General features: G+C 37.5%; 1 long non-coding RNA gene across 1 annotated transcript; it reads right to left on the reverse strand.

Moving 5' to 3' along the window:
• Positions 1 to 12,655: 12,655 nt before the first annotated feature.
• On the reverse strand, positions 12,656 to 54,044 carry LOC129203599 (uncharacterized). Its single transcript, XR_008576088.1, has 4 exons — positions 53,992 to 54,044; positions 19,798 to 19,864; positions 17,043 to 17,169; positions 12,656 to 12,731 (listed from the first exon to the last, which is right to left on the reverse strand). It is a non-coding gene; the product is annotated as an uncharacterized LOC129203599 (long non-coding RNA).
• Between the last annotated feature and the right edge of the window lie 18,045 nt (positions 54,045 to 72,089).

A 72,089-nucleotide genomic window follows, 5' to 3' on the forward strand; every position in this document is an offset into this window, starting at 1 on the left:
TCCATCTGTCAAATCCATCTCTCTCCAATTTAGTGGCCAGAATGCTGTGGGGGACTACATCAAAGGCCTTACAGAAGTCTAGGTAGATGACATCCATAGCTCTTCCCTTGTCCACTGATGCAGTTACTCCATTATAGAAGGCCATTAGGTTGGTCAGTCATGATTTGCCCCTGATGAAGCCATGTTGGCTGTCTCAAATCACTTCTCTGTCTTCTATATGTTTAGACGTGTCTTCCAGGAGGATCTGATCCATGATCTTACCAGGCAGGGAAGTGAGGAAGAGTGGGTAGTTCCCATTGTCCTCCTTTTTACCTTTTTGTCCTTGAACACTGAGTGAGAAAGTATTATATGTCTCATTACAATATTGCTTGTATAAGATGAAATGGAGAGAATTGTTAACAGCTGAACTGAAAATATTTTGTTCAGTGTTATCCGACACTTTTATACCCACTGAAGAGGACGTACTCACAATGCAATTCCTAAACATTGCAAGGAACACTTTCTCCAATAAGGGAAAAACAGTATTAGTCCCCACCCCCACCCCAAACCCCCAGCAGAGAAAGAGGAAGGGATCAGAGAGCTGAAAAGTTATTGTTTGAATGATCATGACTTGTTCACATTTCATATCTAGGGAGATAGAAAATGTGCATATTTATTCTTCACATGAACTTGCTCACACACCTGCACTCATTTGCTGTTTAAAAGCCTTGGTTTCACAAGACTGAGAACAATTATGAGAAAGAACAGGGACATAAAAGACTGCAGTAAATGTCTGTTTGACAATGGTTTGCCACATATTTCAACTGCAGTCCTGAAATGGAGAAAAAAATGCTGCATTGGGTACAAGATATCATTCTTTTGACAGGAAGTTAAAGTAGCTGTAATAAGCACTAAACTAGACGACAAATGGTGATATGGGTAATATAAGACATTTTAAAATGTATATCCTAAAAATTATACATGTTCAGTAAAAACTGCAAATACTAGAAACATTAGAGGGCTCAGCATAATTATAGTGGTTTTACCTGTGTATCTGATACTCAAACCTATCCAGGAACAGTGAGCTCACATAATCTGCAGTTCATTTGTGCATATGAATGATCTCAGGGTGGGTGTTATATATCTCAATATATAGCTCAGGGCAGTAAGGAAGGTGCCAGCATAGATGAGGCTGAGGCAAGTTTCCCTGAATATTACAGACATGTACTTATAACGGCAGGCCTGTTCAGAAACACAGCTGTGTTTTGTGTTTTCATACATAATCCTTAGTTAAACGTGCTAGTTTAACAAAGAGAAAGCTCAGGGGTGGCTTAGAGTCTGCAAGTACCTGCTTAGGGAAGAAATATTTGACAGCTGAAAGTTCTGCAATCATTCAGAAAAAATACAGGTTCTGGTGGCTGAAAGGTGAAGAAAGATAAATGTAGGTACAGGGCACCTGCTCTCATTTTGTTTGTTTCTTTGTTTTGTTTAACAGCATCATTAACCACCAGAACAGTTTTCTGAAGAGACACAGTGGGTGACCGAGCAGTGCAAACTTTTAAACAAAATCCAATGCTCTTCAAAAGTGCATCTCGTATCAAGTGAGAATTAATTCAACCATGTGGTATGGTTTGTGTTACATAGGAAGTCAAAACAACAATTCTTTCTGACTTTATAATATCTGAATCTGTCCTGCCCTACACTTACAAGAGTAAGCCCTTTCATCAGCAGCTTAGTATATTCCACTTCTTCATTTTCTTAAATTGTGTATTACAAAATAAAACCAGCAAACCCCACAAATGATCTGAAAATCTGAGAACACAGCTTTATAGCACCTTTTGTTTCATTTTATGATTTCAAAGAGTAATATAGCATTTTTTAAAAAAAAATAGAAGGTATGATGCAGAAGAGTTTCTAGTTAATCTAAAGTACATCATATCTATTATTCCATTTCATTCATTTAGCCTGCTGCATTTTATGCATGTCGGTATATATTGTTATGTTGCTATTTTTGCTGCATATTTTTCTGAAAATATAATTTTAAAATTAAGAATATGTCAGTCTGCAGGGATTCATATAAAACTCCCATGTAGCCAAACAAACATCCAGCTCTGACACACCTCCATTTGTTATCCCAGGTTTGCCCATGCTAAAAATTGAACAGCAGTGGGTAGCAGGTCATGAAATATGCTTTTATGTGTACTGCAGATGCAGAATACAATAGAGGTTGCTTTGGTCAGTGTTTCTGCTCAGGTTAAATCCTGCTATCCCAGCCTTTTCTCTTTTTAATCCATAGATTACTCTTTCTTAAGCAATATAGACTGTAGGCTTTCTTGGAGATCTCTCATCCGTACATTTGCAGACACTCAATAATGTAACCCACCATGGGCTGCATTCTGGCACCTCTTCCGGAAGGAGCCATCTGTAAACAAAGCCCAGACTTCAAATTTTCCAGGTGTCTGTTAACATATTTGCTGTTCTTTTCCAAAGTACCCTCTGTCTAATGGACTCATAGCATCTTGAATTCAGCTACAGACTTTGTAATATCTATCTTTATAGATTCTATCTCAATCAGACGTAAAAAGATTTTTGTATATCTGGTTTGTCCATACCCAGAAGGACCTCTAGCTTGCTGTGACACACTTGTTTTAAGGTCTATTGCAGACAGAATGTCTGCTCTTGCAGAGCTAACATACTTTTTATTACATTACATTTAAGCAGATTTTCTCTGCACAGGAACTAAATACCTCCGTGAATTCCCACTGAAGAATATCTTCCTTTACACAGGAAGCAAAGGCATGTGTCTATTCCTTAGAAAGGACAGCTGCTTTACCATTTAAAACTGTTTGGATGGTGACGGACTGAAATTTTTTAGTTCTCTGCATATGTGGAAAAACAGACACATCAGAGATAGCAGTCACTGTGTAGGTCTCTAGTTTTGTTTACTCCTAAACAGTGTAGTTTGTATTAAAAGCCAAATAAAGCATGACGCAGGAAGGAGTAAAGACACATTTTCTCACCTTTCCCACGATTGATGTCCCCAGTGGCACAAAGCCCTGATCTTACAGGAGTCATAGTGGAATCTAGGGACAGGGAAAAACTACAGTAGATTTTTGCTTTTTCCAATATTTTTGCTTTATATTGCTGTCTTTTCAGCAACATTAAATGACACATCAAGGCCATTTTAAAGCATAGGTACACAGAGTAAGAATTTGGGATGGCATATTAAAATGACTAAGATGACAGCCAGTTGCTATAGTTGTGAAGCAGGTTTATGCATGGCTTACTCTACATCTTTTGTAGTATACTTGCATGCAAAAAGGTGATTTGTGTTATGTGACCACACTGTGCCTGAGGCTCCCCCAAGAGTTAAGTTTCTAACACATGATGAAATTACAGTGAACCAATGATGCATTGTCTAGGCAGGCTCCGTTCATGAAAAGAATGCTTCAGATACCATTATCATCTCAGCAGCAGCAGGTCACAAGAGGACTATTATTGCTTCTTAAGATTTTATTTTTTAGGTAGTTAAAGAAAGAAATTTCAGCAGAGATTTTTTTGGTTTGTTTTATGTTGGGTTTTTTTCTTTTGGTGTGAAAAATAAGTTCTCATTTGATTTGCTTAAATATTAAAAAAAAACAATAACAACAACAAAAAAAAGAGAATATGTTTTTCAGGGAAAATAACTTTGTCTATTCTTTGGAAAATATTATTGTATTTTTTTTCATCTTGCTCTAATTAACCTCCTTTAAGATTATGATGTTGGTCAACAGTGTATCTATGGTAACCAAATTACTTGAAGGAGCTGTATGTTAAAAGAAAGAAAAATGAACTGCCCATTTTCAAAAGTGTTCCTCTTAAGAGATGTGAATCAAGTCCTCAGAGAAATCTACTTTCTGTTCCTTTTATTGCAGCTCTCTCTACTCACCTTGCTACCCCATAGTTCTTTTCTTGTCTAATCTGACATCATTCCAGTCTCCCCTAAAATCACTCAATCAGCTCATGAAGCCGCAAGTAGATGTAATAAAAAGTGTAATAAAGAGTGTGGTAAAACCTATGGGGAGGTGTGGGACAGGAGTCATCTTAAACAAAAGAAGTAACACACAATAAAAAAGAAATTAAATGAACGGAACAAAGGAGAAATGGTACTGAGCAGAGGAGGCATGGAAGTGGGTGATTGCCTCTATTTCTGCCAGTAAATTAAGACTGAACTGCAGAAAGATGAACTTTGGGATTAGAGGATATAATTTCAGTGCCTTGTCAATACCAGTGCGCAAAAAACACTGGAGAATAAATTAATGAATGTGGCACCTTCTGGTTCCGATCTCTTCCACCTTAAAATAAACTCAAGTGTTATCATGCAAGAAGTTCTTTAACCTCAACTAACGGTGCTTCATGTGGAGCTGCAGCAGGGCTGAGCCCTTTGAAAATCTCCTTCTCTCTGGAGTGCCATCGGTGGAGCCCATTTTCTTCTGAGGCAGTGGTGTGGGGAGGGAATTGCAGGAAAGTACTGTGAAATGGAGTGACTTTTTATTATTGCTGGTCTTGCCATGCTGTGACAAATGGACAGCTGAAGAAAAAGAGATTTTTTTGACTGTGTTACTCTCAGACCAGTGCAAAATTTTACTGTGTTAAAATCTTAAGAAAACACCAAGAAGGAAATATTTCTAAAATTTATGTTATTAATAATTTGCTATTAGAAAAATATCTTTTATGCACGAGTATTAGTAGGTTATTCTTCTGATTCAGAAGCAAAACGTACTTGCTCAATACCATATTTGAATAAATTAAGCATCGGCCATTTTTATTTGACAGGCCTTGCTAAGCATGATTTTATGGTGGCATTATACTACAGTGATGAGAAATGAGCTCTCAAATGCAGTAAAAAAGTTGAAGAAATATCCCAACAGTTTTCTGGGGATGGCAGAGAGGGATAGCTGGCCTGCCATGTACTATACATGGGCAATGATAATGGCCAAAGGCAAAAAGAAATCTTGCAGAAATACTCCAACTAAAAAAAGTCTTCAAGAATAAGCATCTGTATATGTATCCCTTGATGGCTAGAATGAAATTCATCCAAGATGAGGTAGGTGAAAAGGAGGTTATATTATCACTGCTGTGGGAAATAAACAGCTCGAGTAAATCGTTTCTAATAATATATTTTAATATTTCCTGGCAGAAGGATAAAACAGCACACAGAACATCAAAAATTCTTATGCAACAGGACTCTCCTGATTCTCAGGTGAGGTTAAGAAATTTGAACGCCGTGGGGAGTTATGGCTACTTGGCTTGTTGCTTCTATCAAACTGTATCACATGGCCATTAGAGGAACAGTCTCTTAAAGTTGCCTGCAAGAGAGCTAGGCATAAAACCCATTAGTGTCTACCAAGATCTGAGTTTGTACTCTACGCTGTATTAAAAATGTTCCACTAAATGGCCACAAATCCACACTGTGTCCATAGGGCCCAACATATGAAGTCAATACAATACTATGAAAGCAATAATAGTTTAAATCAAGGTGTATTGGTTCAGTACATATTCCACTTACTTGTTTGCACAGCTGATTATAATAGAGTCTGTCTTGTTTGAGCCAAACCTATAAAATACATACACTAGGAAAGGTGTTAGGCTGTAGCCTGGTATTCAATGCATGAATCTTGCTCTGACAGCTGTTCTTAAACAAGATCATTCAGATACACTGCTTCTCTCCGTGCCTTTACTCCGTTTGCCCCACAGTCAGATTTTGTTCATGGCAGCCCTTCCAAATAGGTCCAGTACTATAGAGGAATAATTGAAAATAATCTTCAGAAAATTTAAAAAAAAAAATCCATCATGGAAATCTTTTTCCTTTCTAACACTAAAATAGTTTTTGAAGAGTACAAAATATGGGCATATATGATTGTTTGGTATAAGCCAGCTGCCTTGAATCAAGCAAATAGAGTTATAAACTATTCTTTTGGATTTCTTTAATATCCTTAAAATTGGGTTGCAGCCAAAGTGCTACCCCTACAGTTTGGTGTTACCCTTAAAATGGTTAACACTGTTCCCTTATCACCTTCTTTCAAGATAAATACAGATTTAAAACAAATGTTGTTTTGAATGATTGGGATTACAGACAATGGAGAAAGAGGAGCATAGTTACATTATTATCCAATAAAAATAACAAATACTATAGGCCTTCATCTTTCATTTATTGCAATTTTTATGTCAGAATAACTTAATCGAAGGACAAGCAAGATGTCTGGAGACCACTGTTTTTAAGGGTAAAGGCTTTACTGAAACATTAGTAAAACTAATGGCAGACGTGCTACATTGGTGTATCTCTGATAAGGTGCTGCCTAAGTCCCAAAAGTGTTCAGGGTCAGACATTTGTGATTAAAATGGTCATTCAAGTTCATCTTGATGCACAAAAATCAGTGAGGAGCTAAGCAAGATACTTTTAAAGGCAGATCCCACTGCAAGGTGCAGGGCTGAGAAGGTCTCACACACTGTGTGAAATGCTACAGGCTGTCTCTCAGGAAATGAATAATTAAAATAGAAAATTTTTCTAAGTTCACCACATCAAGAGACAAAATTGTTAAATAACTATATTTGCTTTCATTTCTTCAGAAGACAAGTAATGGTAATATATCTTATTTTTGAGATTAATCAGCTGCTGATGGCAGGGTAGTTAATATATCTTCATATACAGTAAATCACAGTATATAATTACCAGTTTTATCCTGAAGCAAATAAAACACTCAGTATGGCAATTCCATTATTTCACTGTCTATAATTAGTGGCTATTGTGGTTACTCTTAAAAAAAAATAATTGGCATTTACCAACAATTACTTTACCACAGTATCTGTGATACTGCAGTTATTTCCAATTCTAAGGGCTGAGAAACGTTATAGTATCCCAAATATCATGAATGAGTAAATGTTTCCAATGGCTGACTTTTTGATAGCAATCACTGTAATTCTCCCTTCTTCCTAAAAATGGGAATAGCTATTAGAGTCAACGAATTGGGGGCTGCAAAACGAATTGATTTAATCTTTTCCAGCTTGTAATGCAAAGCCAAATAAACTGCTAATCAAGGCCCTTTGGAAGCCATCCTTTCTGAAAGCTCCCTGCTGAATTTGTGCAGCTGACTGACTTTGGGCTAGAGCTACACTTCCGAGTTATTCACCACAAGTTGCCAAGGCAGCTTTTTTTTTTTTTTGGCCTGTACCACTACTTTGCTCCGCAAGCTGAAATAAAAGTCACCTCTATCAGTTGGGCTTGATGATCTCAAAGGTCTTTTCCAACCTAAATGATTCTATGATTCTATGATTATCAACTCTGACCAAGATGTAGAAATAGATACTCAAGTAAGTCTTTAGAAAACTTATTCCAGATAATTGTTTTCTTCAAATAATCTTCCTCTTTTCACTCTTCCTTGTGCATCTGAGTGACAGAGGATGTAGAGACTTGCCATTAGCTAATGATTCTCAGAAAAAGTAAAAATTGCTTGAAAGGAATCAAAATAAGGCTGAAATGAAACAGAACTTGAGATCTCTGTGAAATGCAGTTTCTGAATCAGCTAATTACACTTTGAAAGACAGCTATTAATCACTGCTGAAGGGTCTTTATAACCTCAACAGTCCATCTCTTAGAGGAGTGTTTCTCAACCTTTTTAAATTCAAGGACCACTTAACCTTTCTGCAAAAAATCTGAGACTGTTGCCACAAATGAATAGATTCATTTACAACCAATTAAACTCTGTTCATTTATTATTTTCATTTTTAACATTTACCTTCTCTTGTGCTAGCCTGTCTGTTAGTATAAGTAGTTTATGGTTTGTCTGTAATTTTTTTTTTTAATCTTCAGCAATTGTTTTGTAGGTAACCCTTTACTAACATACAGATCACCAAAGGACCTAGAGAATGTGGCCTATTCCCAATTAAGGGAGGAACTAATTTTATTTAATTCTATTTTTGAATTTCAGGCAATAAATTAAAATATTTTGCAGAATATTCACAACATTTTTATAGAAAACAATTTTTGGCTGTTTTTCTAAAAAGATAAAAAATAAGCACATTTTACTAGTTCCACAGTATACTGGAGAAAGAAAGAAGTCAATGTTAAATAATCTTTTTTTTGTTACAGTAGATTGTCTATAACTGATTTTATAAAGTTTCATTTCTGAGCAGATATGTTAGCCAAGCTGGAGTTCCAGATATCTTATGGTATTCAAAATTGCCTAAAACAGCTCTATTACCTGTATACAAAATTGTAGCTTGTTGTCCAACTATGCATGAGGAGGTGTTTTTTATCATACAACAACTGCTGATACCATCAAGCTACCAAATAACAAGAAGCCAAAAGACTAGGAAAATCATGAAAGGGAGATGGCAATCCACTGCATTTTTCAAGAGAAATACTTAAAAAAAAAAAAAAAAAAGTGGTGACAACTGGCAAAAGTTATGATCATTAACTTTCTGGAATTACTTTCTATATACCTTTTTATAATTACTGTCTTCTAGCAATGTTTCAAATATCTTACTCCAGATTCTTGTGGTGGGTTAACCTTGGCTAGCTGCTAAGTGCCCACCAGGCTGGTCTATCATTTCCCCTTCTCAATAGGACAGGGGGAAGAAAATATAATGGAAAACATCGGTCGATATAAGGACAAGGACATCACTCACCAATTACTATCATGGGCAAAACAGACTCAACTTTGGGAAATTAATTTAATTCATTGCCAATTAATCAGAGTAGGATATTGAGAAATAAGAACAAATCTAAAAACGTGTTCCCCCTCTCCTTCTTTATTCCCAGGATCAACTTCACTTCCAACTCTTCTACCTCCTCTCCCTGAGTGGCACAGGGGTTGAGGAATGGAGGTTGTGGTCTGTTCATCAAACATTGTCTCTGCTCCTCCTTCGTCCTCACGTTCTTTCCTTGCTCCAGTGTAGGGTCCAACCCACAGGAGACAGTCCTCCACCACCTTCTCTAACATGAGTCCTTCCCATGGGCTGCAGTTCTTCACGAACTGCTCCAGCATGGGTTCTTTCCATGGGATGTAGTCCTTCAGCAACAGACTGCTCCAGCATGGGTGCTCCACAGGTCACAAAAAACCTGCTTCAACTTGGGCTTCCCTCCATGGGGTCAAGGTTCCTGCCAGGAGTCTGCTCCAGTGCAGGGTCTCCATGGGGTCATAGCTTCTTTCAGGTACATTCATCTGCTCCAACGTGGGGTCCTCCACAGGCTGCAGGGTGCATATCTGCTCTACTGTTATCCTTCATGGGCTACAGGTGGACAGCCTGCTTCACCATGGTCTTCAGCACGGGCTGCAGGGGAATCTCTGCTTCGGTGCCTGGAGCACCTCCTCCCTCTCCTTCTGCACTGACCTTGGTGTCTGCAGAGTTGCTCCTCTCACATATTCTCACTCCTCTTTTCTCAGTGCTGTTGTGCAGAATTTTTTTCCCTTCTTAACTATGTTACCACAGAGGAGCTACCACCATCGCTGATTGTCTCAGCTTTGGCCAGCAGCGGGTCCATCTTGGAGCCAGTGGTAACAGGCTCTATTGGACATGGGGGAAGCTTCTGGCAACTTCTCACAGAAGCCACCCCGGCAGCCCTCCCTTCCCCCTGCTACCAAACCCTTGCCACATAAACCCAATACAACTCTTATCAGGTCTTGACAAAGACAAGGAAACACTAGCTTCAAATGCTGAGGGGAAAATATATCTGTGCTCCATAAAACTGCCAACAACTTAGTAAGAGAGTCAGTTACATGTGCAAATAGCACCTGTGTAAACACCAGTGTGTTACTAATATCCATTAATTTAATACATTAGGACACAAGCAAGATTAGGGCCCCATTCAGCAAAATTCATAGAGACATTGCTGCTCTGACAGAGATGCAGTTCTAACCCGACACAACAAAGAAATATTTTACTAAAAGAGGAGTGTTATTGCCATGATTTTGCAGAGGAATTAAGGACCTTTCCCAACATTTTGGCAGATTTATAAAGGTACTTTTTGAAGTGGAGGGAAAAGCATATGTCCCATGACTGGAGCAGTGTTCCTGAAGAAGACAAAGGATGCTGGATCCCTGCCTATTTCCAGGTAAGAAAAACCCTTATGCTAGATGACAAATCCATTCTCTGAGACAACTAGCACTTTTCATAGAGCTAAATGCTTCTTCTCAAAAAATGATGGCATACTCAGACCAATCTGAAGATTGTTCTGCGCTCCAGACCATGCTCCCTTGTTGTGTGGGACCCTACTAGCTGGTATGGGCCAAAACACTAGCAAGGTGCATGCCAATACTTCAACAGTAAAGGTGATGTTCAAGCCCATGTCCTCGTCCTGTATAGTTTGCAAGGATGGACGTAACCACAAAATCTGTGACAGACCTTGGGAATGAAGAAGGTCTCCTAAGGTCTTTACACCCACATTTACCTATGAGCAGGTAGTGGTGACTGTCATGTCTGCATCTATTGCACGGTCCTATTTCCAGTGAAGTTCAGTTCCATTGGTGATGTTATAGACTGACAAGTTCATCCCCAAAACAGTTGCTGGACTGTGTTCAGTTCACCCCAAACCCTGACCCCAATCTCTTTGTGCAGCAAAACCATGACATAGAGGAAAGGATTAATTTGGTTCTAAACAATAATAAAAATCTAAAATATAGGAAATATCATGAGGATTTCAGGAAATCACTGCAGATCCGGAGAACTGTGTCAAACAATATATTGAACTATTCCAATCACATTTCCTCAGAATCAGAAGGCAAGATTGTCAAGTGTCCCATTTCACAAGCCTCATGGGGAAATTAACTGCAGGGTGAAATGATCTGTTCAAAGCAATTATTTTACACTTAATCCCTAGAAATCATTTGGGGGCTCAGAATAATGATTACCAAGCCCTCTGGCATGTGGCCACAATCCATGAAAATATAACTCTGGAGAAGGAGTCTCTCTCCCTCATTATCCAACTTCAGAGTTGTTAAAAACCTTTTGAAATCCCCTTCCCAGAGCACAAACCATTTGCAGAAGGGACCTTTCCAGACACAGAAATTCATTTCACAGACCTGAAAAGAAATGACACCCCTATGTGTCTGATGTCTGTGTTTCATATTTATATCTGCAAAGAAAAAGAAATGCTTCTGGCAGAGTTTCCTGACAAATAACAGATGCATTATTGGATAACTGACATCCAAGCCCAGGTTTTGGTGGGTAATTGAAGGACTGATTGTCCTAGAGAATAAGTAATTTTTATTACCTTCAGATGGTTTGGTGCAACTCACTTTACAGCCTGTGCATCCCTAATTGTGGCAAGTTTCATCCCGATGTGTATTTGTCAAATAATTTAAAATGAGGTTGGTGTGGAATTTTTCTCCCTAGTGTCTTGAAGTAGAAAGCCAGACCTGAAAATAGTTTAGGACAGTGATATATGTTTAAGATACATCCAGGGAAAGCTAATGAAGAATTAAATATTCTGGGACTGATCCCTATCTTATTAAATCAGTTTTTCTTTTTATATATTGAAGTTGATTATACTGACAAGTCAAAACAGTGAAAGTTTGTTTTAAATATAAAATAGGAACCAAGTTATTTATAGTAAGAACAAGAGGGAAATACAGTTGATAAAAAAAATCTAGTTTTCTTCTTAGTTCTTTGATCCACTGATTGCCTTCCAGACAGATCTGATATGTTTTTTGATTAACATTTCATAAAAGCACATACTTTTATTGAGTACGATGAAAACTTCATCCCGCAAATACAAATTTTTGCTGGATGTTAAAAATAGGCATTTACAACTAAATATGAATTTTTAAATGCTGTAATGTCTACTGGAAAACTGAAAATTTTAATCCCATATCACATAAAAATCAGACCTGAGCCAATCTCTGAAATTCACTATGATTTACTAACAGAAAAAAACGTCTTAAGATAAAATAGCACAAAGACTGAAATAGTTCAATTGGAGCGCACCGGGTGGCAATACCAAAGCTGTTTTGGAGGCCATAAAATATCAGAATTTTTGGTGATGCAGGGTGAATTTGTGGCCTCAGTGAAATTAAAATACCAATGCCATTGACTCCAGTAGAGCTGCTAGTTTGGCTTACAGGAAAGACTATGGCTTACTTTTCTTTAAAAATTATGGCCTATACTTCGATTAAATGAAAGGTGCCAATAACTTTGTGGTAATGAAGGTACTTTCCTAAAAACAAGTTTTCTCAATCTTTATATTTTTCTTCATCCCATTGTGGAAAGATAAGCCTTACTCCCAAAAATGTAGTTCATTAGCACACTTCGATTTGCTTTCTGCTCAGTCTGCCGCCAAGGACAAGCATCATTACTAATAATTTGCAGGCTATGGATGTCTACCTTAATCACTGACCTAATGAATGTTTGCTATATATTTTTTACTTACATATATGATGGCACAGCTCTCACAAAAGTGAATTTGTCACAGAAGGGTCTTTAGCAGTTTTCCAGTTCTGGCAGGCAGGATTCCTAACCCAACTTATGGCCCAATGAAGGCAGCTGCAGTTCCCGTGTTTCTGATTGGAGAATTTAATGGGAATTACACAGATTTATGCCTTTTGAAGCCTGTTCTGAGAGTGTGGCAGTGTTCAGTGCACTGCTGTGTAGGACTCCTTGCCATCTAGCTAGGGTACAAAACTTCTCCCCACAGGAACTTACCAGATCTGGCACCAGCTCCCAGCAGGGCACTGTAGCCTCAGGGAAGAAAAAGTTACTGTTGTTAACACTATGTGCTGGAAGAACAAGGAAACATTAACTCACTAAATTTTTCAATCTTTAAAAATGCTTTTTAACATCCCTTAAATTAAATAATTTAAATATTTAAATACAGATTCATAACCTTTTTTGACCCTCTCCCCCAAGATATCTGCAGACTATTTCAGACACTGTTTCCACGATGGCTTTCATTAAAAGCAAATAAGCCACATTAACTTTATTTTCACACTCAGACAGCTTTATTTGTTTTGTTTACACAGGTAGAATTATGCCTAAATGTTTGTTTCGTGGGGAAGGCATTATAGCCATTCACCAGAGCACCCTTCCACCTGCCATGTCTGAGTGATCTTCAGACTTGTGCTGGTTTTGGCTGGGATAGAGTTAATTTTCTTCATAGTAGCTAGTATGGGGCTGTGTTTTGGATTTGTGCTGAAAACAGTGAAAAAACATAATGCAGGGATGTTTTCATTACTGCTGAGCAGTGCTTACACAGAGCCAAGGCCTTTTCTGCTTCTCACACCACCCCACCAACGAGTAGGCTGGGGGTGCACAAGGAGTTGGGTTGGACGGGACACAGCTGGGACAGCTGACCCCAACTGACCAAAGCGATATTCCATACCATATGATGTCATGCTTGGCATATAAAGCCGGTGGAAGAAGAAGGAAAGGGGGGACATTCAGAGCAATGGCGTTTGTCTTCCCAAGTCACCGTTAGGTGTGATGGAGCCCTGCTTTCCTGGAGACGGCTGAACACCTGCCTGCCCATGGGAAGTGGTGAATGAATTCCTTGTTTTGCTTTGCTTGTGTGCATGGCTTTTGCTTTACCTGTTAAACTGTCTTTATCTCAACTGACAAGTTTTCTCACTTTTACTCTTCTGAATCTCTATCCAACCCACCGTGGGGGAGTGAACGAACAGCTGTGTGGTGCTGAGTTGCTTGTCAGGGTTAAACCATGACAAGACTCCACAAGTTAATAAATATTGGTTCAGCAAATCCAACTTGGAAGCAAGGTGTGTGGAGCACAGACACCGAATCACAAAGAAATGCTGGCCTGCTTGGTGCAGTAAAGGCAGTAAAGACTGTCTTTCTCGAGAGGCCCAGAGCTGAACTGTAGCTGTCTGGAGGGGAGTAATGTCAAAACCATAGGTATCTCTTCAAGGGCTTGGATGCAAGTGAAGGAGGCTTTTCAAGATCTGAAATTTGGACACATTATTTGTGTGGCAGTAAGATGATTAAATCCTACTTGTGCACAACATTTGAGATGGTGCTTTCTATTATATACTAGCAATTCCTTTCTTACAGAAAACCAAACTTGAATAGAAAACTTTGCATAGGAATAATATATTCAAATGGAGCATGACTTGAGTTCATGTACCAATGGGACAATTTGACTGTGATCCTCAAATCTCATTCTCTCTATGTGAAAAACAATCTAATTGAACAAAAGTTAATTTAAGCGTATCTTTTATACATGATAAATATATCAAATTCAATTGTTTCATGTTAAATATGAATTATCTGGAAAATCTTGCTTATTTATTCAAGATGCCATTGTTAAAGAGTGAGTTTACTAATTTCTTGCTGGGTTGCTTGTGTAGTTCTTTCCATGGTTTATTGTCTATGTTTATGGAAAAACAGAAAACATTTAGTTAGCATGGGAATTATTACTGATAACTGGCTTTGAAGGCATGACATATTTTACAATACTCTTTTTTTACTTCATAGATAAAATAGCTCTATTGTGAAATATCAGTGTGTAGAGGGAGGGTTTCAGCAGAGCTTTAAATACAGAACATTATTTTGTCTATTTCAGCATTTGCTGAAGTAAAACTGCATTTTGGTCTACATAAGGCTAAGTTGGGAGTGGTGTTATAACCTGATATCCTTATGAAAGTTTGTCATGGTTTAACCCAGCAGGCAGCTAAAACAACCAGCATTCACTCCCACCACAGTAGGATGGGAGAGAGAATTGAAAAGTAAAAGGTAAACCTCATGGGTTGAGATAAGACAGTTTAATAGGACAGAAAAGGAAGACTAATAATAATAATAATAATAATAGAATATACAAAACAAGTGATGTACAACACAACTGCTCACCACCTGGAACCAATACTCAGGTAGTTCCTGAGCTGCCCAGCTCCTGGCCAACTCCCCCAATTATATACTGAGCATGACATCATATGGTATGGAATATTCCTTTAGCTAGCTGTCCTGGCTGTGCCCCCTCCCACCTTCTTGAGCATCCTCTGCCTTCTTGTTGGCAGGGCAGTATGAGAAACTGAAAAGTCCTCGACTACCTGACAACAACTAAAATATTAGTGTGTTATCAACATTTTTCTCATCCTAAATTCAAATCAAAGTGCTATACCATCTGCTAGGAAGAAAATTAACTCCATCCCAGCTGAAAACAAGACAAAGGTAAAGCAATTTCTTTTTTTTCCTAGGGCTATCATGTCAAATCTTATCTATAACCACACACACAAAATTTTTTTAATATAAACATTAACTCATGCTATTAGTATTCCATAAGCCAAACATACAGTTACAGGTAAAAATGTTAAAAGAATTCTCCAAGAGGAGTGCTATAAGTAAAGAGGATGTAAATGATAATATGTAAATATATACAAGAAAAAACATTGCCTTTCTGAGGTCACCAAGATTTGTATCAGGCAAATAAATTTGAAAAGTACATTTCAAGGTGATTCACCTGGGAATCAGTCATTGCCATAGCACAGACTACCTAAGAGACAGTGTTCACTGATGGAGCTTTATCTCTCTGAAGTTTTCCTGGCCCCTTTCAAGGTTAAAATGCTCTCTATTATTTATCAAACACTGGACAAATAGTCATATGGAGCATAGATATCAAGCAAAGACTATCAATAATATTTTTTTCAAGCTAAGCATGCAATGTTCATTTGGGGTGGGGGTTTCAATCAAAACCTGAACCAAACCCTTTTAAATTCAGTCAGGACACTCCTGCTAATTTTAATGGGCTTTGGAGATCTTCTGAAGTGCTTTACCCTTTCCCTGTTCAATTTCTGGAGCTCTTCCTTGTTGTGTGTACATTTGTGTTGGGATAATGCCATTTTTCATCTTTACCTACCTGCCAAAGCACAATTAGAAGATCAGTCATGAATCTATATGTCAGGAGATATCACCTGTTTCTTGCCTATATTGTCCTCCTTCTTTGCCTGCCCTGTATGTTCATCTCAATCAGATCACGTCTAGGGCCCAATGGGTAATTAGTTTATTAGAATCTCAAGGTTATTGGCAGTAAAGTAAAACACAGTACACAGTAGAAACAAGACCTGCCATCAATTTTACTGTGTCTTTATTTTATCTTCATCTTCAAAATTCCAGTGACAGGAGTAACTAAAAACCATGGAAAGGAGTATTGCCTTTGAAAGAAATTGTGAACTGCCTCCTTCAGCATTAAAATATCTCTACAAAATGTCTTTTTTTGATAGTAATCCACTGGGAGAGACCTATACCTAATGTGATGGTTTTAGGTTATGCCAAGAATGTTATTGAATAGAAACAGAACATTGTTGTGTTTCATCCTAGGAAATCTACAGACAATCTATTTGTAAACTACATAGCCCAACTTTTTAGCAAGTCTGTAGAGTACACAACTTATTCAGAAAGAAAAAAAAAAGTGCATTGATTAGCCTAAATTTCTAATTATTTATACAGTTTTGCATTCTGAATCTAAACATTAAGACCAATTCTTTGGTGAATTATAATAATATGTTAGGGGACTGGCTATACAAAGAAACAGACTAACACATGTAAGAAGTGAATGTGATAGCATTGAACTCCTTAGGAGCTCGACATGACGACTACATAGATTTCCAGTTCTCTGTTCCTCCCATGCCTCAGTAGAACTTCTTTCTTTAAAACAAATGCTATTATAGAGAGCAAAGATGATGCCTTGGTTACACTATGATCAATTTGTTTGCCACTGATTTCAATGGCTTTGAAAGAACACTTTCTCAGCCATCATGAGGTTGGAATGTTTCTCCAGTTCCAACCCAGCATTTGATACTGGATTAATCTGGTAAAACTTTCACGCCTCTGAAGATAACTGGAGAACTGCAGCTCGTTTCAGTATAGACAGAATTTTGCTAGTCTGATTTCCCTCAAAGCTGGTTGTTACTGTGTGTGATTTATAAAAACATAATTTTTTTAAAATTTTTTTTTTTTTTTTAAATTTAAACCTAAAACCAGATGTGTCTGAAAGTTCTCCTGAAGTTGAACTGAGATGACTTAAAAAAACCCTGGATGACTTATGGCAATCCCACACACTAATAGGATACAGGATACTTGACCTCTCTTTGAATTTCTGTGCTGGCATATTGAATTCATAATCACTCTTCCCTAGACTTGGAAATGGAGTTTCCTTCTTCCAAGTGTTACGGGCTGATGATATCAACAGATGCAGAAGAAATGCCAAGGCTGTAAGAAATCAAAGGGGCTTTAGCATCTTAAGATCCAGCTTTAGAACAGCACTTAAACAGGGAGTAATACCTGGATATATGCTGAGTGTCTCAATTTTAAATATTCTTATTTTAAAAAGGATTATATATATGACATTATCATGTAGAAGTTTTTAGATTCCACAGAAGAAAATCTAACATTTGCATATAAATAAAAATATTAAGGCAATCATGGCAACTGGTTTCAACTTAATATCATGCTTTTAATTGTAATTTTATTTTTAAATGTTTTAAAGTCTTCTGAAACTTAAGTTCATTACAGAAGGCTTTTTCATTTCCTTAATGGTTGTACAGTAAGATTTAAATAGTAGAATAAACTTCTAGCTTAGTATCCAAAAGTTATCTGATATTTTTATAGTGTATCTGGAAAATTACAACTGTTTCTATTGTTACCTTTTAAATTACACTTTTTGGCATCTAATGTATTAATCCTGTATATACTATCAAAGAGCTATAGTTTCTTGAGAGTTAAAACTTGAAAATCAATAAATTTATTTAAGAACTTGAAGTTTCTGGAATTCTCATCAAGGCTACTTCCTGTACAATAAATAGTAAAAAATACGTAATACCAAGTTGAAACATGAGATTAAAAAAACCCCTAACAGTTGAACTAAAAGATGTTACATCCTTCAAGTGAAGAGTTATCAAAGAACCGTGGAAAAAGTCTTTATGATCTGAGAGATGTTCATACCATGAAGGTGTTTTGTAGGTTTGTTAAAGTAGAAGCTTTGAACTTTTACATACACTGCACAAGAAACAGTTTAAATTGAGAGTAGTATGTAATTTAACTTAACTGTACATTTGTAAAGTCACAGACTCCAGTCCAGATGAGGGATAATAAGCAGAATTCATTCACTCATCCTCTAGTCTTTCATCCATTTCCCACCATCATAAGATAACTCAAATACAACAGCACAGGTCCAGGACACAATATTACACTACAAATCCCTATTCAGCCTTACACCAAAAGCATTACAAATATATACTTCTCAGCATTTCATGTGATGACATTAAAAAGCCAGCTGATGAAGGTCCAACTCTCCAAGAACTTAGGAAGTATACAAGCGACTATAGTATAAATTGTACATAATTCCAAGATGCTGCAAAACTTATGAGAGGCAACTAAACATAACATCAGAAATAGCAGCTGTGATTTCCTGGTCCCTCTTACTTCCTGTAATTTCTTATTTTAATCAAAAAACAGATTGAGAATTTGTCACAAAAGCCAAGAGTTCAGAGCCACCCTCTGCTTACTTAACTATATATGCATGTTCTTATTTTCAATGGAAAATATTTACACTCATTTTCACCAATCTTTAGTATTTATAAAGGTGGTATGAACAATGAACGCAAGTTTCTCAGGACAATGCAGTTCACCCAGTCCTCATTCATATTAAAATTTGCAAGCACCTAAAGCTGCCAAGCTTCTATAACTACAGGTCCAAAAGCTTGTGCATCTGGGCTCTTGCACATGCGTAGGAGTGCACCAGCTGTTCTCTTCCTCTGCATAATTTTCTCCTTTCCACTTTACCTCATGAAAGAAGGTTTCCTAAGGCTGCTGATAACATAATTGGGATCAGATCATGGTGAACTTTATCACCTAACTCAGAACTGAATCTCCCAAATACATGTAGAGATATGCCAAGCACTGGAAAAACTAGGCTTTCTCCTCTCATCCTTCTAATCACTTAGGCAGGAAGAGGGAAAGAACAAGGGAAGAGTGAGATAGAAATCAAATTCAATACGGAGTGGTTAGGATTGTTGGTATGGGTTTAGGGGATGATTAAGGAGGAGACAGGAGCACAGTTACAAGTACTTGACATAGCCAAGTACAGTGGGATCAGAGCTGTAACGCTGGAGAGGATAATGATGGATACTGGGACAGTCACAAGATAGTTTATTACAGTATAACATATGTTGATGACAAAGTAATAACTTACAGATGTTACGTATGTCATTGCATAACAATAGTAATAGCAATAATAATAACAAACATAATAATAACCACAATGATGATAATATTGGTGCTTAATATTTACAGAGCATTTCTGCAGAGAAGCCAACTGGGTAATGTTTTGCTTGGCATAATACAAGCACAAGAAATAATGACTCCTTGCCATAGTTTGTGGTGTAAAATACTAGATAAACACGTGGGTCTCTTAAGGTGACAGTGAAGATGTGGCAATAATAGCGATATGTTGTGAGGGTTGTGCAAGAGGCTTACTAGCAAACTGGAGCTGGTAATGAAACTCATAGGTTATAAAGCTTGGCAGTTATACTAACCTTTAAAAAGCCCTTTATAATATCTGCTTAATTAAGCTCCAAGTCCCAAGTAAAGGTGTTATTTCAACAGTTTAAAAAGAAAGTAAAGCAAAACCCTCAAAGGGACAGACTCACTAAAACATTTACAGGGATAAAGTCAGAGTCTGCATGACTTCTAGACTTCTGCTTTCCAGAAGTAACTTCTGCAGCTATTAGTTTTTCACTCTGTTTATCATAGGCAGTTTCTATTATTTTAGTTAAGAACCACGCTAAAAGTAATCAAATCAGAGGAATATGTTTAAATATTTGTCTGTGTATCACTTACATGGTATGCTCTTTCTCCAAGACAGGCCATAAAGAGAATAGTCTTCCATAGGAGCCTGTTGAGCTCACTGTTGAGGGAAAGGCAAGTATGAAAACGAAAGTTTTGTAATGTATTCTCAGTGTTATTGAATTGGGATTTCTGTTGGACTAAGCTGAAGACAGAAAGACTCAAGATAACAATGCTTGCCTCACCATGAGGTACAAATTTCATGTGGAGATTCACACTCTTGTTCCAGATGGTCTTGACTGATAGCCTAGAGCAAGTCCAAAGCATAAAAGACTACAAAGCAGAGCTGATTCCTCTAGTTGCATTGGGAAATGATGTGATAGCCTATGAAGGAACCATGTGCCCTGTACTACTGCTACTAAGTTGGAAGCCATAGTCTCTTCTAGAAGAAACTTCTGAGTGATTTTTGATGGGAGAGCTTTCTTACTACAATAATTAGAGCAGGAAGTAGCAAAGCAGTAAGTGTGAAAGATTCACAGTGGTAAAATAATAGCACCCAAATCCTTAGCTTCCTAGAAAAGGAAACAAAAACATATAGCCTTTTGTTTGTTTGTTTGTTTTCCTCTAACTAGTCAAAATCAATTGCTGAGTCTCCTCCTTTCCAGAATAGTATTGCTGACTGTTCACTACAAATCCTGGCTGTTCTCAGTATGGATATAGGTTAACTCCACCATATATGTAGTTGAATTTTTCTGTTCCATCAGCATTGACTAATTCTTATTACACCATAATATTAACTATTCCTAAATCCAAATTTTATTCTTAGGTAAATAGTTTGAAAAATGTACAGCATTTCAATACACACTCATTGCATTGTATTTGAAATATTGGCATTGAATCTTCTCCAATCTTGACAAAACAAATAAACATATTTTCATCTTTTCTCATATAAACATGGATGTATTTGCCCTATTACCTTCTCATATTTATCCATCACTCCTAGTCTTTCATATCTGCCCATCTCAGTAGCATTGCAGTCCTGTTTTGGTCAAGATTGTCTATGAATTTTCCTTTTGTCTATTATTATGCTTGAGCTAGCTTGTCAGGTAAAACCTTTATTGTCCACATGCTTCCTACAACTGGTAGACTGTGTAAGAGATAAATATGTAAACATCTTCATTTATTTGTTTGCTTTATTTGCAAAATAAGCCATGAAACTGTTCTACATAATCTACCCTGCTATTAGTTGAGTAACCATTTAATCACCTCGAACACTTTTTGGCACCCAACGTGGGGCTTGAAGGGTTCGAGATAACGACAGATTTGATTGGAATGATTGAATTTATAGCTGTTATTAGCTATTTAGTATTAGCTGTTTAGCTATTAATTGGCAGGCTCCTGTGCTTGCCATGGGCTTGCTTGCCTTACTGTATAGTAGAGTCTAGTGCTTGTTAGCGGCTGTTTTTTGCTTTCGTTGCTTGCTGTACTGCTGTATTGCTTATCATCTTACATTGCTGTGCCTGGGAACATTTTGATAACAACGATGGTGATGTGCCTGGGCTGGCAGATGGCCAGGGCATCACTGCTGTTTCTGTGCTGCTGTCCTGGACAGGCTGGAACTCCTGTGTGCACTTGAGTCGAAGGGACTGTGACCTGTGGATGAGTCCATGTCGGAGTAGGACACCTCGAAGTGTCTGTGGCCATAGTTGTATCTGTGCTGCAGCAGGTATACCTCTAGAAGGATTGTGAGCCAAGGATAAGTCCATGCTGGAGAAGGTACACCTCAATGCATCTGTGGCAAGGATAAGTCCATGCTGCAGCAGGTACACCTTGAAGCATCAGTGGCTGTGCATGGGGTCATGCTGGAACATTTCAAAGTATGTGGCCATGGACGAGCCCACGACAGGACAGATTTATTTCTGAAAGGACTGAAGTGACTGTGGCTGTGGATAAGTCTGTGCCACAGCAGGTGTACCCCTGGAGAGACTGTCGCTCATGGATAAGGCTCCACTTGGAGCAGGTACACCCCTAAGGGACTGCAGTCTGTGGATAAGTCCAAGCTGGAGCAGGGGCAAGGGGAGGTGTTCATTGCAACAGTAAACTTGATGGTCTGACTGGAAGGGACCAGGGGTAGAGATTGTAATGGAAATACCTTTAAATTTTTGTAACCCATGATTTGAGTTGCATGTTACAAGAATTACTGTAGCAGAAATCACCTGAACCAATGGAGAACAAGCCTTACAAGAAGCAGCACAAGTGCAGCAGTGGACCTGACCTGAGCTGGTTTTGGTGCCCAGTAACTTCACACATCAACCACCTCTCCTGTCCTGAATGACCACCATGGTGGATGGAGCCCAAGGTTGTGGACTGAGTGAACCCAATGGACATTTTGTGGACATTTGCGGACATTTTAAAAGGGTGGTCCACAGACTAAGGGAATGATACCAGCATATTATATTATATTGTATCAAGGGATGAGAAGGGTTGTGGTGGTTAATGAGGATTTATTGAATTGTGTGGGACCTGAGCATGATGTAAATAGTATGGAATAAGGGGTGGATAATGTCCTGGTTTTAGCTGAGAGTTAATTTTCTTCATAGTAGCTAGTATGGGGATATGTTTTGGATTTGTACTGGAGACAGCGTTGATAATATAGAGATGTTTTTGTTATATGGACCTATTGTTGAGCAGTGCTTATGCAGAGCCAAGGCCTTTTCTGCTTCTTGCACTGCCCTGCCAGTGGGATGGCTGGGGGTGCACAAGAAGTTGGGAGGAGATACAGACAGGACAGGTGACCCAAACTGACCAAAGGGATATTCCATACCATATGATGTCATGCTCAGTTTATAAGGAGATGGGGGAAGAGGATGGGAGGGGCGGCGGTGTTTGGAGTGATGGCGTTTGTCTTCCCAAGTCACCGTTAGGTGTGATGGAGCCCTGCTTTCTTGGAGATGGCTGAACACCTGCCTGCCCATGGGAAGTGGTGAATGAATTCCTTGTTTTGCTTTGTTTGCATGCGCGGCTTTTGCTTTACCTATTAAACTGTCTTTATCTCAACCCATGAGTTTTCTCACTTTAACTTTTCCAATTCTCTCCCCCATCCCGACAGGGGGGAGCGAGTGAGCAGCTGTGTGGTGCTCAGCTGCCGGCTGGGGTAAAACCACGACACATACTAAAATCACTCCTCCCGTATCTCCCCGCTTCTTTTATTATTCCTCATCTGAATTTAGTTTGTAAGTGTGAGAATTGCACATAAGAGGTTAAAAACACTAGTGTCCACTTATCTTTTATGCAAACATTGTGGATGGAGATCCGCAAGGTTGGCATAAGAAACAGCAGAAGGAGGGAGTCTTATGGTGGCAAGATGGCCCTGTTTTGTCTAAAGAATGTGGGATAAACAGATAAACGGTTTCTACACAGAATCTTGAAGGCCATGGTGCCTGGAGTGAGACCTTTTGCTTAATTATCCATGAAATGAATATTAAAGTTGACACCCCTAAGTATGATAATGAGCTAAAAGAAGTACATGCTAAACATATATGACTATAATACTCGGCTCTCCACCCAAATCACGTTAAATGTCACCCAGGGAGGGGAAAAGCTAAGGTTAAGGTATAAAGGATATTGAAAAAAGTACCCTGCAGGGAGAGAAGAGATTGAAGACCCAGAAGAGGTAGTCAACAGGCTGTGCTCCTTCTCCTCCGCCCAAGATAGGGACGCCTTCTTGGTAAACATTGTGACTTCACCTTTTGGTGAAGAATACCCAGGATAGCATTTTGCTGGCATTATAATCATATATTAGCGCTATTGCAGTAAATGCATTTATCAACGGCAATTCTGAACTCTTTATATCTGTTGCTTTAATAAACTTTCTATCTGTTTCAACTTTGTGAAACTGTCTCAGTGAAAGTCCTTTGGGGGATCTGACAGGCAAATGTTGACTCTGATATGTAGCTACACACATAATATTTAGACATAAACCGTTGACCAAGTCTGGGACTAAGACTGGACCTAGCTGCACCTGGAATCCTCTCTGAGAAGGAGTTCAGAAAGCAAGGGGGTCCTTTCTGAACCTTGTGACTGAATGGGAAGGTGTCCCTGAGCCACACATCAGACTCACACCCTTTTACACAACAGCAAGCAATATGGAAAGAGAATCACAATTTTTCCTTCTTCTGCTCTCAGACACTCAAACACATCTAAGGATGACTTAAACTTTGAATCAAAATTAAAGAATTAGTAGGCCACAGTAGCACTGCACAATAGGAAATGATAAGTAACATACGCAGTTGAAATTGTGGACAAAAATATAAGTAGGCAGAATGCAATTTTGGCAAACTGGAAAATGTCCAGGACACTACAGCCAATAGGCAAACTACTGGAAACTTTACATAAAAGATGAAGAATAGGAGTAATTATGCTTAGTATTCCCATCATATTTCCATCTTCAAAGCACAAAGTCAATGACCTTGTCACTATCACTTTTCCACAACTCTTCAACACAATGATTTAAAAACCTGATCTATAACATCACCTCAAAAAACCTCCTTCTTCCCCTATCACTGTCATCAAAAATTGGCTAAAAGCTGAATCAAGGGAAGGAAAATCTTTGCCATGAAGCTTACTAGATTTTACTTAAATCTTCTTGGAAAACAGAGTTGTTCTTTTTCAGTAACCTGAAATTCTGGACAGAAATAACGTGCTTCGGTATGTAAAAACAGAAATCTCAAATCTTCAGACAAACTTAAAAAAAAACCCCAAAAAACCAAACACAAAACAAAACAAACCCAAAACCCATTTCTTTCAAAACTATAACTTAGAACATTTTTTTTGGACCTGAAATTCCATCTAACAGTCCAAGTTGCAAAGTTCCTGGTTCAGTCTCTTTTTCTCCAGGATTTCTCAAATGTAGGAATGGACAAATTTTGGTTCTTCCAGTTGAGACCAAAGTCCAGATGTCAAAAAAAATTCACTGGTGCTGTTAGTAACTGTGCTGAAACTCAACTAAGCTTCATCAGCCCACACCAGCTGGCTCTGACTGTGAGGCAGCGCTTGGACATGAATGACTCTCTTCCACTTTTATCTCCAGATTTCCCCATCAGCAGATGTAGCTGGCTTACCCTGGTTTCAGAAGCCAGATCATGAGTCAGCACGCAGGAAGTCTGAGTAATCAGGGACAGTGGCTCATGGGCACACTTGGAAGCTAAAAGAAAAGTATAAAATGCTCAGAGTTTCAAGGATTCACAAGTTTCCAGGTCCATGCTGCAAAAGTTGGAAAGGCACCTTTTCCAGGTCCAGCCCTGAGCCCAGAAAGAATTTGCTACACTGGACCCATTACTCTTCAGGGTACTCAGATTTGGATGCCCTTGAACATCAGGGCTTTCCCTCTGTAGAAAAGCTGGACTGGACGTTTGAAGATGACAGTAAATTAGTCTCTAATTTTACCTGAAATCCTTTTGTTTCCATCAATACTTAAGTCACAATATCACAAAACCAGAATCTTTTTGGGATGGCTCATTTTAAGACCTCTTGTCTACATTCTGCAGCAGACACTATTTAGAGAGTAGCTTGTAAAATATTTTATGCATATATGCATCTTTCTTAGCTGTACAAATTGATCTCTAGAGTTTACCATAAATTGCTCAAATGCAAAGAGCTAGAAACATGAAAGAGTAGATGGAGAATAAGTAATATGCCTCATTAATATCATGAGATAGTAAAGGAATAACATTAGTTTGTATTAGTTGGTTAATATTTGTGTAGTCCTTCGAATACAGAACAAGCTCCATATAAGCATTAAATCATTATTAATATTAGGCTACCGAATCTCTCAGGGTTGTACTGCTCTTGCATGCTGGGTACTATGGAAATGAATACATACCTAAGAGGATGAGCACTAGATCAATCCAACCCAATCCAATCCAATCCAATCCAATCCAGACTACCCCTTAACAAGCATGGCTGAATCTGTTTTGCAGACAGCAGTAATGCTTGTGCACCTGCTGCTGTAATATTCACTGAAACACCTCCTTCAGATATTTTTAACTTTTCTTTAGTATGAATGGATCAACATTGAGCCCATTACATTTGTCTGTATACTGATGCTATGCTCCTATGCTGGTGGCATTTCTATCTATCTGCACCCAGGTTTGCATTCTCTGTCAATAACTTATTATTATTCCAAGTGGTTGTTTTGTTGGAAATCACGAGATCTTCATTCTAACAGTGATTATACGTATACTAAGAATGAATACTTACTTAAATTTTGTGCCGATGTCTTGATTATATAGACTATGATTGGCCTACTTCATACGAGCATCAGATGAAAATAACATAAGTCTACCCTTTTATGACAGCTCAAAGTATTTACAAATACTGATTGCTGAGTTAAATTTTATGCAGTATATAAAGTTTATATGAATATATACAGTATGCATATCAGTGTAATGCTGATAACGGAGTATAATTACTTTTGCAAGGTGACCTGACAGGAGCCTTGCAATATGAAGTCAGACTCCTTTCACAAAGCACCTGGCTAAGAAAAAAATCACAAGTGATGCCCTTTGTGGGGTAGGTTATTGTTTTAGTGTAGCTAAATATATGAAAGAGAAAAGCAGTGAGACAAATCACAGCAAGAGATATAAAGAAGGGGAAAAAAGACAGAAAAAAGAGTCAAAAAAAAAGCCTTTGAAAGAGTTGAGAGAGAACTCATGTGAAAGAATTTTGAGGTCAGTGTTGACCATTTTACAGTGTTTGTTTTCCTCAAGTGCAGTGTGAAGCGGTGTTTTCCATGCCTCATGTAAATAAGAATAGGGTTGTATCAAAGTAACCTGGCTTCATCATTATCTTTTCATCCTAACCAAAATAGCTCACAGGACCACAGATTCTAAAGAGCCATTCAGTTTGAAAGAAGTAACCGTATATCCCTGCTCCTTTGAATTGTGACTTCTTTGTACAGAGTTCAGAGTGCTGCAGTCATTTCTCCTCTGTTTGGTCTGATTGTATACTATCAGAGTAGAAGGCAATCTTTAGCTGGATGAACTATTGGAAAAACTCAATTTTGCTGCGCTCCCAGTAATGAATCACTTAGTAACTCAGAAAGAAGTTGAGCATCCTGGTCATTGTTAAGCAAAAATATTTAGCAGTAATATTTAGGGCTGCAGTGTAACAGGAAAGCTGGAAGGAGTCCAGTTGCTAAGGAAAAAAAACCCACCCCAAAACAAAAACTTATCTCTACTTATTTTCTACCAGTGATAAACAGGATTGACACATTTGGTCCTAACATCTGAATGAAATATTAGCAGTTCCTCAGCAACTAATGCCATGGAAATGGATTCACATGCCTTCTGGGTATGAATTTACAGCCCAGGATTAATTGGGCTACTTTCACAAAGCATAGACTTTTCTAAATAAGCCTAATTTTTAAATGAATGTGGAGTTTCTGATAATGTCTTAGAAGATATTTTTTAAGCTCCTGCTAATGCTGCTTTCAGCTTGCTTAGGCAGGACCAGCATCCAGAGACATGTATTCGTTGCTCATGTCGGTGAAGTCTTTGGCCTGCCTGCCAGCTTGCCAAGGACTAGCAGAGAGCAGTGCTCTGTGTAATGGCTGCTGTTATGCAGTGGCCTCGCTATCGTCCGACTTGGAAGAACTATTGTCTAATTAATATAAATAAGATTTTTTTTTGTTGTTGATGCCAGTCTACTCAGAGAAACATGCTACCTATTCCTTTCACTCATAAACTAATTTGTACATGTGTATGAAATTATTATTTTATGCAGATTTATTGAATTCCTTTTGGTCTGAGGATCACAGAAGTCTCTGTTGCTTTTTCTGAGGGTATTTTATAGCAGCAGAACCCAAATTCTTTGCACTCATTTCCAGATACCTTTAGCTAAATGGATCTATACCTGTATGCTATGACCACTGAAGTATCAGTGAAACTTAAGCATTAAGAAAAGAGTTACTTTGCAGCTGGACCTACAAATTAGTTTTCTATTCAGCTTTAAAATAAGTGGGATTCATGTTAAAATTAATTTCATTGTAAAACTAGACTGAAATTCCCAAACCTCCCTCTCCAATGGTTAGAAGACACCAAGGTGACTGACTTGTTCAGACTCCGCATCTTATTTTTATACAGTTAAATTAAGGAGAGGTTAATGTCTCCCTCAGTCTCTATCTGAGTATCTGATGAAAACCAAAAGATCTTTAGGACATGATAAACTTGACCTTAATCTGTTCCTATCTACCAAAATCTAAGAGTCCTTCTTGTGCAAAACCTTATCTTCTCTGGGTTCAGAAACTAAGAGCTGGCCTCTGGTGACCTACCAAAAGCTAGAAAAAATTCGGTAATGTTGCATATACATTTTATTTATTGAAAGGAAAGAATATTAGCAGTTGGTACTAATAGTCTATTTAGGAGGACTGCAGCTGGGAGAATGTTGTAATGAGATTGGCATTTTACATGAGAAATTGGTACTACTTTCCTAAAATGCACCAGTGGTCTCCAAGTTATATTTGTGCTTGAGAGATAAGCCAAATGCCATTACTCTGTCCTGCAGTAGTCTGTATTTTTAGAAAAGATGAAATAACCAACACTTGCATTTTTTACATTTGTGATATGAACCAATAACCCCATGAAATTGGATGAGCACTAACCTTCTGTGAAAAACGATTAGCCCTATGTTCTAAGATAAAAATAATAAAATATGAAAAATTTTTAAAGGACAAGCTCAGAATTAGATTCCTGAGCTGAGAATTAGATTTCTTTGTGGAATAGTTTAGACAATTAATTTTTTTCTTATTTTTTCTTTTTTTTTTTTACTTTCTTTTTTTCCCAGAAAAGTATGGAGCAGCAAGTAACACTATTTCTTAAGATTTAATGAAATACATGGAGAAGCTTGAGTATAAGATATATTTCCCAAAAACAATGTGGTAGCTGAGATTTCTGTTCATGCATTTTATCTTAATCTGCAAAACTAGTGTGAGTGCATGCAAAGCAGAATTTGCCAGTGCTGCTATCAAGGAGACATTAAGCTTGAAAGAACTTGTACTGAGCTTGGTGCCTTACCAGGCATATGAGTTAGTTTATTTCAAGTCTTGCTAAACCACATGTAAAAACCCTGCTTTTAACATATTTTCAATTATACTCCAGGCATAATGGATTTTTTTTTTTTAACTCAAAACCAATATTTAATAAAGATTGCATTTGAATTTTCTAATTTTTCCTTAAATTCACATTTAAATTTATATTTTTCAATTCTCTTTACTTTGTTAATAGCACATTTTCCTGGTTTTATCATGTGTAATTCAAAAAAGCAAAGGCAGAATCTTCAATGTCTTGATTCTACTAATTTAGTCAGACTTAAATGTTTCTCCTTAAAGAAACTAAAAACATAATTACAGAGAAAACGATTACAAAGAGACAAGGTAACATTATCAAAAATAGCTACATGGTTTTGAAGCTCAAATTCCATTTCAAAAATGATGCAGGAATTTGAGTTTTTTACATTTCATTGAATGTCAACATAATTTTAGCAATTAAGTGCTTACATAATTTTTGACAGTTTTACATATGCTTTAGGAGGAAGAATAAATTACAGGAAAAGAAAGACTCATTGATTCATTTTTCATTAAATATTTGTTAGATTGACTAACTATATGCAAACAGAAGGCTGTTGAATAACTTATAGGTTATTAATATTTTGGAAGATGTATAAAGGATAAGGCAAGAAGAAGCAGTAGTCAACTATCATATAAACTGCAGAAAATTTAAATCTTGGAGGTAGAAATGATGTGCTAATGGGAAATAGAAGACTTGAAGTCCCTCCGGAAATCAGTAGTGCCACAAATTGGGAGAGCAACCCTGGCAGCCTCTTGGGAGAGCTCTCCTGGTGGTGGGCACCTCTGTATCCCCAAACAGACCCAACACAGATGGGTCCTGCCTGGTAGAGTCCCAGACCTTTTCCCCATCTCACTTCTATGAGGGAAGGATGCTCTTTACTCCTCTTGTTTTGAGACAAGGTGAAACAGCCTGATAGTATTCACTCATCCAAATCTTTATGGATGCATATATCTGCACCTGTCCCAAATACAAGACACTCCAGTATTCAGTTATCTTGCTGTTTCCTTCAGCTGCACTGAATTCTTATCTCTACCTGAATTCCTTTCTGATAAGTAAATTTATTTTTTCCATATAGTCAATATTACTGGTACCGTGACCCTGGAGAGACTACTTGGAAACACCAATAAGATTAAATGTTAATTAGAGAAGCTAGGAAATGAAAAAAAGGAAAAAAAAAAAAAAAAAAGGCTGCCATCCATCTACGAAACATAAAATTGCTCGAGGATGCCAAAATGGGAGTGCTTTGATAACAACCATCCATTAGAAACTTATTCAGATGTTTCCAATAGGGCTCTGTTTGCCCTTGAGTTTCAGTTCTCTCCGGCTGGAAATAGGATGGTGAATGAGTTGCTGTGCTTCAGAGGTTTTCATTCACACAAAGGATACAGATACAGGGAATGGGATAAAGTTCTTATACAGCTACCTGGGGTTCACCTCTATATTGAGTCCAATGATTTTGTTTAATGACTAGTATCCTTTTATTCTCAAATTAAGTCAGGTATTTAACTCTGAATAAGTCTGGATGGGGAACCTCTAAATGACCGTAAGGCAATAGAGGAAAACTACTTATATGTATTTTAATACTACCAGTAAAGACATAATTTCTCATGTTATACTTCACAGCCTGCTTTGATTTGCTATGGCCTTTCTGACTGTACAGCCTGTACAATTTGTCCATTTAGTAAACCTGTAACTGTACAGTATAGTGAAGAATTACACAGAGACATCCAAGCCAATCTCATCAGAGTTAGCCTGGATTCCAGAGGAGAACAGTCTTGGCTTTGCTGAACTGTGTCCATGACCGTATACTCTGTTCCTCTCATTAACTTCAGTGGTGTAGTACACTAACGAAGCTGGACAGTTTCTGATATCATAATATGTATGAACATTCAAAGCTAGTTCAATGTGATGGAACATTGACTTGGCCAAATCTTTGAATTGGATATGCCTGGAACTTGTCCTTTATGTGAGCTCCTCTAGACAAACTGTAATATTGGCTATTAAACTGGAAAAGGCAGGTTTCATTGGAATATAAACTTTAAAGGAGAGAAAATTTAGAATTACTATGTCTGCATAGCAATAAAAAGTTTATAAACAGTTCTTCCTTGAAAGAATGTCCTTGCATATGGTCTTGGTTTGAACTAGCTCAGAGACATTTTGGGCAGCAGCAAACTTTGTTTATTCCTCTGAGGTCTTCTGCCACCTCTGTGGTCTGGCTGCCTCATCCTTGTTTCCTTCTACCATTTCTCTTCCCCTCTCTATTTGAGCTGAACGATATCAGGCCCTGGCTGTGATCACCTTGTTTTCTTTTCCCCTCTGTATCCTGCTGCCTAGAAACCTCTCCTTCAGCCATGCTTGTGATCAGTCTCCTGTTCCTCTTTGTCTTTATAGAAAGGCTGACATCAGGAGAGATGAAACATGAACATTCATTGCATGGAATTATACAAATAATGTGGACACCCTATGCCAGCACAGTCTGTCCCCTACAGATTGCCACTGATTTCATGAACCTGCCAGACGCTCTCAGCCAAGATCATATCCTCACTGTGAAGAGGGAGAACTGCACTGATGTTAGAGGAGAAAACATGGAAACCGCTCTAACTCATCTGCCTTACTAGTTTACATATGGAAATTTTTTTTCTTTGATACAGAATAATTTAAATGATCATACTCTGTATGTCATAAAGATGGAAGAATATTAGAAAAACAAAATGAGAGTATGTCTATATATCCTAGTTAAGAGATAAACTTTACTGAAACACTCTATTTCATTCACTAGATGATAGAGTATATGGATCCATCAACATATTTTGGAAATTAAACCAAATATTATTTGTTTACATTAATAGTCTGAAAGCACCTGTTGACCAACAATACTTATGATTTTACCACTCTACTTGACATAATGTTTATGAGAAGAAAACGTATTTCATTTGATGTGGATCATCTTCTGTGATTCAGAAGAGAACAGTAAAATGTATTTATATAATTTGATTAGAAGTAAGAACAAAATGAAACAAATAATATTGCAATCATTAATCAGAATCAAGTCCTTGCTGTGCTAGGCACATTCCAAGCTGACATGGGAGACATTATTATGTTACCACAGAGGGAAATTCACCTCTGCATAGAAAGTTACAGGTCTATATATCATATAAAGCCCACATCAATCCACCAGTTTTATGTGGAGTTTCCAAATATGGAAACATCTTTTTCCATAAAGAAAACAAGATTACACAGGAGAAAATTACTCCTGTTTTGGTTTGGTTTGGTTTTGTTTTTTTTTTTTTTTTCCAAGCTGAATTTCACTTTTATCACCTACAAGACTTACTTAGAACAAGTTTATGTACTTAAGTGCCATTTATGAAGTTCAATGTGGCAATAACTGAAATTTTATTACCTTATCTATACTAGGGTTCTCAAGATGAACACAAGTAATTTTTCTGAAAATTTGATAGCTTGCTCTGAAACAAATGTAGGGAACCATTTATGAGCTGGGATATATCTAAATCCTGGTGTTTGAATGAGTACACTGTCCTAGTTAAAAAGTAAAACAGTTTGAACAAACAGCAAATACCTCAGCTTCCAACACAAACAGAACAAGAGCTCTGTAAAACATCTCATTTTGGATGTTTTCCTGCCATAAAAAGAATTTGATCTTCTACCTTTAGGTTGTAAACTCAGTCATTCTGAATCCAGTGCCTTCATAAAATTCATGACTTGAAAAATGCAGGACAGAATTAGTAGTTGGAAGGTTTCTTGCAATGCAGCATCATAATATAACTCTTTGACACTGAGTCTAATAGCTGTGCCACAAAGCGAAGTAAGACTCATGGAAATGACTGAAAGCCACAGTTAAATTAATATTTCCACTTCCATGCATATGTAACTCACATTTACATAGACAGTAACATGAAAAAGAATGAGTATAAAAATAAGTAACTTTCAGATATTATCTATGACAAATCTGAAGCTGTACAAGTATCCTCAGTTCAATTGCTTTTAAATCAGTGGTAAAAAGGAAAGGTTCCTGCAACAAGTACTGTCTATCCTGGACTTTGGGAAAGCCTGAGTTTGGGGCTAAATGTAAGTAGAGAAATTCCATATCTGTTCAAGAGGAATGCTGGGTTTTACAACATCCTGCTCAAAAAGACAAAAGTGGGAGCTGTTTGAAGCTTTTCAGAGCTGTGAAATGTTCGAAGTTTAACCCGAGATAGACAAACTAGCAGAGTGAAAATGAGGTGAGCAAAGAGAAATGAGGAATATAGTTTCCATGTGACTTAGCAATCTGTCACTTCTATCTCAATGCCTTTTATGATTCATGGCTAGAGAATACAAGATAGCACTGCATATAGTAAAATCTTACAAACAGAAGTTTTGAGATGGATAAGTTACAAGCTATGCAAAACTTTAAAAAAAGTGTCAATAAAAGCTTTATATCTTTGCACTTGTTTCCTGTGCATGCAGAACACATACCTTTCAAATGTTTTATACATAGACACTCTTTGTTTGAATTTCCTTGTCTTTTTTTTTTGTTCTGTATTTTTATCTTTATTATTTGTTTTACTTGCCATAAGTCTAACTTTTCATAGCTTCAAGGAACTCCTAAATGTCTAAAATGACCTAAAATATTTTTTTATTAAACAATAACAACTCATGACTTTAACATTTTGAAATCCTGGTTTCTTCAAGAAGCAGAATGTTCTGAGTCTCTGTGAGAAGATGAGAGTGCAGATTATAATGATAGAACATGTCCTGACTTTTTTCCTGCAGCTCTGGAAAAGATAAGATTTTAAAGCCAGCACAGATACATTTGAACAGAAATATTATATAAAAGGAAATTGCTACCCCTTTTAAAAGATACTGCACTGCAGTAGAGCCCAGTGAATGGTGATTGTCATAAAATTTTGTAATTGTGATTTACTTTCAGAATGAGTAGCAAACAGTGTTGCAGGATTTATATTTCACTCATTTTGGGAAATATTTTTGATATGTTAGTCCAGGTACACTAAATCTGCTCTCTTGTGATATTCAGTCAGACAGATTAACCTAGGAGTCATCTGTGATGACAAAGCACTTATGATAACATCCTCTGGAAGATTAATATGGAATACTGTTAATCACATGGCCAAAAGACTTAGATTAAGGAATATAAACACCACAATTTAAAATTAAAAAATCACCAGATATTTTTTTTTTTTTTTAAGAGTACATTGGTGTTGCCTTTATTGCTATTCCAGGTTCTTAAATCTTATGTTTTCAAGATTTTCTCTGAAACTTTGATGACTAGCAAGTTTTTAGCATATCTGTTTCACTGTTTGGTAAGACTTGAATCCAGGAATGAAAGTTGTGAGGAGAGTTGAGGTTCTCTTGCAGAATACTGATTTGTGTAGGTGAGATTTTGGAAAAGCAGAAAATATGACAGCATAAAATAATGAATTTTCAAAGCTACAGATGTTCCACATTTCCAGAATGCAACATGCAATTCTTTCCAAAGCACTGAAAAAGCTACTATATTTTATATCAGAAGTTCAAAAATATTATCAGCAACACTTAAACTATTTTTTTTAAACAAATAAAGTTTATTCTGAAATACCCATAAGAAACTAGAACATAAAAAATGTTAAAACATGATCATCAAACTAGTTTCCCATAGGACATCAGAGAAGTTGCTAGCAGCACATCATAATTAAAGGTTGGTCTTTGGCATTAATGTTGCATGATATAACCAGACTTTATAAAATGGGATATAACTTTTTGATAAAAATTTAGATATGATTTAGAAGAAGGAGCAAATAGTGATCAGTTACCACCAAGCTGATGTGGTTCCTGGAAGACAAATATATAGTAGTAGTAAAAAAAAAAAAAAAAATCCATTAAAAAGTGATGAGACAACAACTGGTGTTCAAAGGTAAGCATCTCAGCTTTTCGGCAAGCATCAGAACAAAACTTCTATTGATCAGTTTCAGGTTGCTTCCTTACACCTTTGCAGTACATCTAAGAAATAGAACAGTATAACAACCTTTTCTTGATATTGCAACGTATTATATACTTAATTTTGACACAGCACATCTAAATACTAAATGTGGTATGTGTGCTATATAAAATATAATTTCATGAGATTTGAAGTGACATGGTAGATTAATAAAAACATTTTTGTAAAGTTTTTTAATATTATTGGGTTTTTTTCTAAATTCATGATCTCTGAACTGGCAAAAGTACTGCAGTATTAATTTGTTAATGCATTTTAAAGGATGCACACATTCAGTGGCACATCTTTAAAACAGATAAACTTCTTTATTTCCCTTTGACCTCACGTATTTTCTGAAGATAAAGCAATTTTCAGGATATACTTGGGATCCACTTTTCCCATCTCTTGTTAATTGTGAGTTTGACTGTACAGTGAAGTTCCTGCCGTGGAAGGCAGTGTGCGAAGACACTCCCGACATACAATAAGGGCACGGCTACGGAGTTAGGGGCAGACGGTCACAGAGTTCACCTGTGCGTATCCCCAGCAAGGCACCAGCCAGCTCTGGCTCCCAAGTTGTGCAGTCCTGTCAGTGTGGGGCTGTGCTCTGCCTGCACCCCTGGGAGTCTGGACTTACTCTCGTGCTAATTCAGCTCCTTAGCTTCAGTACAGGTTGGCTTTCCCCCCCTCCAGTAGGTCTGAAGCCCTGCTGGAGCCCTGAAGGTGCTCGTGGACAGAGCTAGAAGATTATTCATAAAACAGTATTTGGCTGTCCCAGTCCAGTCTCCTTAAGACTTCTTTATATGTAGTGGAGACTGGTAGGTTTTCGAGGGAATCATGCAAAACAGGTACCTAATTTAGATTTTTCTAAATTACATCCTGGACACTCCACCCTGTTACACAGTAACTTGCTTCCTGTGCAGTAATTTTTCATGTAGGTAAGCCACAGTCAGAGCCACAGTCAGGTCAAGACATGATCTCAGTACTGGTTTAACAATGCAGTCTTTAACAAGCCTAAAGACACTGTGAAAGCCCTTACGCATTAAAGACAGCATTTGTCAGCCTTTAAATATCTAAGAAATTAAATTTGTGGCAGGCACTAGGGCTCACAGAGAGAACCAGAAAGTTGCCTTCCACTGTGTTGGGTTTGCGTGGCAAGGTTTTGGTAGCGGGGGGGCTACAGGGGTGGCTGCTGTGAGAAGCTGCTAGAAGCTTCCCCTGTGTCTGATAGAGCCAATGCCAGCCGGCTCCAAGACGGGCCCACTGCTGGCCAAGGCCAAGACAATCAGCACCTCTGTGATAACATATTTAAGAAGAAGAAAAACACTTAGAGAGAGAGCTTTTGCAGCCGGAGAGAGGAGTGAGAAGATGTAGGAAACTCTGCAGACACCAAGGTCAGTGCAGAAGGAGGGGGAGGAGGTGCTCCAGGCACCGGAGCAGAGATCCCCCTGCAGCCCGTGGTGAAGGCCATGGTGAAGCAGGCTGTCCCCCTGCAGCCCATGGAGGAAGGATGAGGGGGTGTAGAGATTCCACCTGCAGCCCGTGGAGGACCCCACGCCAGAGCAGGTGGAGGCACCTGAAGGAGGCTGCGGCTCGTGGGAAGCCCACGCTGGAGCAAGTTCCTGGCCAGACCAGTGGCCCTGTGGAGAGAGGAGCCCATGCCAGGGCAGGTTTGCTGGCAGGACTTGTGACCCCGTGGGGGACCCCACGCTGGAGCAGTTTGCTCCTGAAGGTCTGCACCCCGTGAGAGGGACTCCATGCTGGAGCAGGGGAACGATGAGAGGAGTCCTTCCCCTGGGGATGAAGAAGCGGCAGAAACACCGTGAGATGAACTGACCGTAACCCCCACTCCCCGTCCCCCTGTGCCGCTGAGGGGGGAAGGTTTGAAGCCGGGAGTGAAGTTGAGCCTGGGAAGATGGGAGGGGTGGTGGGAGGTGTTTTAAGAGTTGATTTTATTTTCTCATTCCTCTACTCTGTTTTGCCTAGTAATAAATTAGATGAATTCCCTCTAAGTTCGGTCTGTTTTGCTCGTGACAACAATTAGTGAGTGATCTCTCCCTGTCCTTATCTCGACCTACCAGCATTTCGTTATGCCTTTTCTCCCCTGTTTAGTGAATGAGGGGAGTGAGAGAGCGGCTCTGGTGGGCACCTGGCCCCCAGCCAGGGTCAACCCACCACACCACAGAAAGGGTCAGTAGCACTCCCTCCCCTGCAGTGAGGTTCAAGTTCCAGTGCTTCCACATTTCAGCTTTGTCTCTTCTAAACAAAACCATTTTCTTTTTGGTGACTGAAATTGCTGATTGCCAATGGATTTTTCACGTTGTTGGTGTAATATAATACATAATGGTCCATGGGCAGACACAAGCTTGCTCAGAGATTACCAGAAATCCTGTGACCAACGTTAGCAAAAATACCAACTTGAATTAGTGGAACTGAACTCCACTTGTTTGATTTTGCACCCAAGGCACAATTAATTCACGACTTAGTCCACCTTCCCAGAGAAAAGCAAGAGTTGACACTATTAGCTCTCTCTTCCACATGGGAATGATTTAGAATTACTGAAGTAAAAAAAAAAAAAATTCTGAATTGCACACAGCAACCTGCTGATAGTCAGTGCAAATTACCGAGCACTGGTGCATATGAGCGCTGTGTGACACACAACTTATTAAGCAAAGAACCATATTCTGTGGTAGCTCCATGATTAATTGGACTAAACCTCCAGAGAGGTTTGCAACATGCATCATCTGCCACATGGGATGGTTTAACTCAAAGAGATATCTTGAAGGTAGGTTGTAAATGTGATAATTTATTGAAATGAGTCTGAAAGCCAAAGAAGTACAGATAAAATATGATATCAGTACTATGACCTTGTATTTTAGTGACTGAAAAGTTTTAACTGTTGAATTCAGGTCTGGAAATTGTTTAGTAGAACCGTGACTCAGGCTGCTACAGTGACACAAGGAGTTACTATATGCTTTAGCCAGAATCTGCATTGGAATAATCTTACAGCTAAACTAAGGCCAAATTAATTCTCCTTGCTGCATCTTAGGGAATTTTGTGATGACTATTTGTCTTTTACACTGACACTGAAATAGATGTAGTTGTCATTAATAACATCAATATATCTATGCAGAGAATAAAGTAAAAATACGATTTGTAGAATTTTGTGCAAGTAAAAATGAGATTTATTCCAAAGAAAAGCAGCTGTGTAAGTGCTTACCCATCCCCTCACCTGCTTTGTTGAGGGTTTCAGAGAGTCTTGTGTTGCTCATGGATTGGTAGATAATAAGCATTCAGTTTAGTGTTTTACACTGTAACACAGAAGGCTAACTCCCCCAATCCTCCCACAGCACCAGTCTTCAGGTAAGCATGATACCTTTAAAAAAAAAGATTTAGTAGAATTTTAAGTTTGAGGAATTTGTAGTGTAGTATGGACTATTAGAGAAACTTTAAAAAAAAAAAAAAAGGCAAAAAAAAAATTGTCATGGAGATAGGTAGGAGACTTGGGACTGAGAGCCAAATAAAACAAATGCGTTTAGAAAACTGGACTGGAAATCAAACAATAGCTATGGTCCAGTTCAAGGCTGTTTTGGGTTTCTCTGAAAATGAATGAAGCTATGAATTCAAGATGTGAAAGAAAAATTCAAAGGAGGATAAAAAAAAGATGTATCTGGGCAGAAAGATTAAATGCTGAAAAGTGAAATACTTGAGCTAAGTAGTCTGCATGGACTGACACTTAAAAGATGAAACAGAAAGAAAAAGGAACATTTTAAAGATTATATCAATTGACAAGGCCCTGAACAATCTCCCTCCCAACAATGGGAGTCTTTCTATTCATTTCAGTGCACTAGACTTAAAAAACTGAGAGAAGTAGAGAAATCTCTGTAATGGAAGAGCACTACTTTAATTAGCTATAAGTACTTTTGGTACAGTTTGGTCTTATCACATCAAATAGACAAGCCTTTTCAGATTTTTTAACCAATAAGTAATGTCTCCAGTTATAGAGTGGCGATTAACAACTCACTTGTGAAAATCTGTTCATCTGTTTAGGAGTATTTTACCAAAAGCACACATGGACAAATTAGCCTCTTACGGATATGTGAATGGATGCTACTGTCTGAAGTCAGAGGACTAGAATAATAAAGAAAAATGAACCAAAGATGCCAAGTTATATATTTCAGATATGAAGTATTGTAGGAAATAATAGGAAACAATGATTTATCCTAGGCTGAGAACATCAGACACATACTGCAACTTCCATGATTGCATTTCATTTTTCTGGTGAGGTTCAGGGACAACTGAGTAAGTGCATTGACTGACTTACTGAATGTTTCATTTTTCTGGGTATACTTTCAGAGACAAAATAAACCGTGACATCTAACAAATGTCGTATACATTGATAATTGCTACCTTTATACATCAAAATTTATTTCCTTTTCAAAAAACCTTGTATAATTGTAATACACTGGTAAATAGGATTAAGTTGAACAGTAAAAAAATATTTTTACTTCTTCTTAAGCAAGACAAATATTAGTTTATCTCTTGAGACAAAGTGTTTATCCTGAGATATTTAAAAGGAAATATATGGAACTACTATTATTCCAGTAATAATTGCTATATTAAAATCACAGGATCATAGAATCTTATGAATGATTAGGATATCATAGAATGGTTTGGGTTGGAAGGGACCTCAAAGATCATCTAGTTCCAACCCCCCTGCCATGGGCAGGGACACCCTCCACTAGACCAGGTTGCCCAAAGCCCCATCCAACCTGGCCTTGAACACTTCCAGGAACGCGGCATCCACAACCTCTCTGGGCAGCCTGTGCCAGTGCCTCACCACGCTCACAGTAAAGAATTTCTTTCTAACATCTAATCTAAATCGACCCTCCTTCAGCTTGAACCCATTACCCCTTGTCCTATCGCTATATTGATGTCCCTTTAAATAACTTGAAACTCATGTAATTACCTGTGCTGGTTTTGGCTGGGATAGAGTGAATTTTCTTCATAGTAGCCAGTATGGGGCTACGTTTTGGATTTGTGCTGAAAACAGTGTTGATAACACAGGGATTGTTTCGTTACTGCTGAGCAGTGCTTACACAGAGCCAAGGCCTTTTCTGCTTCTCACATCACCCCACCAGCGAGTAGGCTGGGGGTGCACAAGGAGTTGGGAGGGGACACAGCCGGGACAGCTGACCCCAACTGACCAAAGGGATATTCCATATCATATGATGTCATGCTCAGCATATAAAGCCAGTGGAACAAGGAAGGGAAGGGGGGACATTCAGAGTGATGGCGTTTGTCTTCCCAAGTAACCATTATGTGTGATGGAGCCCTGCTGTCCTGGAGATGGCTGAACACCTGCCTGCCCACGGGAAATGATGAATTAATTCCTTGTTTTGCTTTGCTTGTGTGTGTGGCTTTTGCTTTACCTATTAAACTGTCTTTATCTCAACCCATGAGTTTTATCACTTTCACTTTCCCGATTCTGTCCTCCATCCCACCAGGGGAAAGTGAGTGAGTGCATGGTGCTGTGTTGCCAGACAGGGTTAAACCACAACATTACCTTTGCAATGTTTTTGCCTCTCATATACTTTTTCATAGTTTAAGATACTTGTGAAAAACTTTAACAATAATGTTAAGAACAGAAGGAAGAATAAGAAATAGTGAGATTACATGAGATCACCAATTTCAATGAACAAGGACAGCCTGCCATGGCTGTCTTTTTATGATAACTCTAAAAATTTAGTGTTTTCTTTTGTAAATTGTATCATCCAGCTGTCTAAAATAATCTTATATAAAATAGAAAGGTATAGTAAGCTTACATTTATGTAATTGTTTTCTTTAGCATAATACAGGACAAAGAGCATCTTGCAATTGAAAAATATCTGTTTTCAGCAAACCTCTTTTAATCTTATTTGGAAATATCTACTCTGGTGAATATTAACATGAAAATATGTTTTAAAATGTACATCAAAGTCTGGGAGTGGAGATAAAGAAAGTAATGTTGGTTCTGAAGAGTCATAAAAGCTCAGGTTTGTCATTTGATGCACTTCCTTATCTAAACCCAGGATTGTTTAGAGTTGTGCTGTTTCTGACAGATGTTTATGCCCCTGTTCTTAAAGATATCCCAGCAATGCAGATTCTGCAAACCTCCAGGCCAATTTATTCCAGCATTCAACTATTTTTGCCATTAGAAATTATGTCCTGAACTTCAGTAAGAAAGATTTAAGTCCATTACATCATAACCTATCCATCATGGAAAAGAGAGAACAGATAATTCCTCTCTGTATCTGAGAAAACTTGCAAGACTTCTGTCAGTGTTCTTTTTTTCTGGAACAATGAAATCCAGTTTTTCAGTTTCTGATTTTGTTCATGTTTTCTGCACCCCAGAAAATTTCATTGATCTCTTCTGATCCTTCTTTAATTGGACCATATCTTTATTAAAATACGGAGACTAGTGAAAAAGGTACTTGCCCATGGCAGGGGGTTTGGAACTGGATGATCTTTTAAGGTCCCTTCCAACCCAAACCATTCTATGATTCTATGATTCTAAGATTCTGTGATTCTATGATTCTATGATTCTATGACTCTATGATTCTGTGATTCTATGATATCATGCTCTCAGAAAGTTAAGACACAGGAAATTAGAGTAAGTAATCAAGACCTATTAATTTTATACTGAAAGGATATTACAAATGTTAAAAGGCATTCCATTAAGGTAATTTTACAAATGGACTGTCAGTGCTGGTTTTCAGCAGCTCCAGTTTCCCTCTAAGTAATTTTCATTTTAGTAAGCTGATTTCCCACCCTTCCTTAATATACAACAAACACAAAACCAAAGTCCTGCTCACTGCATCCAGTCCCCTGCTGTTATAAATATCTTTATGCTATAGTTTTTTCAACCACTTACTTAGCTGCATCTTTAAACTAGTAAAGTTTCTTGTATTTATATACAAGATATTCTTGTAGAACATTTTAGGAAGTCATTCCTTTGATGGCTCTAATTTTGGCTTCCATTAAGTGTTGACTAGTTTATACACGTTTACTGTTTTTTCTGTTCCTGAAGATGAGTCACATTGCTTCTTAGACTTCACTTACTAAAGTGAACTTACATTCTTTTCATCTTCTACTATAAGATAGGTTTGCTATCTACCTACAGATCTTCCCTCCTTTAGACTAGTTTATGTTGAGCTTTCCTGAACATCATTCATCCTGATTTACACATGTTTTAAGTAGGGCTTTCCTTATCTCTTTCAGAAACCCCTCACACTCTATTTCCTAAAATTAGGATATTTTTTTTTCACTGATATATTGTATAGTGCTCTATATTCTTTCTATTCTAGATTAACCCAATTATGTTTTTTATTCTTCTGCTATTCTCAGCTGATAATCCTCCTATTCATAGAGGAGTCTTTTTTCATTAGTCTGCAAGTGCATGACTTTGCACTAGTATACTTTATTCCATTACCATTGCTCCAGCTTTCAAAGGTCACCCAAGTCCTTTGTGTCTCCTAAAATCTTCCAACTCGCCTTTACATTGACAAAGTCTAATAACTTTGTATCATCAGAAAATTGTGTTAGAATGTTTGTGTGTGCCAAGATAATAAATGAAAATATTAAATCAGACCAGTCTCAAGGTTGGTCTTTGAGGAACTCCTTTAGTAATCTTTCACCAGCCTGGTAATTTCTCTTTCAATGTAAGCATGTGTCTTTTCTCCACATTTCTTGTCCACCTTATCTGTCTGCTCTAGCATAATAAGTAAATTCTGATGCAGTATCACATCAAAGACTTCCCTGAAGTAGATAAGTTCTGCTGCATCATTATTCTCTAAAACCACGACAACCCAGTGTTTCACAACAGCAGAAATCTAGCAAAGATCATCAAAGAACTTTCAAAAAATGGTGTTTCACCATATTCCTTTGTTCTTTTAATTTTATATCTTTATTATCATCTCCAAAACACATTTTAAAGCCCTATTTATTTCTGTGATCAGAGAAATGATCCTACAGAGTACTTGAACATATTTTCTTCTTTCTTGAACATAAGTATCACATTCTGTTTTGTCCAGTCATTTGGTCTTGATGCTGATTTGACAAATGAGAAGTCTGTGTGGACTGGCAATTCTCTCACTATTCCAGAAAAGCAGCTACCTGCATCGTCTGTTGTGATCACTTTTGTTTAGTGTGCGCTGAAGTCTTTCTCACAGAGAACTAAGGGAAAGCATTAATTTTGCTTTGGGCCTAGATTTAGATGTTTCTTAATTGTGTTTATTTCCTACCCCATTGACAATGTGTAAATTCTCCACAACATCTTTCCTTGTTCTGTTTTTATGTGTTTTCATTTCCTTTTCAAAGTCAAACTCAGCTTGAGTTTTGGCAATTCCACCTTAGCCCTGTATTCTATAACTCAAAAATCTTTCTTTGCTGATCAATGTCAACTTCAGTTCCTTCCAAGTCATATGTTTAGTTTACTGTGGAAATCATTCCTAGAAGGCTAAGATGCAAATTCTGTATGATTTATACCTTGGAATTGAATGATTGCTGAGCCTTATACACATTCTTGATCTTTAGTCCTTCCAAATTCATGGACTAGCTTTTTAAACATATCTGATTAAGAACTGGACCTCAGTCTCCTAGTCCACAGAACACTGGCACAGGTTGCCCAGAGAGGTTGTGGATGCCCCCATCCCTGGAAGTGTTCAAGGCCAGGTTGGATGGGGCTTTGGGCAACCTGGTCTAGTGGAGGGTGTCCCTGCCCATGGCAGGGGGGTTGGAACTGGATGGTCTTTGAGGTCCCTTCCAATCCAAACCATTCTATGATTCTGTGATAACACTTTGTCAGCCAAATGCTCCTGTTTTTGCAGCCAGTGCCTGCACATGCTTCCAATCATTAAGAAAGTTTGTTGTGATAAATATCAGAGCTCTTTTTAATCTCAGGATTAGAGATCAAGAAGTATAGATTAAACTCCTTTTTTTACCCCAAGGTAACCCTGATGAGGAAGTGATATATATATTGCTCCATTTGACACATCTCCATGATGCTTTTGCATTCTTTAAAATAACCTCTACTCATGTCTCTTTTCTCCTACCCCACAGCACCCTCTGGTTTCCCATTTGAAGCTCTTTAGGACTTACAGCTTAAACGCTGAATATTTTGTTATGTTTTGCTGGATATTTCTCTGAGATAGGACACCTTTACAGACTTAACTTCCCTCAGTTTTTTATACTATAATCACGGAATTTGGAAGTGAGGTGTTCATGCTATTCTCTGCTCATTTTCTGTGTCTTTAAATGGAAGGGGTATTATCCTTCCTCCTATTTAGGACAGACTGTTTGGCTCAAGACAGCTGCTGTCAGAATGAGTGACAAACACTGTGCTTTCCCTGTCATGTGGAGCTTACTTATTTATCTCTTATTTCCTTGTTTTCCCTAATCTAAATGGAAGGTCTTTTGGCCTCGTAGAACACAATATGCTGTGTTTATGGAAACAGCAGCACTCTCACAACCAGCAAAAATAATTTAGGTAAAAGTGGTAAATGCACAGGGTATGAAACAAAATAGGACCTCAGATTGAGGACCAGGATGGGGAAGGAAGAGGGGGTGTAGAAGAAAAGGAAGATACAGGGAGACATATGCTGTCTTTTCTGTAAACCTATTCGGTTTTGAGATTGTAGTATATTGTTACAAACTATTGTTGTTTTCTGCTTCCTGAACTGAGGAAATTCAGAGCCAGTCTATCTCAAGTATCATCACCAATTGATATTTTCCTCTGAGTACATTTTTTATCAGCAGTTAAAGACAATTGGCTTGCTAAACTCAAAATTAAGTTTTACTTCTATATGTCCTCATCTAGGTCCTACAGAGGACTAGCAGGGACACTTGTGCATTACATCTTAGTTAAATATGCATGCATTAACCTCACATTAGATCCAAAATCCTAAAACTTCATTTTGTTGTTGCACATTGGTGAGTCCTGTGGAGAACTGGAAATGAGCATTGCTTCCCGTAGTTCACCATCTGCAGGCAAAGGAGCAAGTGTTTCCACCACTATAGACCTCAGCCCCTGGTCAGCTGCAGCTCAGCCAAACCAGTTTGCTTTCATAGCACTGGTACCAACATTAATTGCTACTTCATTCAGGGCTACGCATATGTGGAGGCTTCTTGTAGCAGCTAAAGTGATTCTAGGTCTTGAAAGTGCTGCAACAATTTGTTGAGAGAGGCCAGGCTACATAAGACTCCAGAGCACATTGTGGTGTAAATATCTTGCAGATATTTAGCTGTCTAATTGTAAAGAGTAACCATCAGTTTGGAAAACAGCTGGAGTTCATCCTAAAAGTGCTGCGTTAACATCAGATTAGACATGAAGGAACGGAGAGCTGTCTCACATGATGGAGCTATTTGGGCACGTCAAGTCATCACGTGCCAGCGCTTCCATAGCAGCTGCTTTCTCAACTGCAGCCACTGAAAATGCTCTTAACGCATGTTAGAGAAATTTGCTTCTGTCTTTAGAAAATTTTGTCAATAAAACATCCATTTCATAAAAAGTGGTAAGTGACACCTGAAGAGAGAGCTTTATTTTAGGTCACATTGTTAATGCGATAGCTGAAAAAAAATGATATTTTTAAAGAGCAAACTTTAAATGTTAAGTAGGCCCTTTTATAATGTAAAAATTATCATACTTGGCCTTCTACGTGTTTTTACACTGCTGACTGATGGTCATATGCTGTTAATGCTTCACCAAATGCCAAAAATTATCTGAAAACAATTTCAAGACAACTACTTTAAGTTTATTTACATTTGCAACTTCGTATTTTCAAAGAAAGTTAAATAATCAAGGGTTGATTAAAGTTAAGAATATGAACACGTTGCTGTTAGTATTCTGATATCAATATTTTCTAAATATTCAGAGCACTTTCAAAAAAATAGAATTTAATTGACTTCAACTTTTTCTTACTGAAAGCTGAACAGGGCAGCAATATTGCCATCCCCTTGCAAATTATACTTTTGCAGTGCCATTTATTTTGATGTAGCATAATTGAAATGAAATATGACAATATTCTATCCAGAATGAGTCATAAACTAGAAAAAGCAGATGTCTTAAAAGAAAAATCTGAACAGAGGAAGCAACTCAGTATTTTAGAAGGAGAGAGAGAAATTCAGTTCCCTGACAGAAGATGAGAGGTAGAGAGTTGGAGACAGAAGTAGAAGTGGAAGGGCAACTTGGAGATGCTTTTGGAGAGGGAAGTATGTTTCAGAAAAGGAACCAACTGTGAAAAATGTTGGCTGTTTTCTCTTGGTTTAGGCAGCCAGATGTTAAAACTGGGGATGAGAAAACTGAAATTGTGCTGAAAAGAATTAATGTATGAATAAGAGAAGATTCATACAATTAGTATGTCAAGAAGAGGTCTTCAAGATGTCTAATAAAACAGTCTACATACATAAACTAAAACATTACGAGAGCCTCCTTGAGGACAGGCCAGCTGCACTGTCCAAGCAGTCGTTCATTGTAGGTGTCCTCTGCATGCTTCATAGTTACCTCAAAGGAGACCAAGAGACATGGATGTGTAAATTATTTTGGGCCAATTTATTGAAAACTTAAGAGAGGCTTTACTGAACGTATTTTCATGTGGTGGCTAAATAGATCTACTGAGCAAGCAAAAACAGCTTTTGCGTATCGAACATCTCGTTGAATGCACATTTCATTAGAGAGGAATCCAGGGAGTGCTGTTAAGGAATAAATTATAGTATAAACATTGACTTAGCAAAAAGACCCTCAGTAACTTGGCTGTAAAATCTGAAGTCTCCACTAACTTTAAAATAACTGTATCTAGCACTATCTATTATTACTGTGTGTGGTTAGCTAATGTTCTGAATAAATAAAGACTGTTTTAGCTATAAAGGTATTGAACTTTAATAGCCAAAACTGTGTTTTTATCTATCAGAAAATAAATTTTCTGAAAAATATGAATTTGAGAGGGAGAAGGAATGGGTTACAGAGCAATTGCAGGCCTGTGTTTTATATGAAAAACATTTCTGGTCGGTAAAAAGAGCTTTTTTTTTTTTCTTCTTTTTCTTTTAGTGTTTCATTTCAGCATTTTTTTAAAAAAAATGTTTTTGCTTGACCTCAGAATAAAAAAAAGGATATTCATTATTAATGCAACTCTGTGTGCAGCCATCGTCAAATATCCTTTATTTGACAGTGCACATTCCCATTAGTCAGTCAGCCTATGAGTACCCCAGGTTTATTCATGCGGCAATAACTCCAAGTACCGATCAACAATTCCTGGCAAAGTCTAGCTCCATTTGGCAAATGATGACCTGAAATCACTGTGATTCATGCTTTTGTGCCCACATGGTTCTACAAAAGCAATGCACTACACCCAAAGAAAAACTTTGACATCATTAGGAGTTCCTCAGAAATATATCACTAGCACTGGTGGCAACAAACAAAAAAAAAGAAAACTTTTTCTCTGATTCCTATGAGTTTCTTGACAATTTGTGACTAGGTAGAGATGGAAAATTCCAGTCTCAGTTTTGTAAGACAAAAGCTTTTTAAAACTGCCTTCACTCTTTTTTAGAGAACTCACTTTTCTCGCAGAACTAAAGCAGTGATTCAGAACTGCATGAGTGATCATGCAAATATTTCATGTTTGAAAGGTATAATTGTTACAAAAGAAAATACTATACTAGTGGGTTTTTAAATACCATTTTTTTTATTTCAAGTTGATAAAAAAAACCACAAAACCCCTCTGAAATTGGAGTTTTGTTTTAAAATAGTGTTTACATTCAATTCTATTAATTTCTTTATTTTGTGTTCATAACTGTACTCCAAAATTTCAACAGTCTGATGACTCATTCGTATCTGATCTAGATCACTTTTATCTTAGTATGGTACCAATTCAGCAGACACAAGAAACACTGTAAAATTTGTCCGTAAGCAGGTAGTTTTGTTAATAATCTCAACAAAAAATCAAAATATGAACAGCCTGTAGACTCAGTTATGCTTTTCTTATGCCTGAATCTGAATATGCAGAACAACATTACTGGACAAATTTGCAATACTATTATAGTAAAAAAAAAAAAAAATTCTCCATCAATACAGAACTTTTTTTTTTTACTCTGAGAACATTCATATAGGAGAGAGTAATAAAGATTGTTCACCTGATTTATATCAGTGAGATGAGGTAAATCCATAAATCCAGGCTCCATCATTAAAAGTAATTGCTTACCTACTATTACCACATTAGAGTCAATCATTTCAATATAATCTTCAATTTTAATATTTTATATTGTCAATAGAGGGTTCTGTGCTGAATCACACCACTCATTTATTGGCATCTCAGTGACTGCTGCACAAAAACTTGTTGAAAACTGCCTTTAACTGGAAACACCACTATATTACAATTCTGTGTTTATTGTGCCCATTTTGTCTTTGACACTTTCACATGTAGTGAAAAAGGGAACAAAACACTTAAAGAACTGAAACATTATTCCCATTGCTTCCACTTTTAAAGGCAGAAACATTTGCTGAAATGTGTATGAAGGGTGTGTTACTGTTCGGAAGCCCAAATAAAGGTTCAACACCCAGATGTGTAAGGCACCAGACACGGTTACAGGAAAGAGGCCTGTTCCAAAACAAGTCTAGCCATTTGAAACCACATGGCATGATATTTTGTCAAAACCTTACTGTGCCATCCTTTCTTCTGCAGCTACTTTTTATAGAAGACAAAAGGAACATATTTCATATGTAAGAACACTTGACTGTCATCTGATATTTTAGAACTGGGGAGAGTTGTTTACAATGACAAACACCTATTTAAATCATTTAATGCTGTCATACTGAACTTTGGAATAAAATTGCGACAGCTGATATCAGGAAAGAACTCCCATCAGATTCCCAAGGCTTTGCATAGCCATGGTGGTATTGCAGTGACGTGTAGGACAGATCACTGGATTCACAGCTGCAGCTTTATTTTTCTAGATATATAAGATATTCCTGTAGGTAAAAGAGAAACACGGAGATATGGTAGACGGATGAAGTCCAACTGCCTCTTATTATATATTCTAGGCTTTGACTGTTACCACATCACCTTCGATGTGTGTTTATTTTCAATAAAACAGAAAAATAAAGTTATTTTTGGTATCATGTTTTATTAAATTTCTATCAGATTTACCCTTTAATGACCTTCTGTTTCCCCCCAAAATCCTGCAGAAATTAAAACTCTATTGAAGATAAATAAATGCAAATACTTAAAAGAAAGCTAATACTTAGAGGCAATGCAGATTTATTCAATGTTTCTAAAATGAGAGCTATAGGAATTTAAGTAGGTTTTTCACTCTCGCTAGAGTATGATTTACGCTCTTTAATTAACATTCCTCCTACCATGACTTTGTTGTAGAAGAAAAAGCAAAGAACATCAGAAGAGTTCTCACTTAGAAATATAATGATGCTAGCTGTCAATTACTGCTTTAGAGTGAAATATATCTAATTCTTCCTAGTATTCATTAATTGGTCTTGGCATAGGCAGAAGTATTGTGTACTTGGACTACCTTTACAAAGATAGCTGAGATGATAGCTGTTATTATTCAGTTAAATTAACACCATATACAACTGTAAAAGTCTAATTTTCAGGTGTCTCAGAATTTTTTAACCATCAGTCCTTGAGATATTTGCTGAGGCAGGTGTCTCTGACAGTAACTATAGTTCTGATGCATAGACAGGGGTAGTGCTAGACTTCAAAACATCACACCAACAATTCTTCATTATCTTTTTGATCAACAGAAATCGTCAGAAGAAAATAGTGAAATAAAAAAGGACCCAACTGATTTAGAGGAATGAGAAAAAGACAAAATATCTTTTACTCTGAATTAATTTGTGATATTTTTGTTTCACAAACATCCAAGTTTGTACATCTGTACAAGGACTCTACTTTTCAAGCTGCCCTGGGGAATTTGTGGAGCTGTCCCCTGAAGCTCTAACACTAGGCTATTTGCTCAGACTAACTGCTGCCATCAGCCTCTGCAAAGAGGACAAGCTTTATAGTAGCCCATCACACCTGAATTTAGTGATATACCAAATGCTCAAACTAAAACAGCAAGACTCATCAGGCATCGGAGACAGCTGCTGACTTGGTACAAAATGGCACAACTCCATTGATTCTGAAGGAGCCGCATTCTCTCATTCTATCTCAATAATTTGCCAGAATGTGTTATATACTTCGGTTATTCAGAAAGAGCTAGCTGTGATAACAGAAGTCTTCAGTTATATGAAATAAATCATAATGTCAGTTATTACCTGTCTTAGTTTTTCTCTGGAGAATGATTCTTCCAGACAACATTAACTGTATCTCTTGACCACTCTAAAGCCCATAGAAGTCTCTAGAAAAATAGTTCCTTAATGTATCTCATTCTCAATTTATACACAAAAAATAAAGATGAATGCCTGTTGTTTCTTTTCCCTGAAGTATTGAATACAGCTGGATGGAAAACAAGATTTCCATCTTTTGATAAATGTCAGAGTTCTGGCATTTGTCTTCAGTTCCTGATGTGAACAAAACAAGCTTTCAAGAGTTTTGGAGAAGAAGAGGGAGAGAGGGCTAATTTCAGAGGAGCCGATACTTATAGCATGCATGAAAATTTTAGAATATAATCTGTTCCTGGGGGAGAAGGGACTTAATGCCCTATTTGCTATGTCCTAAGTGAAAGCACTTAACAACAACTTTCTCTGGGGCAGTTTGTCTGTGGCCCTTGCTCTCAAAATCTATCCTTGGTCAAAGAAATATTTTCAGACAAACTTCATTTGACATCAGGATAACTTTGTGAAATGTGTTAGTGTGAAGGAATCTGGGGTTTGACAACAACTTTTAAATAAAAGATATTTTACCTCAACCATGAATGATGAGCCCCAACAGTGGTACAGCTCCAGCCCCTGTCTAGTCCCAGCCTGGCACGGGTGGTTTCCGGGCTAGGTGATGGTGCCAGGGACCTGAGGCAGTATTCCCCAGAGGACGGGGGAACCCACTTCCCAACCCCAATTGGAATAGCACCTATGCCTTCTGCCAGATTGTGATCATGCTTACAGCCTGCAATTATTAATGACTAAAAGAAGGACAACAGGCTAAATGCTGCCTCCACGAGGCATTCAGGCCATCCACCTGAGATGTATTATGGTTCCTTTCTGTGTAGAGTCATAAAAGGTGCTTGTATGGACATCTGGACCTGAGGTCAAGCTATAGAAAATCAAGGCTCATTTCTTTCATCTCACCAAAATCTATGGTTTTCTCTCACATTCACCAAATTAGCAAGTGTGGCAGGTTTTGCATTTCTTAGCACTCTGTGCTAGTTCCTTTTTTTTTTTTCCTTTTCCTCATTGTCTCTTTTCTTAATTGTTAATCCAAGTGAGATGTGAAAATTTCTCCTATTTTGGTCAAAAGGGAGAAAAAGAAAATTAGAAACAGACATTTTACAGTAGGATATAATTTTCAAATAAACCTTAAGTATGGTTTCAGCAAATGGCACTATAACAAGAAGCAATATTTCTTTTAAAACTTCATTTTGCTTTATCTGGTAATTTTAAACAAAAATGATACTGAAATTTCAACTAACAGTTGAGAGCTACTAAGTAGTGTGAGAAAATGGGAGAGATAACGATTCCTTGACCTTTTCAGAAGTAAGAAATAGGACACACTTGATCATAGAGTCAGCCCGAATGAAAAATAAAGGAGAGTTGTTCTCACATGCAATCTCATAATATTGCACCATTTAGACAAAGAAAGCATCTGGATGTATCTTTGCTTGGTTCCCAGTTAGGCATCTTACTAACAAGCCTGCTAACAAAAGTCATTATGATCACTCAGTCTTTCTATTTAATCTGTAGAGGGCAAGTGTAACTCACATAGCCCAAATCTTCAGTTTGGGGTGAACCTTAATTCCAGGTCAAACCTTCAGTCTAGGCCAAATTAAGGTCCTTGATAAAAAAGGTCCTTATTTTATTTACACAACATTGTATTGAACAATTTCGTGAAATCAAAAGAAACTTGATAAGTAATTTTATTTCATTGAATCAGTATTACATCTGTGACAAAATTTTCAGACAAAAAAGTGTTTGAGAAGCCTGGCAACAAGCTCTCTTTAACATCTAATACTAACAGAGAGCTCTCAGCTTATTTTGCAAGGTAGCATTTGAGAATCAAACTTATTTTGGGTTTCTCAAAAAATTTAAAGTGTTTTTCAGTTTTCAAGTGATTAAATATTTTTCAGCAAAAATGCCCAGTTGTCAATAGGTATTATACATTTTTCCCACAAACCATAATACATGTAAAACTTTCAAAAAAATAAAAAAATCAGTCTGACTATATCATTTAAAGAGAATCTTCCATGAATATTTAAACTTCAATTATTTATGGGCAAAAATACCCCAAATATAAAAATCTCCAAACCTATAAAGATTGTGAAAAAATCAAGACCCAGACTACTGGATCTGATATTTCAGTCTTTGGCTCAGAATTTGCAGGAGGCTTCAAACAGATATTTGTTGACCCTTGTGGATGTCACTGAGAGGGCAAGAATATGGCTTTAATGACAAAATTTAGGTGACACTTGCCATCTTAAAGCATATTTACGTGTAGGTATCCTCCACTGGGACAGAGCATCATTTGGATCAGCAGATAGTGGCATAAACTCTGTGGAAAAGAAAATATTTTAACCTTGCACATGGGAACTGATTAATTGATATACTGAGCCCTCTCTTTCTGTGACTTGACAATATGAGTTTAATGTCAGCATGCGAAGCAATGGCAAACTGCGACAAAGACTAGGTACATCTTTGTCAGATATTTGTTTTTGCTTGAATCTTGAAGAAAGAAAGTTGCTGTGCAACTTGACTCTTCTGAATTTTCCAGAAAGATCAACAACATCCGTTTGTCATCCCTCAGTCACAGAATCCCAACAAATTCCTGGAGTGATTAGGAATAAAACGTTTCCTTTAGCACCTCTTGTGAACAGGTCAGAGTGCAAAGGAAGGAAACAACATTCAGCACTTATTAAGTCCTGGAGGGTGGATTAATGGCATTAGAGAAGAACTGACAACTAACTCACCAAAGAGGAGAGCACATCTCTTTGCTTCTGCCGCTGCTACTTTACAAGTTGACCTCCACCCCAGCTCTTTTCACAGCAGCAGGTTTGACAGATGAGTGATAATGAGAGTCCAGATAGTGCACAGAACAGACTGCTGCTCGAGCAGCACAAAAGCTAGTCATCACGTAACACTTGCCAGGCAACTCTCAAAGGACATTGCACTTCCAGTCCTTTGATCTTTTTTTAAAAAAAAAAAAAAAAAAAAACCAAACCAGAGCAAGCAGAGTAAAGCTGGGACACTTTTAAAGCATAAACTGTGGTCTGCTACTCTCTTCCCTTTCTCCTCACTCCCGTTTCCTCATTCTTTGCAAGACAGACTGCATATATTAAACTTTGATAAATTACAAATAAATCTTGCTGTTCACAGAAACTCTGTAGTTCACTTCCACTGCAATATCAAACTGTCTTTCAGATAATTTATCAACAACAAATTCATAAGAAGTCTTATGCAACTGCATACATATGCACACACCAGCACATTAAAGACACATACAATTAATTAGACAAAAGATATTACTCTAACTTGTCTCTTGCATATTTTCTCATGTTATAGGGATTTGACCTTTATGTCAACTTTCTAGTATTTAGAGATCCACACCACACTTTCACATCTTGGAAAGGAAATATTCATGTTGTGCATGACTGCTTTGCTTCCTCTGGCAGTCCTAACATGTTCACTTATCTTTTCCAAAGGGTGGCATAATTTTAGTGCTCAATTCATTTTATGTAGTAGTTTACATTTTGAAGCAGTGTGCAAACTTTAATCCTCACAGTGTCCTCATGAGAACTGAGAGGAAACATTATCTCTGCTTTTCAGATAGGGAAACAGAGCTTTCACACATACCCCCCCCCAATCAAGCTGCAGTGGCTCAGAAAACTGTTGCCCATGGGCTGATCTCTGGTAATAATGTGAGCCCCATTGAGCCCCTCTTATAATTACTTAAATCTCAGTAAAAGAGATCTAAGTCAAGGTATTGTTACTTTAGATATGACATAAGCTAAAAGTACACTACTCACATGCAATTGCAGAGATTCCGCTGTCATTATGTCGTCCCACGCGTGCATATTCACAGAACGAAGTATGTAAACAGTTTTCCACAACAGCAGTATCCAAATGTTTGCCTCAAGTCACCACCGAGAAAAGTTTAACCTAAACTGCTGCACTTTGTACTGAAACTGCTGAACGCCCACATACTTCATGTCAATTTTGCTGCAAGTGAGCTCTGAAGAGAGATGGCAACAAAATTCGGGAAGATTTGTAGTGTCTTAAGCCACTGCAGCAATTTGAGCCTTGACTCGTAGTGGCACCGAGTGATCCAGCTTTTCCCAGTATCATAAAATTAATTATCACCAAAGACAGAATCAGGGTTAACCAGTCTGGATTTAATATTCCATTCCAAACAGATCTTCAAGTTGATTCTGTACAACTCAGGACTTTACAAAGACACAAAGTGCACATTTTCTAGTGTCTTCAAGTAAATGAGTAAAACTTTCAAAAAGTTTAACTGAGTTTTTTTATCTACCAATTTTTCCTGTGGAGAGGAAAATAAATCCTCTCCATGAAATTATTTTATAATTTACACAGCTCCTTTAAAGCTATTTTAAAAGGCTTGTACAGTTTTATTTCTGGAAATGGCAACAAAGATACAAGTTTGGCCTTCTACATAGTGATTTGTTACATGAAGAAAAGAAAGTGACATTCTGCTTTACAGAATTTTTATCAAAATGTACTTTTATATTGTAGCTTCTCCAGCCTGTGGGGCTGTCCAGACAGAATTTTCACAGTAAGCCATTGCCACCACAGCTTATATATGATATATAAAAACAAGACAGTGATTAAATAAGACAATAATACAATAACAACTGTATCTTACAAATACATGTTTAAACAAGAAAGCAAGTACTGTGAATTCTTGGAATAAGTGAAAAGAGGGTGAGGGAAGGTGCCATGACTGCATCTACAGGTATGTTTATCAGAATATCAAGGACAGAATGAGATTTAAATTCTGACCTGCAGAGAAATATAAAATGAACTAATTTATATTTATTAACATGCAAAATATATGTAGAGGATAAAATGCACAGCACATGTTTTAAAGTGTAATAAATAAAGACATAGGGGAGCCAGGCATTGCTTCACCATGGAAGACATTGAGGATGGATGTCATAAGGCATTTGTAGAACACCATGTAAGAGGCAGAACATTTTTATACAACTGAAAATTAAATGCCATCTAAGAGGACAGGACAGCCCTACAGCAAATTGACCCTTTGACAACTGCAACCAAAACTTTAGAGCTGATGAAATCAAACCAACATCGGAGTCAGCAGTGAAGCCAGTCATAGAACCCACCAGAACCATGCCTTTTTTTTTCTTTCCTGTTGTGTTCTTCTTGTCAAGGTTACTTTCAAGGAAATAAAATTATATATGCTGCATACAGTACATATTGGCAAAGCATAGGTTTTAATTTTAGGAAAGAGAATCAGGTGTAAATGGAAGGGTAAATAAAAAAGATACACTTCTGAAATCAATTCTTGACTTTGTGTAATAAAGTACTAAGAGAAAGTGACAAATAAAATTACACTAGGACTCAAATAAAATTGTTAGTAGGGTTCAGAGTAGTGAGGACATTGTTTTTGTGGGTTTTATGTTGTATTTTCCCTCCAGTATAAGAAAGCTAAAGGATAAGATAAAATCTGAATTTATAGAAGATAGATTGTGCAAGACTTATCCAATATTTTTCTGTATAAAATCATTGGATTTTTTTCTAGATCAGGAATTGAAATAGATGTGATATATTTGGATTTCATGAAGATGTTTTGAATAGGTCCATATTAGAAAGTATTGGTTTATATAGACAAGATGAGGTTTTGCTCAAGAACTGCATAGTATGAAGTAACCTATTTTTTGGTCTTCAGGAACAACCTGTACACAAAAGGAGTAGGAAGTACTATAGGACTAATATAGGACTAATATAATATGAAAGAGAATAAGGATGTCATCAAGAGAAGAAAGAATATTCTTCAAGACTGAAGTAATAGAAATGGAAAGAAACCTGATAATAAAATTTGCAAACACATGCATTTAGGAATTAAAAAGGTCTGGTAAAAGCAGAATCCATATGTTGGAAGAGGCAAAATCAATATCATATGTCTGCGAAAAAAAACCCAAGGTGATTCTGAAATGAATGAAACGTGCATGTAAGGTATTTGTAGTAGACAGAGTGAGGTTTTAATACCATTTGAGAGGACACTGAGATCATTCAGAATTCTGAATATAAACTTTGGACTTCCATGAAGAGAATCTTTATGGCTTCATTCACTAAACCTGCTAAAGGGGCAAAAAATTTTACTACTCTGGTTGGCAGATTGTGGAGCCAATTATATAAGAGAACACTGAAGATATTTATATATGTATGAGTTCAAATAAGCATATGTTTGCTTTCCCTGTAATGCATGGTGGGTGGATGTGAGTCAACTTCAGTCAGATGATCTGGTCAACTTTAATTCCCCCTGTGTTTACTAACACAGATTTCAAGTTTCTGACTGTATATTGCTCTTTCCACAGAACTCCTGCTTCATTCAGGGTGCACAATGAATAGAGGCACTGAATGAGCAATTACAGTATTAAAAAATGATTTTTATCCTCAGCCAGGGTGTATTTCCATTTATTATTTACAGCTCACCATTAAAGCTTCTGCACTACATACAGAACTATTCACTTCCACCTGGGCTTCTCCATTGTATAGTCATTCAAAGGAATATTACACAAAGATAAATCAATTCATCTTTTATAATACCCTATCAATGGATTTCATGTATTTCAGAGGCTGAGTTGCAGCAAAATAAGAAACCCCCATCAGTTACTTGAGAAAATGGTAGAATTTAGCGTCCAGATCCCAGAATACTATTATAACCACAAAACTTCCTGGTTTGTGGATTACACGTGTCCCAGTTTTCTAACAAACAAAGCAACAGTCCTTTTTCTAATAACCTTAGCTATTATAAAGCTATGATTCATTCCATCTCCATTCTTCCTGAATGAGGCACGACTCCTGTGAAAGATTACTATGACATTATGTGATAAAGGGTTATAATACATATGCAGAAAAAGGTTGTACAAAAAAGATCAAATAAGCAATCTTGTTCCACCATTTCCTAACTTGAGTGTTTCCCATAGAAATGTAAAATTCATAACATATATGTATAAATTATCTGAATTTTAACTGGTGTTCAGGTAAACATTTTTGCTTTCCCTGAAGTGGAAGGAAATTTTCCTTCCAGAATTATTTCATATTAGCATTATATTTAGAACTCTTTTATTAGTTGCATATCGGTGGCTATATTCAAGTATAAGTATTTGAATTTGAAAGGAATGGGCAACACATCAAATACAAGATATACTAATATTAGTTTGCTGTTAATTAACACTCAAAGTCCATGTTAATCCTTGGAGGTGAAAACTCATTTCCATGGGGAAACTAGCTGAAGTCTGAGTACTAAGGATGAGCTTCAGAGCTACATGTTATTAGTAAAGATACCAAATTCAGATATAGTATTTTTTTCCAGATATGTCCAATTAACATTCAGCATGAATGATGAATAAATGGGACTGATCTATATTTTCTGTCAAAACTGTTTCTCTGTGTATAATTGTTTTTTGACTAAACAGGGTTTTTTCATGAAGTATATGGTTTTCATAGAAAGTGTGAGGATTTTTTTTTTTTTTCCTGATGGAACAAATGAATATATGAAATATTCAGGTTTGGATGTCTTGATACAATGCATCAATTAGGTAAGTCTTAGTTTTAGTTTTCAATCACAATTCAGAGTGCAGTCAGAAAATTCTGATATTTTCTACTGGTGAAGAGAGAAAAACATAGTAATGCCTTTAAACAAAAGTTGAGAGATAAAACCTTACAAAATGGAAGCCACTGATGGGCATTAGTGCTTTTTTGTGGGGTGTTCACAACTCAGTAAGAGTTTGCATCATATGAATAATTTAAAGAGATATTATCTCTCCCCACTGAGAAATGTCTTAGTTTGCATGTACTGGTACAGTTAAGAAAAGGCACCCATTCACATGTCTGTTACCTTCACTGAAATTGTCTGTGAGTCATTCCCCAACTGCCTAGATTTGTTTCTTCGCCGTACAGTTCAAATGCCCTACAGATGTCTGAAAACAGAAGAATAGATGTAGAACTGAGTTTATCATGTAGAAAAAGGAAGCTATTTTGACATGCCTGTGTTCAGAGAGGGCATCCTTCTGGTGAGAAAACCACTTGTTCAGGTAGAATGAATTAACCTGCTATTGCAAGAATACTACCACAAGGAATTTGTCTGGGGACAATCACAGCAATAAATGTGGATTTAGCTGATGCTGTGCTTTTTGAACTGAGTTAAACTCCTCATACAGGAGAACACAGAAGAAGGAGAGATTTCTCCATGCCAATCAACTCTCCCTCCCCTTTCCTGACTAGCTCAGACATCGCTAGTGATTTCCAGATTTCAATTCAGATCTAGCTAAAATTTGGAAGGAAAAAAAAAAAAAAAAAAGAGTACCTTACACTCTCTGGCTGTCACCTGTCATCTACCTCTTAACCTGGCCATTATTTTCCTCCTCGTGCTTCCTCAGGTTCCCAATGTAATCCCATTATTTCTTCCTTTACCACTTCTCTCAAAGCTCAAGTTGCATCTACACCTTTTTTAAAGCATGATCCTTTCTCTGAACTAACTTTAACAAATCAGTCTAATAATGAAGTCTACAAAAATGCAAGAAGAAAAATAACAATCTCAAACTACTGATCAATAGGTCTTTCTAACAAAAAAGGTTTATTTTTTATTAATAAAATTCAAGTCATTGGCTTCTTTAAGGGAAGATGCTGTTGGTCTCACAGTCATTACCATTTTGAGAGAGAATAAAAAGGGATCTCTTGTAAGTAAACCCTATATAGCAGTGGAAAAATGGAAGTACAAAGTACATTAAATCCTTTTAAAATTTAATAGTCTAATAGAAAGAGAGGGAATAATAGGCCACTAGTGAAGTGAAAGACAAAATTTAAGAGACAGCAAATGCAGTTGCTGGTTTTTTCATTCCTGAAGACAGGAGACCTGGAAATCAGAGGGGAGTATTTCAATTTATTGGAATGTAATTAAAAATTCAATGGCTTAGTGCTGCAATGTCTGATTGAAAGTGAGAAATTACTAAACAAAAGTTTAAAAATTTTAGCAAAAGCAGTTCACTTTGAAATCCCTCGAGCTTGTTAAATTCTAATGGTCTAAAATAGAAAATTTATTATTCTTCCATTAAAGTGGAGTCATTGCAAGATGAAAATAAAATCCTAAATTAGAGAAGATCAAAAACATTTGAGAAAAAGAAGATTTTAATATAACCAAATCTGAGTTTGGAAGATTGTGACAAAGGTAAGAATATTATAAATTCAAAGACAGCAGCATGCTACTGTGGTTAAACCGGTTTTATATTTAGTGGAAAAAATATTTTTTGTGGGAAATTCAGGATTTACCCAGGTCAGAGCATATCTAACCTTAAACAGATTATTTATTTCTGGAATTTTGCAATTAGACCTTCTCTTGTGATTAACTAAGCCAATATCTTTTTTGTTTGTAATGACAGTCCCTGAAATCATGCAGTTAGAGTTCCAAAGGCAGGCTTAGTTTGGTGTATTAGGGTTTTTTTTTTTCCATTCAGAATGCCATAGCAGTAAATATATTCCAAAATAATTTTGAAACTGCAGCATTAACATCTTGCTATTAATACTTATAAAGACTGGGATTAATTTCATATAAAAAAACTTACATTCCTTAATTTATCTAAAATACAAAGGAGCTGAGTTCTTCCTACACAATAAAGGCACCTTAATGTAAAAGTCTTGGAAGTAGTTTTGGGCATCTGCATTGCATTGCAGCACTACTTTATAATCTTCTTTTAGGAACTGAAGAGTAAGAAGTTGCTTACTTTTGCTTAGCACATTGTTTTCATACTTAGGTAATTTGATATATGCATTAGAATTTGTGTCGTGAGAGGCAGTTATTTAAAATCTCATTAGAAATACTTCAATGTTTCAGCAACAAAGTTAGAAATAAAGGGTTGTATCAATAAATATTCATTCTAGCAGGGAAAAATGGATTAGAGTTTCTAACTGGCCCTTGCAAGTAGAAATATGGGGCTAAACAGCTTATAGAAAGTCAATCATATGCTTGAGAAAGTGATCTTTAAAGTCACAGGATTATATCTATGGCATCGTGGTCTCATTTTGTTGACAAGCACTAACTAGCTTTCAAGCTTGAGCCGTCAAAGAGCAAAAACAATTCCATGAAGTTGTGATTTTCCTCAAACAGTTTTAGCTTAAAAAATGACTAGGTTCAACCGCCAGGTTATGATCTATCGTTTCCTTTAACCAGGCCTATTTTCAGAGTTTCCATCCCTGAATGGATGTCTGATCAACACCGTTATGTACCTGAGCTCCTGTGTTTCTAGGATTTCAGTTTCCTCGGAGTATCTCAGGTTACGTTTGGCTAGACATGTCTCCCAACAAACAGCAAGTGGGGATGTGACATACTTCTCAAACCATGGACCCTAGACTAGCTCAGAAGCGGTCTATGAATTGTTGCATCTCTGCTCAGACTTTTTCACTCTACGGAGGGGGGAGATGGGTAACGGAAGTGATTTACTTTAATTTACATTGAAGTAGGTGTGAAGCAGTGTTCGCAAGCCAGCAATGGTGTAAGCATTTAAATCAAAAGTGTTTTGTGATAACATGCTTTCTTTTTCCCCAGACTAGAGGATGCATGCTTTACATAGCCAACCAATGGATTTGGCTAAGAAGTGCCTGTTACTAGCATTACATCTCAGCTGTTATTTCTGAGTGTTCTTTGCAGCCCATCTTCTAGACTAGAAGGTGTTGGATATTTCACTCTTAGCCTGAAGGGAGACCAAAATAAGGACAAGAAGGTCTGATATCTGAATTGGATGCAAATTCATGTTCACAAGTGCTGGTCCTCATGGGGGGGTCTCAATCACCCTAATATCTGTTGGAGGGACAACATAGCAGGGCATAAAAAAACCAGGAAGTTCCTGGAATGCAATGATGTTAACTTCCTTCTCCAGGTGAATAAGGAGCCAACAAGAAGAGGTGCCATGCTGGACCTTGTTCTCACCAACAAGGAGGGGCTGCTGGGGAATGTGAAACTCAAGGGCAGCCTTGTCTGCAGTGACCACGAAATGGTGGAGTTCAAGATCCTCAGGGCAGTGAGGAGGGTGCATAGCAAGATCATTACCCTGGACTTCAGGAGATCTGTTTGGTCGTGTACCATGGGACAAAGCCCTGAAGGGGAAGAGGGGCCCAAGAAAGCTGGTTCATATTCAAGGACGACCTCCTCCAAGCTCAGGAATGAAGCATCCCAACAAAGAGGCAGTCAGGCAAAAATACCAACAGGCTTGCATGGATGGACAAGATGCTCCTGGACAAACTCAAACACAAAAAGGAAGCTTACAGAGGGAGGAATCAAGAGCAGGTAGCCTGAGAGGAATATGGAGAAATTGTCCAAGTAACCAGGGATCAGGTTAGGAAAGCTAAAGCCCTGATAGAATTAAATCTGGCCAGGGATGTCAAGGGCAAAAAGAAAAGCTTCTATAGGTATGTCAGTGATAAAAGGAAGACTGGCCCTTCTGTTCATTTGCCTTTAGTTGCCAGGAAATTTTGGCAGAAAATCCTGCCCCTTTGGGCTTGTCTCCATCTGGATCTCCAGCAAGACTCTTCTCACTTTCAGCCAAGAGGTGTCATAAAGCGTACTCTTAAATTTTCAGGACTTCAGATCATAGGTTTGAAACGTACAAGTTTTCTTAAATGATTATGACAGCTTTAATGCATGCCTTCTGAAAATTCAGTGAAGACCTGATATGCGAACCCAATGGAATCTCACTGAAAGCCAGGCAGACAGAGAAATATTTTTCATCATATAGTTGTTAAGAAGTTACTTCTATGGAGTATTGACCAATTAGGACTCGTGATTGCATAATAAGGAGGGGGTGCAGTACCAGATAGGAGATTACTTTGCATAGATGCAACCTAAATTGAGCCTGCACAGAATTTGCATTTTATAAATTATTTTCTAAGTCCTGTAATTGTAAAACAATGAAACTTTTCTTCTCACATGTTGCTCATCTCCCTTATGCAAAACAGATTTTGTAAGGATATAGTTTTCATTTATCTACAGCTTTATGCTTCATTCATCATCTTAGCCTCCCAGCGTCTTATTAAGCAGCTTCCTTCCTGCATGTTTAAAGATGCCCACTGTTCAAAGCTTTCCTGCTGCACATTTGTGCATATTTTGTCTTGTACTTGGATAACATATTACTAACACCTTCCATCTTTTTCATCTTTCAGCTGAGGATCTAGGAATGTTTTACATCCTTTACAAATGTTTTATCATGCTTTACAAAGATGAGAAAACATTTTACAGATAGGGTGATGGAAATTTGAACTGGCCAGGTGACTTCTCTGTTGTCAAAGTCTGAGGACAGGCAACAGCAACATAATCTTTTAGCCTACTTCTCTGTTCCAGTCATCAAGGTTTTTCTACTGCCCTCAGAGAATTTAAACCTAGGAAACGTACTGCCACACTGTATAGTCTGTGTATTTCCACATTTGCTTTCAGCTGAGCTGGATGTGATGCATAACTTGTCTATACCAGTCAACTTGCAGTTGAATTGCTGTTACTTTTAATATCTTTCTCCACCAACTTTTCCCAGACTAACATTTCAGTGTCACCAACTAACAAGCAAAACATATCTCAAACTGACTATAATTTCTATATTGTACTTCCTGCATATCCTCAAGCTCTCCTGAGTAAATTTCCTTAAGAAATTCAATGTGAGAGAAAGGGTGATGGGAGGAAAAAATGAGCTTTGTCAAAACCTAATCTCTGGAGAAGAATAACCAAAAATGTACTTAGAGGAAAACTTTGAAAATGTAACACCCAAAAAGATCAAAATATTCCAATTAGTTTCAAATTCAGCATTAAATGTCACTATTTTCCACTTGCATGAAATATAAACCTGCCACATTTTTGTGAAGAATACGAAAATACAGTAAGCCACTATGACATCAAGTGACCAAATTTGGCATATGGTGTTCATTTAGGATCACCTTCATTACCATAAAGATATGGGCAGGAGTCAATGACAAATTAGTCGTCAGGGCCCTGAGGGCACTAACATCACCATGGCCCTGCCTGCCCATCCCAAGGCTGTATATGAGCCTGGTTCCCCTCACCAGGACTGATCCTGATCCCTACCTGTGGGCCAACAGCCCTGCCCGGACTTGACCCAGCCTGGTCCCCAGGGAGGTGCCTGATGCCCTGGGCTGGGGCTGCTCCAGCTGCCTCCTGGCTGCCCTGCTCCCTTGCTGGGGCAGTGGGATGTGCCCTGGCTGTGAGATCCTGCCCTGCTGTCCTGGGGTTCCCCACTCATGGCCGCCAAGGAGTCCCCGGCCTGTGCAGTGCCCTGTCATTTGTGTGGGAAAAGGTGGAAGAAATAATATCATAGTAATTTTGAATACGTAGCTAGATTAAGTACTCACCAAAGACAGAGCAGTCTAAGAATTTAAGAATTAAACTCTAAGGGGTGAAGAATTCAGCACAGCGGCATAACTAGAACTGGGACGAGACTAAGAGAACAAGAGTTTGAGCAAACAGTAAAGAAATAACATGGAGCTGATTCTCAAGGACATGTCGGAGTAACCACATTGCTTGGGTCTCATATCAACTGAATATGTATAAGTTACTATATTCTTCTTCCAATTCAATTTGCACATATAGATATGGGATAAGACTTCTTTAAGAGTTCTGATAAAGTAACATAATCTTTAAGCTATAGCAGATATATAGAAATCATGTCAGACTGCTGAATATGAAATAGTCAAGTGCTCAGCTGGCAAAGTTGGTGGTTATTTCATTAAATTAAATTGTATTTAATGGAGATAAAATGGAAGCTTAATTAAGTCCAGGTTTATAAACATTTTGAACATCACTATACCTAGATCACTGTCTTCTCAATGTTCTGCTAATAAATGTAGACAAACTCTTCTCCAAAATTAGTGTTTCTACACAAAACTGCAACCAATGCATGTGACAATTTTATTGCTTTCTCAGAAGCCAGACAGGCAATGGAGTGGTGCAGGACTGTTCAGGACTTAACAAATGTTGCTTGTTTAGCAGCTAAGGCTCAATGCCACCAAGCTGAATCCAGTGCTCTGTCCTAGTTTACACTGGAATTTCACTTGGGTCATGGCAGGGGATGTCTACAAGTCAATATGAGAGTGCAATGAGAGATACCCAGTTCAGACAACCATGTAACCTGATAAAAGGAAAGCCTTTCTGGGTAAAAGCTGAGAATCTTGCACCTGCACTTGTGACCTATCAAGATCTGAATGAAAGATAGTGGTGTTCTGAAATTCAAAATTATAAATCCATTTCAAAATGGGGAAAATTATTGAAAGAACCTCCCTCCTACTGAAAGAAGAAAGAGTGGTTGAAAACCGAAGATACCTGAGGTAGCAAAAAGTACAAAGAGCAAAGGAACCTTCTTAATCCAGGTAATAATACATGACATAAATCTGGACAGGAGAGAATGAAAAATTTAGAGTCACATGTGAATGAAGAAGGAAGCTACCTGTTTGCTACTATTATATGTAAAGGAAAATTGTTGATAAGTGAAAAGGTGGAAATTCTTTTCTATGAAAAAATGTGGGTTCGAATTCTTGAGAGATGAGGTTGAAATTGTAACCTTGAATGAGGAGCAGCACTTTCCATGGGAAAGAATTTCATAAAAGCCAGGAAATTTTGGAACCAAAATGAGATCATGGGCATCCAGGCTGATTGGTTCCCTTGGCTTGTCTATAACCTCTTGAGCCAGCAATAACAAGAATTGGTCATCAGGTCCTATGATTAACCAGAGAAGCCTTGAATTCCTCCAGGTAGGAAACAGATAAAATTAGTCAGGTGGTAAATGTGATGCTCAGAAGCTCTGAGATCTCCAGTTCCCTATTGGGATCTAAAAGGAAGGAAATTTGGTGTTAGTGGAACTTGGAAATGACTATCAAGCCTGCACCTGGTGGTCAGGTTATGAGGAAATGGGAGTTCAGAGAGGTAAGTTGTCTCCTAAGGAAGTAGATTTCCATTCAGTTAATATTACTATTAATATTTTCAGTTCTGTTAAATCAGCATTTTCCCCATAACAATCTATTCTGTCAGAAAACTTACAAACAGTGGCAAGAACATCTGAGACTCAGTAGTTTCATCTTTGTGGTATTTTTCCTGAGGGTCTTGTTAGGAAGGCCTTGTCACAGAGCATGGTAGGACTTTGAAGTATAAGAGAAATTGTGTAAGCATCAGAGAAAGAAATAGTAAACAGGTAAAAAGATGGGTTATTTGGAAGCTGATAGGTGGGTGTAGAAATGAAATTAAACCCCAAAATCTGTAGTACTAGAGGTTTTTTAGCGTGGAGCCTTATTGATTGACATTTTTTGGGGAACTGAGCTGTTGGCAGCGTACTGCTTTTCTTTACAGCAAGAGAATTCACAGATTTTGTGGGTAGAAAGCAGATTAGAGACACAAAGAAAAAGAGTGTTGTTTTCTGATGGATGTTTTTCCTCACCACAGTTTTCACTTGCTACAACACGAAGAGCAGGGTGCACAAGGTCATATGGAACTAAATGTCAGCATAGTTCATACCAAATGGGAATAGGAAGGAAAATGCCCTGTTACATCCATGCAAGTGAAAAAATTGTCATCCACATTTGCAGCAGTGAATGGATGAAGACACACAAAATATTTAAGTGCACAAAACAGGGAGAGCTCTTGATCTGCAAATCCAGGTGTTTTATAAAGCAGACCATTTTGCACCAAACTGCTCCTGTATCAAGATGTTCAACTCCTTGACATGATTTCTTGCCATAATCTGGTACGCTTAGTCAAACAGAAAGGTGAGAATTAGGCCACATCTCCTGAACCTATAGCTTTTACGCAGTTAAAAATTTACCTAAGGAATTTAAGTGTGGAACAAGCACAGAATTGCTACTAGGTTGAAGTAAAATTTTAAATACTGCTCTTTTTTCAGTCACGGAATCTTATATGGCTGCTCCTGAACTGAGAGAATATTGTTGCACGTGGCAAGCACAGCACAGTGGCGTGGAAAGCTATCTTTCTATTTAAATGCCTTTAAAAAAATCCAGAAACACTAAAAAACCCTCACACAATCCTCAGATGTGTGCTACAGAATTACAGCTCCACTTCAGCACAACAATCCAGTTATCTTGATACATTTTCCACATTCTGGATTTAAGCTGAACACAGGGAAGGTTTTATAGGAGGCAGGAGAGAACCAAAGCAGGAAGCAAGAAAGAGATGTGTTAGGTCAGAATATTTTTAAGTCACAGTTCTCTTTTCTTCTTGTATCAACAGTTTCCATGTTAAATGAAGTATCAAAGAGTCTCTCTCAAATATATGTAAATGCTATCATGCAGATGAATGTTATAAACTGAGTTTTATCTTTCAATTGCAATTTGCTTCGTAATTCCAGATCTCCACACATAGGACTAAATATACATCCCTGGACAGGTTTCTATGTGGGCATATACCTACAGGTTTTCTTAGATATGTTCACTCTGGAAATTCTGTCCAGGAAGAAAAAAAAAAAAAAAGGCACCAGCACTTTGTTTGAACTTCCAAATGTAGAGCAGCCTGGGCTACATCTCTATGAAGGTTGCTTGATGTCCGTATTGTTCCAACAAATGACCGCAGTTTATGCACAAATTAGTTCTAAAGCATGCATGCTGTGTGTTCAGTAACCTGGGACATGTGCTCTATACTGAGAACTTACAGGCTACCTACTCAAGGTATGTCTATTCCACTTATTCTGGTATATCACATTCCCTGCCTGCTTTCAAATACATATTTCTGTTGGAGCAATCCTTGCTGATATTGCATCTTATGGGATCCCATATTCATCAACTACCCAACACCTGGCTGAGAAAAGTTTTGATTGTAAAAGGCTTCTACTTGGATATTGTCAAAATTTTGAGACTTGAAGAAATTTACTATGTACTTTAAAAGAAACAAAATCCACTGAATTTCCCAAATGTCTACCACTAAAATTAATAGATATTCTCATCAGGTTTACAATGTAGATATTTGGTTTGAAACATCAATAACTGCTGAAAACCTTTGCAGACCAGTGATGTTGGTTTTGCTGCCATTAGAAAGAAACATAGGGCATAAATATCCAACAGAAATATATTTTTGTTTTTAAATATTAGAGAAAAAAATATGGAAAGGAAGACACTTTTTTTTTTACTTTTGCTCTTTGATTCAACTTCTTTTCGTTACAGATTTTTTCCTTCAGTTAAATTCTCTCCCCTTCAGTATGAGTCATCTCAAAATCCTTTACTGTTGTGATTTTCGTCTCCCTTCTTCTTGCCTCAAACGAAATTTTTTTTTCTTTCAGCCCCTTTTGGCTCATTCTGTTTTGTTCCAAACTTTCCTTGAAGAACATTCCTTCCTGATTCAGGTTTTATCCTTCCTCTTCTCATTTCTCTCCCTGCCTGAAAAAGCCACTGTTATCTATACTACTCATACCATTGTGGACTGAGAAATTGTTGGATCAGGCAACTGCCTTCACTATTTCTTTCATGTTGTCTTAACTTTCCTTATCTGTCCCTAGCTGTGATGGAGTGAGAGGCACTGAGAATACAAACCAGATCCAATGAGGGGTAACGAGAAGAAGATGAATCCTGTTCAGCACAGCAGCCACTGAACACCATTGTAGATGAGTGAAGACATTGCAGAAATAAACATTGCTTCCTGCCTAACAGTCCTGTTTCCACACAAAATTTCAAGCAGGGCCTAAGGACAGAAACAAAGGATAAAGATTCATTTCCAATATATAACGAATGATGAACCCATTGTTGGAACTCAAAAGAAAAACATATTTTGAAAATATTAACTACAAACCAGTGCACTGAAGGACCAGTGGACCAATCTGGTGGTGTAGTAGCCCTCATTTAGGTTCAGTTCATCCAATCTCTCTTCTCGGGAGTGCAAGGACAGTTCATCTCTGGGTAAAGCACATTTACTGTAATGGTGTGTGGATAATGCAGACCCCATGAGGGTCTCTTTCAGGTATGCAGAATGAAAGGCAGTGAGCACATGTTAAGGTCCAGAGCTAAACATTGGTAATAAAAAAATATAAAATAATAATAATAATAATAATAATAATAATAATAATAATAATAATATAATTTCAGAAGTGTTAAAGATGAAGGAAGGGCTGGGAAGACAAGCAAGGGTTGAGGTGCCAGGCTTAACATTTTTGTAGCATATGCTATAACTATTCCTGCAATATATATGACGACACACCATTCAAAGGCCCCTTTAATGAGCAAAAAAATAGACAAAGTAAGGAAAAAATGCAATGGGATAAGAAACACTTTAGTTTGTTTATTCAGTAGTACAATTTAAAAGGAATTTTTTATAGCTTTTAGGCTTATACAAAGTTGTATAAAATAAAAAATTACATAAAGATGATAATACTATATAATTTGAGACTGTCACTTCCAACCATTAGCTTTTAGAGTTGCAGGGATGCATGCGATGGAACAGAATGTTTAGGAATAAACTGACAAACTATTATAGGAGGCAAATTTGTAAGATTCTTTTTTTTTAACTAACAAACAAATTAGTTTGTGAAATGTAAATTTGACAAATAGACCATTGTAAGGCTCTTACAATGAATTGGGAAAATCAGGCACATAAAAGACACTTTTTATTTGTAGCCCAAAAACCGGCATCTGCCCAATTAGCTTCAGGAACAAATTTGAAAAGAATAAAGCAGCTCAGGATGCACAAGGAAACTCAGTAGCTGTGTGATTCATAATGCATCTCAGCAAACTGCTGTTTGCTGTACATATGTCAGGAGTTAATTTTCCTGTCACTTTCAAGAAACTTTTTTTTTTTTTAATCATTTACTACCCCAGGAATTCCAGTTAAAGATTAGGGATCTCTGTGCTGGGAGCTGAACACGAAACAGAAAGACACTGTGTACTTCTGGTTTACAAGAAGAAACTCAAGGATGCTGACAAGGGAAGACAAAGAAGCCGTTAAACAATAGCGTTCAGCAAGGTAAGCAGCAGGGCAGAGCACTCTGAAGCATCTTTGTCATCGACAGTTTCTGCAAACCTCTCAGTCGCGGTAAGTTCTACGCAGGGATGAGAGGAAGGTTACATGGTACCTGCATGAGCTCTTTTAAAGCATGAAGGGCGCTGTGGGAGAAGGCAGAAAGGCATGGTTTGAAAATCAAAGTGAGTGACAGAGGATGTTACTGTGGTTTACGCAGACACAGGAGTCAGCGTCTCAGGATCTCAAGCTAGAAGAAAGCTCAAGGTAAAGAAAGACTGTAAAAGCCTTGAAAACAGAAGTAAATAACTTCTGATGTAATAAAGAAGTGGGAACTTGAGGAAGATGAGGAGAGGGGTCACACAGTAACAGGTCAGCAAAAATATCTACACAACAGCATTCTGGAAAAATCAGTAAAAAATGTGTTGTGAGGGGCAATGAATAAAAAAGATATTTCAGTCATTTAAATACAAGCTAAGTAGACTCTTTTGGAAAGTTTTAGGTGAAGGAAAGGATGGGACTGTCTGTTAGACGAATTATGCAGAAAAAGACTGCAAGACTTGGACACAACCTGAACATGAGAAACTGGACATGGTGTCCAGATGACAGGCCTACAGAAATCCAGGATAATGATGTTTTCCACAGTGATGGAGAAAGAATTTGATGGAAAAGATGGATTGCATAGAAAGATTAGGAAGGTACAGGGACCTTTCATCATCAGTCATCTTTCTACAAGTTACACAAAAACCTGTGATCTCTGTACCAATGGAATAGTGTTAGACTCCATTAATATCTTGCTCAGGTCACCTGAGTTACTTGTGGAGTAAAGGATTATTATGGCTTGAGCCAGTAGAATCTGGCTTGTGACAAAAGAATATTTGGATTATAAATATTTATTTATAAATACAATACCATTTAATTCATACCGTACAAGTCCAAAATGCCATCTGAAAGAAATTCAATCCCTTTTAAATTTCAGATAATTTTTACTCCCTAGCAATAGCATCAAAACAACACTGTTAGTGAAATCTTACAATAAAGGCTGAAACACTGAACCTAGTAACTGTAATTGTTGTATGGTCTGAGGTCACCTAATGTAGTCCTTCCAAGTACTTCATGGATGGAATGATGTTAGAGAGGAAAGGTCAAGTATACCCTTGCCAGATGTTTTAACAGACTTTCCCTACTTAGAAGAAAATTATAAACAGATCTTTTAAACACTCAAGACTGACAAACAGTACCTTTTAGAATCCAACAAAACATTCTTCTCACATGTACTTTAATTCTTCTGATGAATATATGGTTGAAATTCCAATTTGTTAAGTTTGATGTCTGAGGACCCATAAAGTCTCCTTTTTAGAACTGGGAAAAAGAAAAAGTGCATGTTTTTATATACATAAAATTAAATATGTATATAAATATATAATTATATACACACCCCCACACATGCATATGCATTTATGAGACACATATACATATATCTGAGACACATACACAGCATGGATATAGATACAAAAAAATTGTTATATAGATATAACCTGTGTAGAAATGTATATATATAGCTCTGTGACCATAGTAATAGAGCATTCTAAAATCACACATTTTTTACTATACAGTTTAAATCTGAAGTTTAGATCTAGATCTCTTAATAAAATTCCCAGATTTTCACTATTTTCTTCATTAAGATTATGATTTGACCCTAAGGTTACATGGCACTAAAAGATGCCATGAAAATTGGGTTTATCTTTAACCAATTGTATTGAACATGACCAGTCACATTTAAACAGGTCTAAAGTTATATTTTATCCTCGAAGATATTACTTGGAACTGTAATCATAAGCAGTCCCTGAAGTGAAAAAACACTGAGACACCCAAAGAGTCGCTCTATACACTACAAGAAAATAGCCATAGTCTGATCTGATCTATGTGATTATAGAGTAGAATGTGTCTAATTTATACTGAAGTTGCTGTTTAATAGCTCCTATTAAGTTCTTTTGGCATTTCAATATCAAGGCAGTAAGCGTGGTAAAAATGGGTTAAAGACATGACTGTCATGACGACAAGGTTACAGCTGTGCTCAGCCAATATACGGTGGGCGTATGCACAGTACGTATGAGAACAGAATGAGTCAGAGCCGTCTAGCTCAACAGTTAGAAACAACTGTGCATAATGGATCTCTTTTTCTCTTGTCGTTATTCACAGAAAATACTTTGCCAAGTTTTCAGGCTAAGATTCTGACCAGAAACAAAACAAAATAATGAAACTACTGTCACCCTGGTCACTACTCCATGGCCGCAGCTCCACATACTCAATTGTGATGGTCAACACCTATCTGCACCTCTGATTTTCCTTCCTTTCACCATACACAGCATGCTGCCGATCTGCTGCGGTGTATCCCTTCCTCTCGTCATGTGCTGATGTAGTGAGCACAGGGCAGATGTCCTTGCTGGGGCTGCAGGTGGGCTCTCCTGCGTCCGTCACCTCAGCCACTGGGGAGAGCAGCATGCAGTGAGAAGGTGGGAAACAGAATTTGAAGCAAGTACTTCTGAAACAGCTATGTTTGTACCTCTCTGAGGAAAGGGTTGATCTGATTGCAAGCTGTAAAACCAATTGTCTTTAGTCCAGTTTTGCAATGAAGGTGATTGTGATCTTGAGATCCCTATTGAGGAGGACTTTCAAAACCACTTTTGGAACTCATTTACTTCTTACAATGTCTATATCTGCTTATGTTTGGCCCTTTTTCAGTGCAGATTTCCACTGACTTCACAAGACCTTTGTTAATAATGATAGTGCAATCATGGCAAGAAAAAAACCATGGGAATAAATGGTGGCTTGTTTGCTTTCTGTTTTTTTACCCACCAGTGGTGACACATCCTCTGAATTTTAGAGCTCGTCCACCATCAAGGCTTGTAGAATAAACTATGA

This window comes from Grus americana, chromosome 2 (assembly GCF_028858705.1).
Source record: "Grus americana isolate bGruAme1 chromosome 2, bGruAme1.mat, whole genome shotgun sequence".
In the NCBI taxonomy this organism is placed as follows: Eukaryota; Metazoa; Chordata; class Aves; order Gruiformes; family Gruidae; genus Grus; species Grus americana.